A 72,089-nucleotide genomic window follows, 5' to 3' on the forward strand; every position below is an offset into this window, starting at 1 on the left:
TTTATTGTTTCTAAGAAAGCATGTTATACGAGGACTTTATTAAAGTGGTACAAAACAAAACAAAACAAAAAAAATAGCCACCCATTAAGTCAAAGAAATACTAGTCGTGTCCAATGCGACCAAGGCAAGCATAAAGATACACCTTATACACTTAAGAAATACTAGTCGTGTCCAATGCGACCAAGGCAAGCATAAAGGTACACCTTATACACTTTATTCCATCAATTTTGTAATTTCTTTTCTCCTCCTACAAGAAAGGAATGAAGAATTAAGGTGTGGAAAAGACAAAAGTAGCATTTGGACTGATATGCCTTCCTCCAATTCCTTGTTTAGAGGCTGAAAGGGAAGAAGGTTTTCTTGGAACTATTATTATAAAAAAATTTATTGTATATAACATTTTAAACTTTTGGGAAAGTTCGGAATTGGTCCATTATAAAAGGATTAAGAAGATCTAAATTTAAAACACTCAAATTTACAAAATAGAAAAAAAAAATCAATTTTTCAAAATGAGTTGTTGTTAGATATTTATCGGGAACGGATCAAGGGACATATGAAAAAACATATGTAAAAATAATGTAACATTAATAAAATTTTAAAATATGGGTTAGAAGTTTGGGATTGAGCTGATTTTCTGTGAGGATGATCTCTATTATGGGAAGATCATCCGGAAAAAAAATCAGTCCAACCTGAAACTTCTAATCCCATTAAAAGTGATTTAGAATGTGGACCATCGATTTTTTGTCAATTTTTGTCAATAATATGTAAATCACTTTTGATGGATTTAGAAGTTTCAGATTGAGCTGATTTTTTGTGATGATGATCTTCTCATCATGGTGACTATCCTCAAAAAAAAATCAGCTCAATATAAAACCTCTACCCATATTTTGAAAAACCATTGTATTAGATGAATCATTAAGATTCGCATTGACTATCTTGCCAAATTGTAGGACGACACTCCGTCTCAGTTATGAAACCATGGGTTAAAAACAGATCACTTTTTTATTTTTATTTTAATATAATTTTTCCCTTTGGTGGACAACACTTTTTAAACTAGTCCTAATAAAAACTTAGTGGGCTCAAGTTGGATTCAAGTCTTATAAAAATATAAATTCATGCATATTTTGAGGTCATTTGGAGCCATCTAATATTACCTTTCATCAAAATATGGGTCCAATCCCTATCTTAGTTGAAACGATTTACCTGCTTCATCATTAATAGTTGCATTGACAATTATCTTTGTTCTGAAATCAGTATTGATAGCTACGTTTCAAGCGACAATGAAAATAATAATAACGACAATTACATTATAGCTACATTTGCAATGAATGTGAAAGCAGTCAAAGCAGAAATAGTATTAGTTCCACTAACACAAATAAAAGTTTTTCAAAATAATAATTTTTCTACCATAAATAGTTTTAAGAAATTATGTAAATGACCTAGTTTGAATCATGTCTATTGCACTGAAAGCTAATAATATTCCTTTCTCAAATTGGAGTTGGGTTCCAACTGCTGATCACAACATGGAAAAAACCTATATTTGATGGCCCAAGGCGGTCGAATTTTATAAAATTTGACGGGCCAAGGTGTCAAATTTTTCTTTGTCAATATTTTTTTTACAAACTGAAACCGTAAAATTAATGGAGCATGGGAGAAATTTGTTGGCTCTAAACCGTTGAATTAGGGAACATAAAAAAATTTCAACGGCCATGGGCCATCGAAATTCGATTTATAAAATTTATGAGCTTTGACCTGTCAAATTTTTCGATTTTCACTTATTGGATTCTAATCGTCTAGGTCCAATCCATGGAGAATGTGCCACACTGCCACGTATCTTGTAGGGTTGATAGTAGTCCAACTCCTTGTTTCGTAGGATCCTAATAGACTATTTTATGATCAATTGGATCAAATTCAATTACCTAGGTCAAGTATTCAATTTTTCTTCTTTTAAATGGAAGAAATATTACGGAGATAATAAAAAATAGACCCCTGAATTTCTTTATTTATTGCCACTTGCACCGTTAATAGCTCACCTGCTTCAATTATAATTCTATAATCTATGTTTAGTCGGTGGAACCTAATAATTCAATAAGATTCTTATTGTTTTCAAGTGACTAGATTATTAATATCCTCCTAGTTGGTCTTTGTGCATGTTAGGTGGAGGCACATTTGAATAAATAAGTTGAAAGATACCATCCCCACTCAAAAGTCATCAAAGCTTTTCTCATCTCATCTTTCCTCTCTGCATCTCTCCTATTCAGAAGAAACCCTAATCCATAGGCGACTGTGAAACAGGTACGAACCAAAATCCTCTCTCTACAAAATTTATTATTATTATTATTGTGTTTAAGATTTTAAACTTGAGAGAAAAGTCTGAATCGGTGCAGGTAACTAAATCCCACAATAGAGAGAAGAGAAGATATAAATTACCAAAATTCTTGTAAGTGGTTATATTTTCTTTCCATTTGTATGATGGTTTTTATCATTTCTTTTAATTTCCTTATTTTAATGGACGCAAGAAATAACAAAGGATCAAAATCCAATTGTTGGTAGTTTTTCTTTAGATAATTATCACAGGGATTTGCATAAAATCCTAACCGTTGGATTATTCGATTAGTTAAGCATATGTTGTTCTCTTCATAATGAATCATATTTAATATACTTCTCTCGATTGAAAATAAAAATGAGTTGCCTTATTGATCATAGTCACCTAGTCAATCAATAAATATACAGATCAATTAGGATCCTATCTAAGCGTTTCAAATATTCCTCGGTTGACGATGCATTGTCTAAAAGACACTAATATTTTTTGGGAATATTTTTTTCGACGGGCCAAAACCCTCAAATTAATGGAGTGGAGAAATTTGACTGCTCTAAGCTGTCGAATGCGATTGAATCTAGGGAACATAAAAAAATTTGACGGCCCTTGACCGTCAAAATTTGGTTTCTAAGCCTAGGTCCATCGAATTTTCTTGTAGAATTCTCCAATTTTCACATAATGGGCACTAAGTGAAAAAAGGGTAAATTGAAAGCCGAGATTCGTCAAAATTGCCTGGATTTAGTCAAATTCACGGACCTTGAAGTCGATTTTACCCTTTCTTCCGGTAGTGTGCTATCTTTCCCCTTTTTTTTATTGGTAAAAGTAGACTTGAGATCTTCTGCTAAATATTCACAAATAGATCTATCCTTGGCAGTATATAGTGTTCTACTCCATCGGTCTGCTTCCCATTTTTGACATTGGTCGATTGTTTCTTTTACTTTGGTAGCCCCATGACTCTAAAGTTTAAATACTTAAATTAATTAGTTAAAAAAATAATTATTTTATATGGAAACATATCAAAATTGGTTGGCATGGAGAAGTTTTCATAATCTCAGCCGTGATTTTGAAAAATATTGGATGAGTCGTCTCCAAACTTAGATGCAACAATTTCGTGAATGTTTCACAATGACTTTCTTACTCGGTTTCCTTTAATACCAAGTGGACGATACACATTCTTCTCACAACTCCTAAACCACCATTGTAGTGGTCTCCGTCATTCACATTCTTCAAGGAGAGAAAATGGTAGAATTTTGAGTCTTGGACTTGTCCTTCTCTCAATTGCCTTAGAGGATAAATTTGTCTAATTTTCTTAAGTTCCCAATATTCCCAAGAAAACTACCCTTGTGAGACCCTTAATCATTTGGATGACATTTTTGGTGAAGTAATGCATTTTATGTTACACACTAGTGAATCAAAAAAGCAAGTCAGATTCTCATATTATGGTCTAATTTATGCACATCATGCCTAAACCAACATGATATTTGTATGACATCATATACAATTAAGGAATTTTTGTGAACCATTACAGGCTACACACCATAGCATTTCACACACAAGTGTACAAATTTGTTGTTAAAAGTTTTTTGAGCTAAGCTGATGAACTGCTATGATTTTACCATGTGTATTGAAAAAATACTTAAAATCTAAAAGCTCTCAGCCGTTCAAAAATTTCCTCCCTAAAGTTTCTCTCCACTGACTAATCTAGCATACTTTTTTTCTATACATGTGGCATCATGCCATTGGTCAATACACTTAACACATAAATCTTAAACAACAAATTCGTACTCCACAATATAGGTATCTAGAATTACAAATTAAATTGAAAAAGAAAAATTCAATAAAAAGGGATTCAACAATGGGAGGACAACATCCAGGGTTTACTAAATTAAGCACCTGAAAATTATGCAATCAATTACTAACAATGGATTAGAGGCGTGATTTTAAATCTCGGTATTGTCCATGAACGAGACAAATAGACATAGTGACTCACATATGCAAAATCTCACGAGAAAGACTAGATGACTCAAACAATATTGAAAATATCGGCCAAGTCAGTAAAAGTCATTCGTGCCAATTGGGATTTTTTATATTTTAATTAAAATAGTTAATTTTAAAAAAAAAATTAAGCATTTAGTATATGAATAAAATATGATTTTATTACTAAACATGTTCTAATCTACCTTATTTTCTTTAAAAAATTATAATTATTTTTGTATAAATATTTATGAAATAATAATTGTAAACCGAGTTAAATGGTTTAACTCGTCTGAGACAAGTCGGTCTCATTCATGAACGAGACAAGACGTCAATTTGAGTTTTGAAACCATGGTCTATAATAATTTATTTTTTAAGACTTTAGTCTTCAGCCTATAAATTCTAGTTCTTCAATATTCAAATCACTATAACAAATTATGTACTTTCGACTTCATAGTTATCTCGTTTTGCATCGAATTTGCTCATTTGAAACTAGATGACTCGACCAGGATAATGTGAAATGATGATATTTGATTTATTCTTTGTGATGATTACATGAACCTAATAGGGTTTGTATAGAAACTAATAACAAAATCTATCAAATTAGATAACCACAATCAATTCAAATCTCTAACTAATCTATTATATCTAAGGTGCTGTTTGTTAAACTGAAAAAAATAAGTGCTAAATAGCATTAAGCGCTGAAACTTATAAGCGCTGAATTTAAGTGCTAAAAAAGTTGTTTGTTTAGATGCTGAATCATGTTTATTACACATTGCTGAAACTGATAAATTGTCTTTGTTACCCTTACAATCATATTATACATTGTTTGCATGTTTTAAATGCTTATTTATTATCAAACACAATAAAATATATTATTTCTTATAAAATTAAAATACATTTTATTTTTAAATAATAAATAATACTCAAATCTTCAATTTATAAATAATAATTTCTATTTATAAAAGCCCACAAATTTCAAATTAAAAATAATAATGTCATACAAGTCACCAAAATTTGAAATCAACTTTAAAAAGAACTTAATTTTTTATGAATAATTTTCGATGGAAATGAAGGATGTGTAATTATAAAAGCACCCTATGAATTAATAAGGGCAACCCACACTATAGCCATTTTTTGTTTTGTTTTATATGGATTAAAATTTTTGGAATGACCAAATTTTTAGTGAGGATAATTTATATGGTCTAGAGATCATCCTCACCAAAAATCAGTTTATTTTGAAACTTCTAACTCGTTAAAAATAGTTTTCAAAAAAAAAAAAATGGACAATTTACGATTCTTGAACTTGTTTTGATAGGGTTAAAAGTTTCAAGATGTGCTGATTTTTTGTGAGAATGATCTCCTCATTGTAGAGATCATCCTCACCAAAAATCAACTCATTCCAAAAATTTTAACCCATATAAGACAAAATAATTTAGCTATGGTGTGGGTTTATTAATTTGTGGGGTGTCTATATACTTATCCATGGGATATAAGAGGTAATATCCTTTTAAGAATAAGGGCATAGTTGTCCATGCTCAAAAAAACAAATGGCATACTTGTCCGTGTTGAAAAAGCGAAGTGCTTACTGCTTCAGCACTTTTTTTCAGCATCAAAATAGTGCTGAATTTTTTTCACTTATTTTCAGCAATTAGCACGAGTAAACAAAGGCGCTATTTTGACAAAAGTGCTGAATTTAATTTTTTTCAGCAATAAGCACTGAAAAATAGCGCAAACAAACACCACCTAAATCTTCATAGATATGATTTGATGTATCATTGTACACCTTATTACAATGCTTCACATCTAATACTAACATCCCCCCTCAAATTAATGGTGATCAAGGATCAACTTTAGTTTGTTGAAAAATCAATAACTTCAAAGAAAAGAATTGTCAAAGAAGAGCCTTCAATACTAATACGAGTTGAAAAAACGATGTTGATGTGGTTAAAATCCACGAAATCTGCTTAACTTGTGATTGTTTGCCCGGAAAAAAAAATGATGTATCTAAATCAAAAGAGCTAACTGCTCAACTCTAATGGGCCATGATCGATTTTGGCTAGACCCAAATCTAGCCGATTTTCGTCCGAAAATGTGGTTTCTAATGGGCTAGAAAAATAAGCTCTATGTCGGCTCCATGGGCTCAATCATTGGCAATGACCTCTATTGGGTCTTAAACATGAAAATGGATCTCTATGGACCTTATGAGCTTGATCGTAAATGATTGAAAGGCTCATGTGGATCTAGGGAGCTTTGGGCTATATCAAACCCATAGCATTTTTACTTACCAAAAAAAACAAACACATAAGCATTTTTAACCAGAAAAATGGTCTTCGCGTGTTTGGGCCCAAACTTGGATGTTGCCATGGCTGTATAATGGATTGTTGTATAAGTTGGGAATTGGAGTTGCTGTATACCATATACAAGATGCACCAAATTAATCTTGCTTATATACCCATTATGATGTCTTGTCAGACCCCGAATTTCGAATCTAATGACTCGACTCAATATTTTGATTCTATTCAAATATCTATAACCCAGGTGTGATTGGCATGACATTCAATTTAATTTAACATATTAATTAGATTAAAGTCAAATAGAGAGAAAAACAAACATATTAATCTCTAGTAGCTAACTAGTTTTGAGATACCTACGGTTTTGAAAATTATAAATCGGTGGAGAAAATTCATATCGATATTCATAATATCAATTCGAAAACTTTAAGAAATATATTAATAATTAAATAATGTATTCATGACTAATAAAAATACTAAACACCTCCAAATATGATAAAATCTTTTTTTTTTTTTTTTATCTAACCTACTAATGTTCAATCGAAATAAAGAAATGTCATAGTCTATATTCAAGAGTAAAAATTAAGGATTATGAAAATAATAAATAAATAATTCACTATATGGTATTTTCAATGAGAATATATCAAAACATAACTTTTAATTAAAAATTCCCGCATACTCTGAATCTTGATATGTGTTCGGTGTAAAACTCATATAAATTTCATTTTATCAATTTTTTTTGAAACCAAAATGGTGTAAAAATAGGTAGAAAACTCTACAACTTTCATGTTTTACATATTTTCAAAATATTAACAAAAATTGGTGTGATTTTGATTGGAAATAAACAATATAGTATTTCATTACAGAAAAAAATAAAAAATTGTCATCAATGATAAATATGTTTAAAATACCAAACGATCAAAGGTAATTCCAAAAAAGATTCTTAGAACTTCTCAGGTATATGAGAAGCCTATGAAAAAAATTTCAAGTAAAAAGTTTATCTATGGAGATCATGAAAATTACAAAAATATAAAAGTCAAATGATCCACCAAAACTTTATTTATTCATCAAGGCAAATTCTCCTTAAAAATATCGTCAATGTATAAATCATCACTCCAATTTAGAAAAAGAAATTATATCTTAAAATAAATAAATAAAAAATAATAATTTCCTAAAATTTATTCTCCACTCCCGTTACACTAATTTCCCGAGTAAACTTAACTTGAAAATGTTAATCGCAAGGGTGAGTTTGATAATTCTAAAATATTTCATACGAAATTAATTAATCTAAGTTTATTTATTTACAAGACAATCAATGATGCAAAAAAATGTGATTGCATAAGGTCTACACACCTAAACTGACTATTACTTGGGTTAGTCAATCGTTAAGTATAATCCGATCAATAATCCGGCTCAGCCAACCATTAGGTCATCTCTATACACGAGATCTTCTATACAGGATTTTCTTACTTATATTTTTTTCAATTACAACTTCCTTTCATCATTATATGCAATGTAGGATTATAATATAATTTACCACACTTTATGCACAAGTATGATCATTCAAGAATTAAATCACAAATTTATATTAACATTCAAAAGCATAATTATTCATGTAAATTTATTTGATATAATTCATCTATAGAATACAAAAAATTTCTATTGATCTCATAATTATATTTTTAGTATATCTAAAATTCAATTTCTATTAAAAGGGAAAGAAATTGTAATAAAATATTTAACTAATTTTTTTATATGAATTGTAAAAGATCCAACAAAACTCTCACTACCAAGATCACAATACTACTCAAATTAGGTTTTCTTTAGAACAAGAAATTTGGATCCACCTCCTTGTTTCCTACGTTGTCTGGTTCGTCTTATATGAAATCCGAATCGATTTTATTTTAAGATTCATTTCTTAGATCTTGATAAAACCTACGTAAAAATCAAATGATAAAACTAAATGATGACTAGTGATAAAAATAAAAATAAAAACTTAAGAAAGTAGAAGATTACAATGGGATTAGGGTTTTAGTATTTATAGTGTTAAAAGGATGTAACGGTCATTATTTAATTTGTTCTGTTTTAATTGAAAAGTACATGTCCTGAACTTTGATTTTTGCGATCTTATAGTGTATTCAGTGCAAATGTAATGGTATAATCGATTTTATTAAATTCCAACTTTAAAAAAATCTCTTATTTGTGGACCTACGAATTTCGTCGAGACATGTGTTTAAAAATCTAGGGCGTTACAAGTCTTGCCCAAAAACTAGAACTGATCTTTTTTTCACATTTTTTTCTTTTCCTTCTTGGACTTGGCTAATTTAAAATGTCAGGAATCTTAAGAGGTAGGCTTTATCTCCAACAAGTAATCATTTAAGAAATGTTTGTTGAGGTGATGCTTGGATGATCTTCAGGGAAGAGTCATAGATCTGATCTTGTTGATTCGTTTGGAGCCATCTTTTTTCATCATCTTCTTCTGATTTTAGATCTGCATGTGTATATCTTTCATAGTAGACATTTGAAGAAAAATCTGAACAAGAATAGGTGATCTTTTTATGTGTCGATGTAGAGATTTAGATGATAGAAGTTTTGACTGCTCAAGTAATGTCTGATGAAATATTTAAAAAAAAAACATGAAATTCTATGAAATGGATGAATTGGATTATGCCAACTATATGACCACACCACCGATGAAAGAACGACACAGCGAGATCAGTGTGCTCATTGGAGCTCGAACTCTCATACTATGTGAAATGCTGATATATGATTTATTTTTTATGATGATTACAAGACCCAAATAGGGTTTATTTAGAAACTAGTAACAAACTCTAACAGATTAAATAACCACAATCAGTTCAAATCTCTTACTAATCTACTATATTTAAATCTCCCTAAATCTTAATAGACAAGATTCGGTGCAATTATTGTACACATTATTACAATGCTTCACATCTAATACTCTAATCAATAATACAAATTCTTAAACCTCCTCCGTAGCATGGTTTCAAATCTCGTCCGAGACTGAGATAACTTGCCCAAGTCATCTCGATATCATTTAGACGATATTTTGAAAATCTCATCCGAGTTGGTAAAACTCGATTGAATCAATCGGGATTTTGTATATTTTAATCAAAATAATTAATTTTGTTAGAATTTTAATATTTATTATCAAAATAAAATATGAATTTATGATTAGACATATTCTAATATTCCCTATTTCATAAAAACATTTATAAATTATTTTATATAAATATACACGAACAACTTTTACTTATTATAGTCCAATTAAAAATAAAAAAGATAAGTGTATGGTTGATAATAAGTAAAAGTTGGGATGGGATGTTAATAGAAGCTCTCTTATGGTAATCAACTGAACTTGTTTGAATGTGTTATAATGTTTTGTAATATTGAATTATAATTTGAGCCAAAACTCTATTATATTTGAAAGGTGCGTTTTACTTTAAGAAATTGGAGTGTAATAAGTAAAAGTTGGGATGCCAATAGAAACTGTCATAAATTGTAAACTAGAGTTAAATGCTTTATATCATCCAAGACAACATGAAAGAGATGCAACATCAAAATGGCCAAAATATTTGGCCAAGCACAATACAATTGTTAGATCTACATAGATTTAACGGTGGAGATCGTTTAAAAATGATCTTTTATAAAGTTTAATTTAATTACATCCTCCCACCCCTCAAATTGCATTGTAGACCCCATACTTTTTCTCTTCCCTCTATCACATAACATGCATTATGTTCGCTCCCCCTCTCTCTACAATCCTCTGTTTCTTGAATTTCTAATTAATTTTTATTTTTTTATTTTTTATTTTTCACTTCAAGAGAGAAATTATGTGGATGATGACAGGGAAATATAGAAAAGATAACAAGCATACATACATGTATTATTGTAATTACACAGAGAAACATTAAACTTTACTAACAAAAATGTACACTTGTATTGTTGTAATTACACAGTGAAGTTTTACAAGAAAATGGCGGAAGCAGTTGTCAGTGTTCTAGTAGAAAAATTGCTTGAAAGTCTCTTAAATGAAGGGCGTCAAGTGCTTGAATTCCACAAACAGTTCAGGAAAATGCAAAAGGAGCTTCCTCACATGCAAAGCTTCCTCGAAGTCGCAAATAACATAAGGATAAATGATCGAAAGGGACCTTTAAAAATTGTTGCAAGGGAACTAACAGAATTATTATATGAAACTGAGAACATTACAGAAGATTGTGAGTTGTTTCTAAGACGACGACAAAGACGAAGACGGAAATACAAGTTCCTGTGTTGCATCTCTCTTTCATTATTAAAACATCGTTATCAAATGGGAAAGAGATTGAGTGAAATAAATCAAGAAATAGGAGATCTTAGAGAGAAAATGAAAACTTACCTGCCGTCAACTGTCAATCTTCCAAGTGATGAACATGCCGGAACTAGTCGACCAATAAGATATCCAATCATGGTGAATGATACTGAAATAGTAGGCCTAGAAGATGATGCGAAGAAAATTAAACAATGGGTCATGGATGCAAGTGGACCCATGAGGGTCATTGGGATTGTGGGCATGGGTGGAATAGGTAAAACGACCCTGGCTCAAAAGATAATGAATGATCTTCAATTGAAGGAATCCTTCGAATGTATCTTTCTTGCGACAGTTTCCCAAACCGTCAAATATGATGAATTAATCAAAAATCTTTTAAGAAAACTGAATGTGGACAAGAATTTATCAGACATTGATGTTGGTGGTCTATTGGAAGAACTACGTAAACAGTTGGATGGGAAGAGGCACTTGATTATTTTGGATGACGTTTGGAGAATAGATGAAGGGTCATGGTGGGAGAGCTTGAAGTCCACTTTGTCTCATACAAACAAGGGTGGTTGTGTTATTGTTACGACAAGGAATGAGGTAATGGCACGATCAATGGGGGCCATTGAGAAGCACATACATCGTCCAAAAGTTCTTTCCAATGGAGATGAATGGTTATTATTCACCAAAATAGTATTTACAAACAATGGAGTTCAATGTCCAAATCGAAAAATAGAGCACATCGGCAAGGAGATAGTTTCTCAATGTAAAGGGCTTCCTTTGGCAATCAAAGTCGTTGGTGGGGTGATGATAGGGAAAGGGGATTCTGTCCATGAATGGAAACGAATATCTATGCATCTAAAGCAAGAGTTGGCGGTCCAAGATGAGTTGATTTTCTCTCCATTGCAGTTGAGTTATGAAGAGCTTCCTAAACATTTGAAGCCTTGTATGTTGTATTTCGCAGCATTCCCAGAAGATTGTGAGATAAGTTCTTTTGATATAGTTTGGTGGTGGATTGGTGAGGGCTTTGTTCGACCAAGGGATGGGAGGACTGCATGGGAGATTGGATTAGAATACCTTGATGAATTAAACGGTCGTAGTTTAATATTAGGTGTAAAGAAGGACACCTATGGAACAAGATTTGAAATATGGAGAATCCATGATGTGGTACGCGACATGATTATAAAGATTGCCAAGGAAGAAAAATTTTGGGGATTGGATGACTGTGGCATGATAACTTGTACAAATGATTCACGCCGACTATATATTGAGAATTCAAAGATTGATCAAATTAATTCCCAATTGTAGCGGACAATGATCGGGTTGGATTTGTACGAAGTGGAGTTTGCATCAAATGTTGGACCCAAATTACCGCAATTAAAATGGTTGAGGATTTTACACATCAGTTTCAACACCCATAACATTTCAGAAAATGTCCCTTCCAAGGTGAATTGGTGGAGTGAGATAGGATCTCTGTCACATCTAATTTGTCTCACAATAGTAAGGTCGTGTTTGGATGAACAGCCGGATTCTATAGAAAATCTTCAAAACCTTCAAGTTCTTCTTCTATGTCAGTGTGAGAATTTAAAAGGGCTTCCTAGACAAGTGACGACTTTGGAGAAACTAAGCAGGTTGCTTTTAATTGAATGTGAACAAATAGAGTATCTACCCAGGGGAGTTGGAAAGCTAGCAAACCTTGATGAACTTTGGGAGTTTAGGCTTGCAAATTCCAATGTTGAAGATGGGTGTCACCTTTCTGACTTGAAAACGTTGATGCTACTCAGAAATCTCTTTATTATCATCGATTCTGAAGATCATTTAAAAGAAGCGGAACTGAAAGTCTTATCTGAGCTTAGACAACTTAAGTTGTTTGTGGTAGAATTCAAAGATGGGATAAGTGAGCAAATCATAGGGAAAGTTGATTATGAGATTCCTCCTCTTCAGAAGCTTCAAGAACTACGATTCATAAGGTATCCAGGAGAAACGACACCAGCATGGATCAATCCAACTACTCTTCCAAATTTGCAACGACTTATGATCTATTCTTCAGGAAATATTACTAGAATGAGTACAAAGTTCTTTGGGAATGACAATGTGGTTTGGGAATTAGAGAACTTAATCTTGGATATTTTGCCAAAGTTGGAGGTAGATTGGCTTAGGATGAAAAAGGCAATGCCATTCTTAAGAAAACTTACAGTTGATAATTGTGACAAACTCACGTCACCTCCTTGGAATTATGATGACAGCACTTGGGTGAAAGAAGAGGAGCATGAAGAAGAAGCAGGACGACTGGGAAATTAAACTCCTTGGAGCTATCTCATATGGTGAGAATCTCTTTGACTACGGAACTGCATGCTCGCTTTTTATTTATTGATTGTGTGTTTACTTGTTTATTTGTTTGTTTGTTTGTTGTAATGTGAACCTTGAAATAAATCATCAACTGTTGTCTGCTACAATGATATTAAATGTGAGTAGATGAATTAATTAATCTTATTGTTTGTCTGTTTTTTTTTCCAATCAAGAAACAGAGGTCTTCACTAGTATTAATCCCAGAAAGAAATTTATTTATTGATGTGTGTGTGAAGAGGGGGCTGCACGTGCCCCGTACAATTGCATTCCATATTACTTCATGATGTACACTTCCTGCATTTTATCATCTAACAGTAAGCCCATAAATTGCTTAGTAACACACGTGCAAGGGGCCAAGTTAAGTCTGATCTTCCTTGTTCTTCTAGAAGGTAAGATAAGTTGGTTACTATTCAAAGGAAATTCACATTGACTCAATGGTTGCAATCATCCAATCAATGTCTATAATATTCTGGCAATAGATCTAGCTTTAATTAATTTTGTGTCTTCTGTTACCTGTCCTTCAGGGTGAGAAAGGGGCTCAAATTCTTGTTAGCCCAGAAATGGTTGATTTTCTTGTGTTATCATTTGTCTTCCATTTAAGTTTTTCTGATTAAAATACAATGGAAAGATCGACTAAAATCTTTAGATGACGACTTGTTTAGATGATTTCAATTCAAAAGAACTATTCTTAATTGATTTTCATTTAAAAATTAAAAAAAAAATTAAATAAATAAATCCTTAAAAATGGTTTCTTCTTTTTCCTTAAATCCTTTCTAATAGAATTGAGTCTCCAAAACTCGATTGAAATGTTAAAAATTCAATTTTTTGAAGAAAACGATGAGTTTGAACGGTTAGGGCATTCAATCGTGAAAAATGTGAGAGATGGGGTGGAGTTAAGCAATCGCTAAAAACTTAGGACTATTTAGAAAGATGCCCTTCCACAAGGGTCTTTTAAGTAATTTTCCCAATATTCTTTGGAATTGAAGCATCATTGAGGGTCTTTGTCCTATAAATATGCCTATTCAAATTAGTTGATTTGATCAGATACAGCTAGATGACTTATATTTTGTATTTACTTGGTCATAAAATTTCCCAATGCTAAGACTTCAATTGTTGTTATTGTTTTTCTTTTTTTCCGAAGGACACTAGATGAATTGTTGATTTGCACTTTTCGCAACCAGACTAGCATGACTTCATTAACGTACCAAAATTAAGTTGTAGTACAATGCAACTAAACAAACCAAAATAAGATCTTGTTAATTAAGATCAACCAAATAAATAAATAAAAGGAAAGGAAAAGGAAAAAAAGAAAAGAAAAGAAAATCAGAATCCAAGATATTAAAAAAAAAAAAAAAAAAATCTAATAAAACTTTCAAAAATGAATCAACTATTGAAACAAAATTGAAGTATGAAAACAGAGAGGAAGAATAGCAACAAGTAGCTTATTAACTGCCAATACCCAATTTTTTTTTCCATAAATTTGGTGTGCTTTGTGGGCAGTTTTTCTTGTATTTTGTTGCATTTCATCTCCTCAATCACTACCTCAAAAAAGGTAAAATTCGTTATTTTTACAGCATTAAACTCGGCAGCCCAAGTCTCACGTTTATTTGGGCCGGCCCAATATACTTAAGAAAAAAATTCGACAGCCCAAGCCCAACGAATCACCGAAATTTTTATTAAAAATAAAAAATAAACAGACAAACCAGTCGACCTTCTTCACCATTTTCATTCTTAGCCTTCTCAGCCATCTCAGTGAAGATGGAACCAACAGATCAAAATCTCTCATCGAAGAAGCTTTTTGTTTATGTCGCCTTTGGGAAGAAACGAAACCTCACATTCAATCGAAGAAGTTTTCTTCTCAGCCATTTTTATCGATTTTTGAGTTTGAAGAAGTTTCTTCCATTTCAATCGAAATAAAATATCCCTCTTGATTTGATTCTTGATTTGATTCGATCACTTTCACAATCAGGATTTGCGATTTCAATCACGATCTCTCGATCTCCCATTTCAACACCGAACGATCTCTCAATCGCACATTTCGGATCGATAACTCATTCGACAATGGATTTGTAATCTCTCAAAGCTCAAATCGAAGAAGAAATCAGAGTTCAAGTCGAAAACCCTAAGAACTGATGCTCACTTATCAATGCCACCGATCAAATCACTCCAAATCTCATCTGTAAGTCTATTTCTCTCAAAAGCCCTAAAAAAAACTCCTAAAAAATCACTCTAGAATGCTAAATTGAACTTTAATGATCATGCTATTCATTTGTTCCTCTGTTCATGTTTGTTCCTCTGTTCATGTGTTGTTTCTTACCATGCTTGCTTGAAAGGTTCATGCATGAATCATGAAAATTCATAGAATTTGGCTAAGTAATGTCTCTTTTTGTTGAAAACAAATCCATTATAGAACCTACAGGTTTTTAGATGACTAAGCTTTGACATTGAACTCAATTAGATTTGTGATGAAGTATGAATTTTTAAACTTAGTATGTTACTGTTAATTTAATTTGTCTGAGTCTACATAAGAAGGAACAATGAAGTATGAACATTTTCAGAATTTGGATAAAAACATAAAGGGCTGCTTTTAGTAGACAACAATTTAAGGGTTTGGCAACCAAAAACTTTGGAGTGCAGTCTAATTCAACACTAAGAAGAATTAAGATGTTTAAAACAATAAAAATTTAGGATAAATAGTTGAAAAAATGTCCACATATTTGATAAGGAAATCTTTTCTATGTTCTGATGGTCTACATCACGATATAGATTGCGCTATCAAGGGTAGTAACCAATGGATAATATGGTAGGAGCTCATGGCCCTTAAATTCAACCAAAACAATTAGAAGCATGCTTATCAAAGCTTGTTTAAATTGTAATAGTAAGCCTTTTTGAAGTTGAATTATTTATTTTTTATTAATAAAGTTATATGGGGTTTGTTAAGATCATGGTTCAAACTCATCATTTGTGGAGATGAGTTTTGTGTCCATGCTTCAGATATTTAAAACAATTTTGGTGCCAATTGAAGTTCAATGACTTGTTATGCTTCATATTTGCCACTAAGCAAATCCTAGACCATATGTTTGGTCTTTACCAAATAAACACATTTTCCCTCATTGGTATTCTTTCTTCTTTTATTTATTTATTTATCCTAGACCATCTGTTCCAGCTATAAGCTCTTTGTACACAAAACACACAACAGGCTCTCTAAGTCTGAGTTTCGGGAACCATAGATTTGTAAGTCTCAAGATACATGACTGCACTTCACCATAAAAAAATAACCTCTATTGCTACATGATATGATTTATTTCTCACTTTTTATTAGCTTTGACATTCTTTTTGCGCTCTATGGTTTCCTTGCCTTTGATGTAGAATGTGCATGACTTGGTATTTTTTAACTTGTTTTCAGATTTACCTTGTACAAAACATCTGTGACTTCTAATTGGGCAAGATGTACGACCTTGGTTCCTATTCCAAGGTTTATCCTCTCTCTCTCTCTCTCTCTCTCATTAAGATTGTAGTGATCTCATGATGATCAAAATGCTGCATTTTTTTTTAATTTCTTAATTTTTGATAATTATGTGAACAATCCAATTGGAGCCGAAAACTATAATAAAATCGATTTGGTGATGCTGCTTTCCCTAGCTCCTTGTATTTGTCATTTTGTTGATGCTTTCTACTGCAATTTGGTTTGCATTTATCATGCCAACTTGTTTTTTATAGTTATGTATGCTGTAGCTTTCCCCTGCAAAAAAAATTTGGGTTGATTTTGATTAAGTCACTAACTTATTTTTTATTTTTGGGTGCTTACATTTCAGCATGTATCCTCAATAATAATGTCATTTTCTCATCATGGTCCATGGGCTGTTTGCATTCTTTCGGCAAATGGCGCTATATCCAATGTAACACTCCGTCAAGCAGCAACGTCTGGTGGAACAGTAACTTATGAGGTTTGTGTGGCTATTAATTACCTTATTCCTGCCCCTTCATTCTAAGGCTTTTCTTTTTTGTGGAGTATATTCTCTTTGTATTTATATTTTAAGGTATCGTTGGCTAGCCTCAAAGGTACTCTACTAGCAGCATTACTGTAAAAGAAATTGTTAAAGTCTTTCCATAATTGAGTGTTGTATGTTAATTTGTATCATAATTTGTAAAACTGCTTTAATGCCTTATAAATTTCAAATATATATTTTTACTACTTTAGTGACTTGCAAATTACAAGTATAATTTTTCTTTTTAAGAAAAAAAAAAAAAAAAACTTTCTCACAGATCTAGTGGAAGGTTTCTCCTTGTTATTCCTTGTGTAGGCATCAATGCTTTAATTATAAAAAAAGAAGAAGAGATAAAACTACATTTAGAAATTCTTATAGATACTTCACATACAACACTCAATTATGGAAACAGAAATTGGGATGCAGAACTTAACAACATCATCCAAAAGTCAGAACAATTTAACCCATATAAGCATTTTAGTTAGCTCACCTCATTGACATTCTAGAAGACTAGAACAAACATTTGTCAAAGATTATTGGTTATTTGATTAGCATTACGGCCTCCATATGACTTTGACATCATGTCAATACTTGCTTTTAAGGCAATCTATGGGAGGGCACCTTCCTCTTGAGGTGTATTGGTCGTCTTTGAGAGCAAAATCTCGCCTTGCAGACTCCAAACTCATTCTGAAATATTCGTTCATGTGGTAAAAATAATCTATTCCTTTGATCTCCAAGGCATGTGACCTTTTCCCTGCAGTCACATGACACCATAATGCTAATGGTACAACCACAGAGGTTGCCGCTTTCAATGAATGCAAAGGAATTTTCCATCTTGATCTTGTTTTTGAACAGGACATAGTTGTAAGCATTGATTTTAGTTAAGTTTTTCTCATTTTGTAGATTTGGTTGGTCTTCTCGACATCTAAGGCCTACTTACATTTGTTTGCCTTTACTAGTATCCTTTTCTTTCTATCTAAAAAATTTGAAGACACTTAGATATGACTTTGGACAGAACTGATGATAAAGATGATGATTTGCTTAGGCATGTTTTATCTTCTTCAGCCATTATAATGATCACATTATTTGTCGTTGAATCTATAGCCCAATTGTTCCTCGAATTGTACTAGCAACCACGAAGCGGATGTCACAACGAAACCCATGACACTTATAGTTATTCAAAAAATAAATAAATAAAAGGGTAAAGCTTAGTAGTAATTAAAATCATGATAGAGAGAGAGAGAGAGAGTAATTGAGTATTAGAGATAAGATTATAAGTACTACTTTTTTGGCAATTAATCGATACCCAACGCTCTAGTTTTAAGATTATAAGACCATTTTAAAACACCTAAAAATGCATCAATTTACTCATCACATGTCTCTTGACTGGACTTGGTAGGTTGCGGCTCCAACTATTCTAGTCGGCCAAAGATTTAAATGATCAACATTGTGGTTTGAGACTTTAACTAGAGAATCTAGAACCCTATTATGGGTTAGTTGACAAGTTTAATTGTAGCAACTTAAGTAGGATAAAGGATTTTGTTAATGCATCTATGAACCAAGTAGTTAGCTTTGGAGCTTTAAGATGAACAATCTCTCAAGGGAGATGTATGGTGGACAATATTGCTATGAATGTGTTGATGCAGCATTTTCCTAATTGCACTGGTAGCATAGATACATTTTTACAGGACACAATGACACATTTCTTGAAATACATGATGTACATGATTGTGGTATTACACAATGACTCTCTGCTTTGTGAGAACTTGGCTTATGTTCTTATGAACTTTGTGCATGTGTAGGCTGTCAGGAAAGTACTCCCTGCACTGAATGGGAAACTGACCAGGATGTCTTTCCGAGTACCCACGGTGGATGTCTCTGTGGTGGATCTTACTGTGAGGCTGGAGAAGGCGGCCACTTATGACGAGGTCAAAGCTGCTATCAAGTAGGGATTGAAAATTATTTACTTCCTAAATTCCTTGTTGAAATAGTTAAAAGTGAATTACTATAAGTAGATGCCCAAGTACTATTAACAAAGATAGAAGCTTGGCAAATACTAGATCTTTGTGTTAAATTAGTATTTTTATTTTATATTTTAATATCATTTCTTTTTTGAGGTCTCAGGGAAGAGTCTGAGGGCAAGCTAAAGGGAATCTTGGGTTACACTGAAGATGACGTGGTTTCCACTGACTTTGTGGGTGACAGTAGGTAAGGACAAGCCTTTTTTTCAATAATTGAATTTTCTGTTTGGACTTTGTTGATAGCCTACTTGTCAACTTGTGTTTGTGGCCTAGCTTTTGGAGCACCGTTTTGTGAAGAATGCAGCTCAATTGGAGAGACACGAGCCTTCAGAACCACCTCCAGGAGTTACAAATGGTTCAAGATCTATGGTATGATTAGATCTACTCATACACAGCACACAACTTATTTGTATTTCAACTACATTGTTGGTGTTTACTTTCAATCCTTAAAAGGCTAAATTTCTGCATGCACTCAATACACTCAACAATTGTACAAAGTCAGTGACTCTTTCCCATTTAAGTGGATAAACAAGAAGTGGAGGAAAGGATTTCATGTGACTTCAATGGCCACTGCTGGGAGCCGATGGGGTGTAAATGAATGTGAACATATATTGTGATGATAATAACTTGGGTCATCTCATCACTTGAAACTAGTTTCACAGCTGTAATACCCATTAAATTTGTTGATAAACACAATGATATTGACAAGTGGGGTTGATATTGACACAAAGCCTTATCTTATTTTATTGATATTGACAGAAAACTTATGTTGAACCAAGAACTAAGTAGTAAGAACTAAGGTTGAGAAAATTGATATTTCTGCTGGAAAATTTAAAGTATATAATTAAAACTTTCGAGTAACTTAGCTGAGTTTGGAGTATTCGATTGGATTCTTTCAAAATCTTGCAATTTGGATCCGATGACAGAATTCGATATTTCTTAGAGCAAAGAAGTAATGGATACTTGGGTAGTTGTGATTTCGTTGGGGAGAAACGTAGTAAAATTCATTTTTTTTCACCACACACCACTCTGTAATGAAATTTTTTTGTTAAAGAGACGATAGGAAACGTACAAGCCCAAGGTCAAGCAGACCGTATTCAAATGAAATAAGATAGAGAAAAACGTAGAACAATTTTTTTTATCCTTAATCATGTTCATGGCTATTGATTCATGGCCCTGGCATGGGTTTTAATTCATCTTTTTTGAAGCATTCCTTCTATCATTACTTTTTACATGTTTGAGGCTTCTTGGGCACCTAATGGCAAACAATTCTAGATGATGCATGATCAAACCAACAAACACATTTTCATTGAAGCTCCGTTGAGAAATGAAGATACTAACTGAACAATTGTCTTTCCCTCTTTGAAGATCTTCGCTTTCAAGGGAATATTAGTAATATGGTTAGCATGCTAAAATTAAACATGCAACCTTATTTGTGCCCTTTATTGAATTTTTTCATAGCACAATTGCAAGCCTAGAGGTTGTGATTTTTCATTTCTACAGAATGTTTGTACACATATATATGTTTGGGTTTCCTCTGAACTTTGGTTCTTGATTAAACCAGTCTTCGTGTATGCGGTTGTGTCTTGGTTCTTAGGATTAATTATCGACCTATAAATTTTATTCATTCGATAGAGTACTAATTGCTATTCATGTGTCAATAAGACTCCCCCCCCCCCCCCCCAACAACAAAAATAATAATAAATAAATAAATAAATAAAATAACGACATGGCTCTGAAAACTGCATAATCTGCTCAGTTTGTTGTAATGTGAGGAGACTGGCTTCATTATCCAGTATCATCCATATTAGATTTGATAGAATGAGTTAGTTATGTTCTGTTTTTACCTTTTTTGTTTGAACACACTCACATTATTATCTTCTATATATGCTGTTGTTAGCCTTCAGTTTCATGTGAATTATTATCTTGGAAGATTTCTTTTGTCATTAACATCCCGTTTGTCGATGCACTGGTTTTATTTGCACGGGTGTAAACTTCATATATAATTTCATGGCACACAATGATACAAAAAGCAGAAGTGGTGATTAGATGGCCTAGGAGCCACTGTCGTGTATTTTGATGGGCATGAGGTAATTTTCATAAATCTCAATTCTGTTTTAGCTGCATTTTTATTCTTATATATTTATGTTCTTTAATGCTTAATGTGATCTTTACGTTTCAGATTTTTTTTTTCATTGTTTGTTCATCTGTTTTTGGATTGTTTTGCTCTCATGTTGCTCCCAATATTTGGTTTTTAACTTTTTTTGGGTGTTTTGTTTTCTTCTGCAAAATCATGTCTCTTCTTTTGTTTGTTGCTTCTGTAATTTGTTCTTAGTTACCATGGTTTCTTCTGGTTGGTTTATTTTAAAGATGTTTTGGCCTAACATGGGTTTAAAGGAAAAAAAAATTCAATTTTTCTTTTTGTTTTGTTTGTTTTTATTTCAATTGGATTGTAATTCAAGTAGAATCTTTTCTTTCTGCAATTTCACAAAAAATGGGGGTTAACTGAATGGTTGTTTTGTCTGTTATTTTGGAATTTATTGGTTTCTAACTAATCTTTCTCTATTTGTATTGGATCATTGCCTGCTTGTTTTGGTTAATTGTGAAAAGAAATCGTCTTTGTTGTATAAAATGAGTCCTGATTTGTTTTTAAACCAATTGAAGTTTGTATATAAGTAATTGTTGACTGTGATCCAATGATCTGAAGAATATCTGTGGGTTCAAGTCCAGCTTACCCACCAAATATATATATGGGGTTAGGTTATTTGTTTTGAAACTTTGGCTTATTAGCCTCGGGTGATGCTATGTGTACCAGGTTGTTGACTTTGGAAGATGCCTACTGTGATGGCCAAGTCGAGATGATTATTGACAAGATGCTTCAGCATGTCCACATGCTCAGAGAAGGGTATGCTTGACTTCGTATTTTATTTTATATTTTAGTGATTTTGGCTTATTAGCTTTGGTTTTGGAAATTTTCCTTTTCGTTTATGAAACCATAAATTTCATATTTACATAGGTAAACTGAATCATTTCTTTGTAATCATGATTGTTTTAGATATATACCAAAGCAGCACTTGATTAGGCTAATTTTGCTTCACTTTTTGTCATTGGAATCATTGGACAAGCTGCTTTTACTGGGAAGTATCAATGGATGTTTTTAGATTCTTACCTTGCAGAGTGGAGTCCCATCGGTGTTGTTGACAATCAATGTGTTTTTGAGGTATTGTTCAGTGTTTTATTCAAAGCTTATTTATTGTATGAGTTCCCTTTTTCTTCTTGGGGTTTCAGAATGAATGTGGGATTGTTCGATTGATTGTATTTTGGGTGCATTTTTTATTTTCAAATTGATTTTCACTTAAATTGTTTAAATTTCACATGCATATTGTGTTTTTCGTTGCTGTCTATGGAGAAGTTTGGTTAATGGGCGTGCTCTTGGCATATTCTAGTTGAAGACGAGGGGCATTTGGGTCTTTTCATGTTGCTAGTTGGGGTCAAGGTCATTAATTTTAAAATATAGGGGTATCTCCAATATTCAGCAACATGGGAGGGGGAGGGGGGGTAGGTGTAAAATTATTATTATTATTTTTTTCTTATAGTGATAGCCGTGACCGCAGTTAAAGCTCTAATATTTTTTTTTTATAAAAAAATAAATTATAGCGACGGTCGATGACCGTAGCTAAAGGCAATAAAGACCGTCGCTATATCCCTACTTTTGTAATTCGACAGCCTTTTAGCCGTCGAAATTGTGTAATTCGACGGTTTTAAGCCGTCGAATTGATGAAATTTCTATGGTTTTAAACCGCCGAATTTTTTTTCGACAAGCCATAATTCGACAGTCCAATTCGACGGTCGAGGCTGACGAATTGTCACATAATTCGACGGATTTGGACCGTCGAATTTATGATATTTTCACGTAGTGAATGCTTTGTGCAAGGAATAAAATGTTTTTTTTTAATAAACTTAGGACAAATGTCAATTAGGGGATCAAATATAGAGCATAAACTGAGGGGAGGGGATTTATTATGGTTTGATTTTACGTTCTTAGCCGAATTCACAATGATCATTTTGTACATTTGGTTATATAGAGTTCCGGGGATTTTCTGAATTATTGTAGTATTTCCATTGTGTTTGGTATTTAAAAAAAAAAAATTTCTATTTTGTTATATGCCTAGGGGTAGAAATAGTGATTTAATGTTTTTTTATACTTTAGAATTATTTTGAGGAAAAATCTATGGCTCTATGCATATGCCATGTTAGGATAGAAAAATCATTATTCTTTGTTTTTATAACTTTGAAAGGAGCATTTGGACGTTCGACTCCCCTCTAAGATGACCAATTCTTTTTAAATTGTGTTTATTCTTATTTGTTGGCTAAAGGAGTACCCATATCATTATTGTTGCCTTTAAATGTTATTTGTCCCTGAAATGCCATGCCTAATGGGGTGGTTGATGAATATTGTAGAAGTTGATTTTGTGATAATTGGTATCGATCATAATTCCATTACTAAACTCATAGAATAATTAGAAAAATATGAAAAAGAAAAGAATACAATGGTTTTTATGTGATTCAGCAAATGTGTTTACATCGACTTTATAAATCTCACAGTTACACGATCTCTTCTTCTCGATCTCTCCCTTTTTTTTTAATATCTAAGCTTGAGAGCTATAATTTCATCTCCCAACCTCTGTTTCTACTTACTATCATAGAAAATGGTGGCAAACTTGGGCAATTAAGTATTTGATGATACAAGATAGTAAGAACAATACTTGCAAAAATAATGTGTCAAATTGGCCTTAAAAAGTCAGAAAATAAACATAAGAGTTTATATTGCCACACGACCTTTTCTTATAACACATTAAACAATGAAATTAGAAACCGTGTTTAGGTTCTGATAACTTTCTATTGTTTTATTATTATTGTTTGAAACGATTAAAATATTTTTACACAATAACAAACATATAAGTCATCAAAACTCATATTTTGAAAATATCATGAATCATCTAGGATCTTAGACGAATCATTGAGATTCGCATTGACTATCTTGCCAAATTGTAGGATGACACTCCATCTCAGTTATCAAACCATGGGATAAAAACAGAACACTTTTTTATTTTTATTTTAATATAATTTTTCCCTTTGGTGGACAACACTTTTTAAACTAGTCCTAATTAAAAACTTAGTGGGCTCAAGTTGGATTCAAGTTTTATAAAAATATAAATTCATGCATATTTTGAAGTCATTTGGAGCCATCTAATTTTTTTTTTCATCAAAATATGGGTCCAATCTCTATCTTAGTTGAAACGATTTACCTGCTTCATCATTAATGGTTGCATTGACAATTATCTTTGTTCTGAAATCAATATTGATAGCTACGTTTCAAGCGACAATGAAAATAATAATAGTGACAATGAAAATAATAATAACGACAATTACATTATAGCTACATTTGTAATGAAGGCCAAAGCAGTCAAAGCAGAAATAGTATTACTTCTACTAACACATATAAAAGTTTTTCAAAATAATAATTTTTCTACCATAAATAGTTTTAAGAAATTATGTAAATGACCTTGTTTGAATCATGTCTATTGCACTAAAAACTAATAATATTCCTTTCTCAAATTGGAGTTGGGTCCAACTGCTGAATAATATTGCACTGAAAACTAACAATGGGATGAGGGTTTTAGTATTTATAGTGTTAAAAGGATGTAACAGTCATTATTCAATTTGTTCTGTTTTAATTGAAAAGTCCATGTCCTGAACTTTGATTTTCGAGATCATATAGTCTATTTCAATGCGAATCTAACGGTATAATCGGTTTTGTTAAATTCCAACTTTAAAAAAATCTCTTATTTGTTTACCTACGAATTTCGTCAAGACACGTGTTTAAAAATCTAGGGCGTTACAAGTCTTGTCTAGCAACTAGAATTGATTTTTTCTTTGCATTTTTTCTTTTCCTTCCTAGACTTGGCTAATCTAAAATGTTAAGAATCTTAAGAGGTAGGCTTTATAAGAAATATTTGTTGAGGTGATACTTGGATGATCTTCAGGGAGGAATCATAGATATGATCTTGTTGATTCGTGTGGAGCCAACTTTTTTTATCGTCTTCTTCAAATTTTAGATCTACATGTGTACGTCTTTCACAATAGATATTTGAAGAAAAATCTGAACAAGAATAGGTGATCTTTTTATGTGTCGATGTAGGGATTTAGACGATAGAAGTTTTGAGTGCTCATGTGATGTTTGATGAAATATAAAAAAGAGATGAAATTCTATGAAATTGATGAATTGGATTCCACCAACATATGACCACACCACCGGTGACAGAACGACACAACGAGATCGGTGTGCTCATTGGAGCTTGAGCTTTCATACCATGTGAAATGCTAATATATGATTTATTTTTTATGAGGATTACATGACCCAAATAGGGTTTATATAGACACTAGTAACAAACTCTAACAGATTAAATAACCATAATCAGTTCAAATCTCTAACTAATCTATCATATTTAAATCTCCATAAATCTTCATAGATTTGATTCTGTGTAATCATCGTACACATTATTACAATGCTTCACATCTAATACTCTATCCAATAATATAGATTCTTAAACCTCCTCCTTAGCATGGTTTCAAATCTTGTCCGAGACCGAGATAACTTGCCCAAGCCATCTCGATGTCATTTAGACAATATTTTGAAAATCTCATCTGATGGTAAAACTCGATTGAATCAATCAAGATTTTGTATATTTTAATTAAAATAATTAATTTTGTTAGAATTTTAATATTTATTATCAAAATAAAATATGAGTTTATGATTAGACATATTCTAATATTCCCTTTTTCATAAAAACATTTATAAATTATTTCATATAAATATACACAAATAGATAAAAGAGCTACTATTCGTACCCCAACTTTTACTTATTACACTCCAATTAAAAATAAAAAAGATAAGTGTATGGTTGATAATAAGTAAAAGTTGGGTTGGGATGTTAATAGAAGCTCTCTTATTGTAAACAACTAAAATTGTTTGAATGTGTTATAATGTTTTGTAATATTTAATTATAATTTGAGCCAAAACTCTGTTATATTTCAAACGTGTGTTTTAATTTAAGAAATTGGAGTGTAATAAGTAAAAGTTGGGATGCCAATAGAAACTGTCATAAATTATAAACGAGAGTAAAATGCTTTATATCATCTAAGACAACATGAAAGAGACGCAACGTCAAAATGGCCAAAATATTTGGCCAAGCACAATACAACTGTTAGATCTGCATAGATTTAACGGTGGAAATCGTTTAAAAATGATCATTTGAAAGAAGAGGAGTTGAAAGTCTTATCTAAGTTTGTACAACTGGAGATTTTAATTGTAAAATTCAAAAATGGGATAGGTGAGCAAATCGTAAGGAAAGTTGATTATGAGATTCCTCCTCTTTAGAAGCTTCAGGAACTAGAATTCGTAGAGTATCCAGGAGAAATGACACAAGCATGGATGAATCCAACTACTCTTCCAAATTTGCAATGACTCTTTATATGTTCTTCAAAATATATTTCTGAAATGAGTTCAAAGTTGTTTGGTGTTGAAAACGTGGTTTGGGAATCAGAGAACTTAATCTTGAATGATCTACCAAACTTGCAGGTAGATTGGCTTAGGATGAAAAAGGCAATGCCATTCTTAAGACAACTTGAAGTTGATAATTGTGACAAACTCACGTCACCTCCTTGGAGCTATGATGATGGCACTTGGACAAAAGAAGAAGAGCATGAAGAAGAAGAAGAAGAAGAAGAAGAAAGTAGGCTATGAAGACGACTGGGCCAGCATGTCCCTTTAGATATTTATTTTTGTGTGTTTCTTTGAGCAGATGACTTACTTCATTGTATTATCCCATTTTTATCATTTGTTATTCTTATTTATATGTGGTAATGCTATTGTTCTTCTCTTTCTCTCTTTTGTTAATTATGATAAAAAGTTATTTTTACTCCTTTAAATTTTATTTTATTTTATAACCAGGATAGTCTTACTAAATTAGCATGATTTCAAATCATACTAATGGTCGTTGAGTTCACTTTGTGGTATCAAAATACGTGATTTGACGCCACAACTAGAGGGTTGTAAAGGACATAATTCTATGAAGTTAAATTTTATTTTTCAAAGTTAACTTTTACCGTTAAATTTTAATTGTAATTTTGGGAGTTCAGTTGCCGTCCATTTTCAAAACTTTGGATCAAGCCCAATTTTTTTATTATTATTAAAATGCAAAATTGGATTTGTGTTTTTCAATGAAATCTAGAGGACTGTCATATTGAATTGCCAAAGTGATAATTTGATTGGGCTCAATAACCCTTAGAAAGATGGATATAGGTGAATGCCCATTCAATTGAAAGCAAAACATTTAAGGGTACTTATGATTACACATGAAACGATTTTTACGAAGAATGCCATTTTCTAGTGTATGATTGTGTATTTTTCCCAACATTCATTTTTTCCACCCAAAGGAATTAGTAGGAAAATTATTTCCCCACCTCATTATTCTCTCGTGATTGCCCCCACCCCCAAAATTAAAATCCTACTCTCTTTTTTCTTGACATTTTATTCAGTATTATCACTCTAAATTCCATAAAATTCATTTTCATCAAGAAATCATGATCCCTTAAAAAAAATTCCTTACTATCATATACCATGTAATTGGTCATCTGAATTAAGAATCTACTAAAGCGAAATTCAACAACATACAATGATCTAGAACGTTTAAATATTTGTATTCTTTTCAGAACTAAAAATAGGTCTAGAGTCACGAAGAAAAAAATATCCCTTTTAATGATTAATCACTTGATGAATTTATTTTTCAATCAAAGAGATTGCTCACAATTGGGATTCAATGGTCATTATAAATTGGATGAGCAAAAATGTTCATTGCATGTGAGATATGACTTATGCATACCATATTGTATATAAAAAGATACGGGGGTTTTAGTGATTCGGGCTCCTAACATTCACAAGTTACGAGTTTGGGCTTGATCTCTTTAGAATTGGCAGTTTACCTTTCAAAATTGCCACATCAGCAAAAAAGTAAATTCTATACCGAAACTACCCTTTAACCATTCTGACGCTAAACATGGTACCGTCTTCCGTTGCAAGTATAATGATTACACTTTTCTTATTAAAAGTAATAAATTCTCACCATCTTTTTTCTTGTTCTATATATATTGCAGACCAAAAAAATGAAGAACACATTTCTGAGGTTCGAACTGAGATCAAAAGAAGAAGACTACATAAATTCAAGGTGGAGAATTTGTAAATTTAAAGAAGAAGAATATGTAAGTGCAGATGAAGAAGAAGAAATTTAGATGAAAAGGAAGATTTAATATTATTTTTTGAAAATAGAAAAGTGCCTATTTACAGAGATTTATTTTATTTATACTGTAGCGTAAACATTTTATAAAGAGGCACATTATTTCACGTTATTCATTTGAATAGAGGGGTGTTATTTATTGATGTGTTTTCAAATCATTAAACATCATATCATATTTGACACATGTAGTCAAATCCCCAAACATGTCAGATTAATTTTGAATTAAATTTGAATCTTTTTCATAATAGTGCCCTTACATTTGCGTCAATGTGTGGTAGTCATCCTTATTGACCATGGTCAAGGGATTAATATGGGTATTATAAATATAGTAAGGAGGTCTTTTTAAATTTTTTTATTAAATTACAATTAATGTTTGTGTAGTACTTCTAGTTCTTGAGGCCCTAATACTAGGTCATCTTCTTTACGAAGTACTGTAGTCAAACACATTCCTCGGAACAAGAAGTGGCTGAGGAGGATGGAAATTGAAGATGCTCTTTAGGGCCATATCACCAATGAAGTGTTTGTTAAGTTGTCTATGTTGTATGTTTTAATTGACTTTTTGTTGCTAAATACAAGTAATTCGATTAGTTGGGAGTATGTTCACCTTACTGACAACATGGTGAAATTAACAACTATCCATGGGGAATGATTTTTTTTTTATTTGCTAACTTCAATTAAAAATATCGTAAGGCAAATAAATAGAGAAGTTTATAACATTTTCAAATGCATTATAGCCTTATAGGTTTGTTAACTTATTTTTATTAATTTTGTACAAAAAATACTCATTATTTTGTATGATTTTTATTAGTTTATTTTATTATATATATTTTTTAGATTTGGGCATTCGAGCATGTGTTGGCGCTAATTCCGAAACTTATAAACATCAACTTCCCACATATACTAAAATGGCAACCACATAAGTTTCAGAGGGGTTCTATTATGTGAATTTTTTTGAAAGTACTAAGGTATGTGATTTATTAATTATAATAAAAATTAAATTGATTTTAAGTTAAGTTATATTAAATTGATTAATTTTCAAATTTCATACTTGTAGGCAGTAGTAAATAGAAAGTGGGAAGGGGGTTATAACAGATTTGCTAAATGTACATCATATAGTAGCTTTAAACAATTTTAAAAATAATAATATCTTCTGTATTGTAGTACTGGTATGTTTTTGTGTGATATGATGTTAGGCCCCGAAAGATATTGATGAGGAGGAAGAGGAAGAGGAAGACGGCGAAGATAGTAGGGCTAAGAAGATGAATTCTTATAGTGATTTGGTGAAGGGAATGAATGAGTATGAGATGATGATTAATAAAATCTTTAATGAAATAAATTTATTGATAGTGAAAAAGAAGAACATGTGCAATGAGGAGGTCTATCAGACATGCTACTAGACATGTGTCGAGCAAGCCTTCTTATGGAAGTGAATATGTTGGCAAGAAAAAGAAAATGAAAGAGCTAGTAGTTGTGGAAACCAAAAAGCAAAAGGTTAGTGATTTGCAACTCGAGAGGAAGAAGAAGAAGCTTAAGTAGGAAAAGAAAAGAAAGCTAGAAAATGAGAAGAAAAGGAATAAGAAAGAGAAAAAGAAAATGACGGAGAAGATAAGAGAAAGAAAAATAAAGAAGAAGATCAGATGGAAGTGAATGAAGGTGATGAGGGGGAATGGAGAAGGATGAGGGTGATGATTGGGGAATGTAGAGAATGGTGGAGGGTGATAAGGGTAAAATAAATCAAATTTTACGAGAGAGGCTATTGGAACTGAAGAGAAAATATACAACAAAGTTTGAAATAAAGAAAGAAAAAAAATAACTAGAAAAGAAAATAAGAAGGAAGATATGAAGAAAGTAGAGAAGAAAAAAGAGCAGAGGAAGCAGGGGTTCCCAAAATGACTGGCGATGAACATACAACATGTGAAAATTCTATAAGGGATTTCCTCTACAGTCTTGTAGATGCATGATTTTTTTATTTTCGATTATCACCTCTATGAGAGTTTAGAGTTGTCACCATTCCTTTTTCTAAAAAGGTGTTAATGGTCACGCGGAATGTATTTGAAAAGAGTGTCGTTTTGGCGTTTAGTGACTCTCGTACGGATAAAATACCGATTCACCTAAAATCTAGGCAAACGGTTCGATTAGAGAAAAGGAAATGTGTTAAGTACCCCTTTCTCTCCACCAATCAATGGTAACCTCAAAGTAACTTGGTCATTTTCGGATAAAAATGAAATAAATAAAAAAGTCGACCAATTGACAACTTGTACTCTAAGAATGGATTTACTATCGGCTTGGATTATCGGGATCATCTCATTAAAGGAGATGGTCTTGATGAAAATCTAGCATTGGGAACAAACTTTATATTTTTTTTCTGAAAAGTGTTGGCTAATGGTTGTAGGCCCATTCTCATGGATTGAGAAGGACTCAAATACCGATCGGCTCAAATGAGTTGAAGGGTTTAAAACGGTTATCTTTTGAAGGTGGTTACAACCCTTATGCTTTCAACCGAACCAAAGTCCGATATACCAGAGATAGGGAAGGGGAAACACTACATCTTATAGGTATGTTAAAATAAAAAATGAGAGTGGGAAATAGAAGAGGGTGATGAAGAGGGGAGAAAAGGGGAGTGCAATGATGTCCTCAATCCTACCTTAAGATTTAGGTCTTCCCTTTCTTCTGTTGTTCCTTCTTTTCTTCTTCTTAGGTCCTTAGTAAAATTATGAAAATATATTTTTCAAACTGAAGACATCATAAGAGAAGATGGGAGTTGAGTAGAAGAGAGTTGAGAGATTTTCTTTTTTTAGATTTGGTGCTTGGTGCCCCTTTTTAGAAGGTGGGGAGAGGTATTTATAGGTATTGAGGGCTGCTTTTAGGAGTAGGATGGGATGAAAATGTAGAAAGATGAAAATTACATGAGACTTGAAGGTAAGAGATGTGAAATTTAGGGTTGAGAAGAGGGTATTTGTGGAAGGGGAGGTAAATTGGTAATTTTTTTTATCCAAATGAGTTGAATCCCCCCCCAATCCATTTGGGTTGAGTGTTTAGTGAGGTGAAGTGATGTGATGTTTAGTTAAAATAATAGGTTGTGTAAGGGATTAGGTGATTAGTTTTTGGGAGGGTGAAGATGATGGTAACATGAGTCCAAAAAGTGTGGAGATGAAGTGTTTAGATGGATTGATTGGGTAGAAGGGGTGTGTGGATGGCTTGTGAGGATGAATTTAAGGGAAATGATGAAAAAAGGGTGTGAGTTGTAACGTGGGTAGGTAATTTTGTTATAAAAAAGTGATAAGTTAAGTTTATGACATAGAGTGTGGGTAGTGGTATAAATGGTGGTTTTGTTAGAGAAAGGTGATGGGTTAGCTTAAGTAGAATGATTTTTTAGAGGTGGGTTGTAGTGAAGACAAATGTCTCATTTGATGATCAAATGTTGATTGGTTAATGTGGATAATGGTTTGTAATTATGATTATGGATATGGATGTGGGCTTTGATATGTTGGACTTAAGATTTTAGGTTGTTGGAATAGGTTAAGGTTTATTTTATGATGATGATTTGAAAGTAAGTGAGTCTTAGGATTTGGGATGTATGAAGTTAAGGTTAGGCTAAGTCGAGTGAGGTGAAAAATGAATTTTTTAGGGAATTGAGGGTTGGTGGCCTATAAACGGGCTTAGGGTAATTTCATATTCGAGAATGGAAGAGGTGAGGGGCTTGTAAAACCTCATTATGGGTCCATGAGACTTTTAGGGGTCTTAGGAACCTTTGATTTGATCAAAATGTCGAGTTTCGACGATTTAGACTCGTTAGCGGATTTTTTAAAAAGTCGATTTTGTTTTATCCTTTCGAGTGGGGACCCGTTCAAATTGGGGTGTCTACAAGTCTAAAACCAAGTTCAATGTTTACCACAAAGGAAGTGAAGGAGATGTACAAGTTTATCAGAAAAATTCCTAAACAACATAAAAAGTACTATTTCATTCAATTTTTTTTTTTTTTTTTACATACATCTTCGAAATGTTTGAAAAAACCCTTGAAAATGATTTCTTTTTTTTCCTTCTCAAATCCTTTTCATCGGAATGGAATCTCCTAAACTCTTTCGAGATGTTGTAAATCTAATGTTTTTTTTATGAAAGTGGTAAGTTTAAATGCTTACAGAAATGTCAACATTTCAACCGTGAGAAATGGCTAAAGTAGGGTTTGGCAATCGTTTTGAAAATAAGGATTTACTAAATGAATTATTTTCAAAACCTGCAAAAGTCAAGGATTAAATTGAAAGGAAAGTTAGTGTAGGGACTATTATGTAATTTTCCCTATATAATAAGGAGTGATGAACTTCTAATATAAAAAAAAAAAAGAAAACTTTGTTCACAAGTATTACGTTAAAATAAACCTCTACGTGGATATTTTGATCTAAAAAATACAGTTCCAATAGCAAATGGTCTGTTGACTATTACCTTAAAATTGGTCATTTTTGTTATTAAGTTAATAGTTGTGAAATATTTATGTTAAAAGAAAAATATGTTTACGTTGAATCCGAGCCATAAATAAGCCCGGATGCTTGTGGATTTGGACATATGATTTTTATTTTACCCAATCTGACTGAACCGCTAGATAGGGGAAGGTCTGGACCAAGTTTTGGTTAGGTTCCGACTTTTGTGGCTTGAATAGCATCGGACTGTTTAAGGTTCAACCCGAACCATTGACAGTCACACCGAGTCAATGGATCGTGTTCAAATCAAATCAAGGTCGATTTGGTACCACTCCAATAAGGATTGATCCTATAAGTTTCAAAATGAGCTTTAATAGAATCGGGTCTATGTTGGGCCAAACCTAATTTTATATGCTAAATCTAAGTACACTTTATATATTTTTACAAATATATAATATAAATGGTATACTTTCAAACTTCTTATCTAATCGGGTCATGATTGATCTAGATCTTATCAAATAAGATATCAGATCGGATTCTTATTAGAATCCAAAACATCAATCCTTCTAGATTAGGGTTACCCAATTCATTAAAAAGGTCTCAAAGCACAAATCAGTTAGAATCGAACCAATTCACAGTACGATTCCCCGTGGGTTTGTTAAAAGTAGCAATTTCGATGAATTCTATCACTTTAACTTTTTTTAAATCCCCCTCTATGTGTTGATATTATTTGAAAAATCCCCCTAAAATTTTAAATTAATAACGTTCACGTTGACCTTAGTGTTTACTGACTAATGAAAAATGACAAAATACCCTCATGCTCGTAGTATAAATAAATAAAAAAAGCTTGATTTTTTTTCTTCCCAAAATCTGCCATCTTCATTCTTGAATAACGAATCACAAACCTTAACCCGAACTCAAATCAAGAGAACCCACTAATCAGGTAATCATACATCCAGAACCGAAGTTATTGGATCATAATGGATCTGATTTTAGGTAGGAGTGGGCCACCATGATATGCCACTTCGAAAAGAATTCGAAAGTCAGATTTAACCTGACTCCCTTGAGTACAGGATCCAAAGCAGTAGTAGATTCTGTAACTCTATCGAGTATCAAAAGTTAATAGCAAATGAAGAAAAATTAAATTTTGATGTAGAATTTGTGCTAATTTGTAGCAATCTTAAGTACCCATTGGCCAAATTTTCCGAATCATGACGAGGAAAAATATTTGTAAACATGAAGACATTGTTGAACTGATTCAAGTTTTGTTTTAAGCTTTGGTTCTTTCTATAATCGTCACATTTTGATGTTGAGTTTGTGCTAATTTTTAGTAATTTTAGTACCCATTGGCCAAAATTTTCCAATCTATTAATTTTTAGATTTACAAAAGTGTTTATTTTAACTCTGTGGTTCTCTCTGTAATCGCTTTCTTGGATTTTCTTGTTTCTTAGAAGTTCAATTAGCAAAAGATGTTTATTATTTATTACTTTTTCATGAATACTACTTCAATTTATGGAGCTGAATATTGTAAGTCAAATAACAACATGGTCGTAGAGTGATTGTGACCCATATGAAGGTGTTGAGATAGATGAATTGATGAGGGAAACTAAGGCATAGATATTGATTATTAATGCCACTTATTTATTGTCCCATGCAATGTGGACATAAGAAGTTACAATTAACCTTATAATCTGCAAGATTGCCTGCCTCGTTGGTGTGCATGGTACGACTGCTTTAATGCACACTTATCCTCCTAAGATAGTGAAGAGTACCTAAGAGAACGAGTCACTTTTTTTATCAAATTCCCTTACTGGTGATGAAACTTGGCAAAACCTATTGCCTGATTATTAATGGCTATTGTTGATCACATAACTGATGGACATGCATTTTTATAAATATCTAACGTGATAGCTGAAGACCAGTACTTCAATTCGCGTAGTTAATGATATTCTGTGATATTTAGTAGCAGGGATATGTCATGTGGTGCATGCTTTAAAGAGAGATGATGCTGATGTTTTACTTAAAGGAGTGGGAGACAAAAATACCGCTGAGGCTATTAAGCATATTCTTAAGATGGTATTTACATTTCCCTTGTTTCAATGTTTAATTCTATGATACATTTCAAGAACATGGTACTTCTTGCTACTGCAGAATTGACACTATCTGCTCACTGAGATGGATGCGAAATGTGGTAATGTAGGAAAAAAAATTATGAAAGTTTCGGGTCCCTCCCTGATTAGTGCTTGTGCACATCAACTTTGCTCATTCTGTATCTATTTTCAGTTTTTTTAGCAATGTAATCTTAGGAGTCGTCGGGTGAAAAAGCTTCTAATTGTATGTATTCTTACCTTTTGAACTGATTTTCATTCCAACTTCCAAACTTCTGCTAGGCAAGACGAGCATCATCTAGAAGAGAAGTTCTTCACACAGACTTTCTTACCCCACCGATATTGAAGGAGTCAATGCTTGTAATGGAAAAACTAAGTGACGTCAAAGCCGTAGCTCAAGGAGGATATCCTCAGGTCAAACCAACAAATGCTGGTTCATCTTGTGTCAAGCTTTAAATTTTTTATCCACATATATATGATGATTTATTATCCAAATTGCTTAGGCTGAACGTTGCCGGCTTTCAGTTGGACACTCCGAAGATATGAAAAATGCTCCAGATGTAGTTTCAGCACTGAGGTCTATTTACTACCTTTTCACTTTTCTATTGGATTCAGTTGTTGGCTTTTGTAGCATCTAATATGTCAACTAGTTTAACCTTTATTTATATGACTAAATAATTACTCCTTCCAGAATCACAGGAAACTTTGGGTTTCAACCTTGTACTCATGGTGACTTCCTTGGATCAATACTTGGTACAGGGATTGTAAGAGATAAGGTTGGGGATATTATCTTACAGGTATCATCTCCAATTTACCCAGATAAATGCATAGTTTGGAAGCCCATATAAATTGATTGGAGGAAGTTTATGAGATTGTGGAAATTGCGTAGTTTTAAATCCAATAACGTGTGAGTGACACTTAAGATTTTTCTTAGTTATTTTGGGTTTTGATCTTATGATATGATAGATTTGACAAATGTAAAAATTAATATTGCTAGTTTTATAGATCCTTATTATAATATATAAGAGAATAGTAGGACATGTCACACTCGTGTAAGAAACCAAGTCAAGTCTGGTCTTCCTTTTTCATCTTGAACGTAAGATAAGTTGGTTATGTTAATATTTAATATTATTTTAATAAAATAAATATTTATTAGATTCAATAAAAGTAAAAATAATAGGTTTTTTTTTTTTTTTGTTGTAATTTTTGGGTTAAATTGGGTTTTTTTTGTAAGGGTATTCTATATTTTGTATTTTAGAGAAAGTGTGGAATTTAGGATTCTAATAGATTAGTCTCACATCGGAAAAATAGTATACTCTCCTGAGTTTATATGAGATCTCTCAAATAACTAATTTAGTTGTGTTTTAGAGGTTACACTTCATTATAAGTAGCGGCTCATCGTCGTGTTCGGGGTACTCCCGTCGTGCGAAAGGGCGATAGGACGCTTTAGAGGCGTACTTTGCACATACGCATCGTCACGAGGAGCTTGGGGAGCATTTTCTATTTAGTAGATCAAACATCGAGATTTGATCTCAACCATTGGATGATCATTGTGGATGTTGGACTCTATTTGGTAAATCGGACGGGCTAAACCAATATCATGGAAGTTAGTCAAATGGATTTGACAACAAAAATGTCTATTAGACCGTTGGTCAATGGAATTTGACTATGGGTCAAACAACTTGACAGTTAGTCATTGGGGTTTGACCATGCTCTAATGAGTGTTTTTTTGGTTCATGAACAATTACCACTCTTTAGAAATTCAGAAAAAGGGTGTCTTTTACGCCCCTATGATCATTAAATCAAATCTAGAGATATTCAAGCCATCCAATCATGACTGTTAAGACAAACAGTCATGATGACTATTTGAAGAGTTACTTTATTTCTATAAAATGAGATCTGTAGACACAAATCTAAATACACAAAATTTCTAGCCTTTCTCCAAAATACAAAATTGTTAATTCCTTCTTCCTAATTCAACTTTCTGGTATTTATTTGATTGAGTTATCAAGACAATTATCCATGTTTGCAAGACGACGGATTGTGATCAATAGATTGCGCTCGTTGTATCCTGGAAACATCTGGTTGGAAACCCTTTTGCAAATTGAAGTTTAACTTGAATTGGGAGTGAATAACGTTTTAAAGAAAATGATCTCGTGCCTCGAGTTCAACGTCTCTTGTTTTGTTATATTTTACAATTATTGTTAGATTCAAGAACTTTCATTTGAGTTATTTTCCAACAGATTATTATTCAGAGGAAATTCACATAGATTTGGTGGTTGTAATCAACCAATCAGGTTGAATTTGATCTGGGAGAGCTCTTAGTAGGTCCATTATCTTAACCCCTGATTTCGGTGTTACATATGTTGATATTCCATTTATCGATTTTATCGATGTTTATAGTATTCAGGCAATAGATCTAGCTTTGATTAATTTGGCATGGTTTTTATATTTGTCTTCTCTTACCTGCCATTCAGGATAAGAGTTAAGGCGACCTATTGATCCAAGTGATTGGATGATTGATAATGAAACATTGTGGAATGGGGAGAAGTTCAAATCATGAAATTAAAGTATGAAAACCCGAGAGGAGAAATAGCAACAAGTAGCTTATTAATGGCCAATACCATTTATTTCCATAAATTCAGGTGTGATTTGTGGGCAGTTTTTCTTATATTTTGTTGCATTGCAGCTCCTCAATGCTTGCTTTGTAAAAGGAATAAAGTGTTCTTTTAATATGAATAATAGTTGACTAAATTGAGGGACATTTCAAACCTCATCAATGGAAAATGTTTACACATGGAAAATGGATTTTCACGGTACTGTAATTTTCTGGTGTATGATTGTGTATTTTTTCCAAAATTCATTTTTCCACCCAAAGTAAATTTTCATTTTGGGTAGGAAAATGTTCTCTTACCCTACCCCACTTGTGAGTTTCCCACCTACTAACGTTATTTCTCATGATTATCCCCCACCCCCTAAATGGGAAAATTATTTCCTCACCTCTTAATGAAATTCTCTTAGGTAATAAATGCTAGTTTCAACCCACGGGTCAAGGCTCTCCATTAACCTGACCGTTGGAATTATTTTCATATAAAATCTCTTCCCGTAATTCTCCCACCTACTCTTGACAATTCAAATCCGAATCATTCCTCGACAATTTAAATCTGAGGGTCTGATTTAGTACATCTCTCATGCATCAATCTTGATCCATTTTTGCCAAATTCTTGATTCGATCAATGTAATTCTTTTCTTTTCAAGTACTACATGTCTCCAGATGTTAATGAAAAAATAAATTAAAAAAATATAAATATAAATAAATAATTTAGAAGGGAAAGTATTTTTTTTCTCTCTTAAATTAAAATTTTAATAATTTATTATTTAAAAAATATCTTAAAATATCTTTTATATTTTATAGAATTAAAAAAATAAAATATATTATAAAAAAATTATAAAAAATTCTTATTAAAAAAAAATATAATTTATAAAATTCTTAAATAATTATTGATATATTTAAAATTATATGTTAATGATAAAATAATTAAACGAGTCAAAATGAATTGATGATACTAACCCAAACTCGGGTTGACACTATTATTACTCAAATCTAATTAGATCCAAACTTACTAATTTCATGTGGTGTTAAGATTGCCACTCATAAATTTCCATCAATTTTGTATTTTCTTTGCTCCTCCTATAAAGAAAGGAACCAAAGAATTATTGTATGGAACTGACAAAAGTAACATTTTGACTGAAATGCCCTCCTCTAATACTTTATTTGGACGAAATCCAATAAGATTTTCTTAGAATGGTTATTATTATAAAATGTTATTTATTATTATATTTAAGACTTTAAACTTCTCGAAAATTAGAGTGTAATAAGTAAAAGTTAGGATGACAATAGAACCTCTCCTATTAAATGCCTTATTTATATCGTCTAAGACAACGGGAAAGAGACGCAAGGTCAAGCTGGCCGTCATCTTTGACCAAATACAATACAACCGTTAGATCTATATAAATTTAACGGTAAAGATTGTTTAAAATAACATCTTTTGTAAAATTTGATTTAATTACATCCTCTCCTAAACACCACAGAAATTACATCGCAGGACCCACACGCTTTCTGTCCCTCTGTATCGCACCACATCCACTCTAAAGGTCAGAAGTCATCAAAGCTTTTCTCATCTCATCTTTCCTCTCTCTCCATCTATCCCGTTCCGAAGAAACCTTACTCCACAGAGAACGGCGAAACAGGTACGAATCAAAATCCTCTCTCTTAATATATATATGGGGGGCGTTCAATGGCCAACTTTTTAGCAAACTTTTTGGCAAAACATTTTTCAAAACATGAGTTAGAGGTTTTGGAATGGGCTGATTTTTGGTGAGGATGATCTCTACAGTGAGGAGATCATCATCACCAAAAATCAGCCCATTCCAAAACTTCTAACCCCATCAAAAACAGTTTACAAAAAATGGACGGTTCACGATTTTTCAACTGGTAAACATGGGTTAGAAGTTTTGGAATGGGCTGATTTTTGATGAGGATGATCTACTCACCGTAGAGATCATCCTCACCAAAAATCAGCACATTCCAAAACCTCTAACCCATGTTTTGAAAAATGTTTTGCCAAAAAGTTTGCTAAAAAGTTTGCCCTTGAACGCTACCCTATATATATATATATATACATATATATGGGAAATGTTCAGCAACAAAAATTTTGACAAACATTTTGGCAAAACATTTTTCAAAACATGGGTTAGAGGTTTTGGAATGAGCTGATTTTTGGTGAGGATGATCTCTACGGTGAGGAGATCATCATCACCAAAAATCAGCCCATTCCAAAACTTCTAACCCCATCAAAAATGGTTTACAAAAAATGGATGGTCCACGATTTTTCAACTTGTAAACTGGGGCTAGAAGTTTTGGAATGGGCTGATTTTTGGTGAGGATGATCTCCTCACCGTAGAGATCATCCTCACCAAAAACCAGCCCATTCCAAAACCTCTAACCCATGTTTTGCAAAATGTTTTGCCAAAATGTTTGTTGCTGAACAGGACCCTATATATATATATATATATATATATATATATATATATATATATATGGGAAATGTTCAGCAACAAACATTTTGGCAAAACATTTTTCAAAATATGGGTTAGAGGTTTTGGAATGGGCTGATTTTTGGTGAAGATGATCTCTACGGTGAGGAGATCATCCTCACCAAAAATCAGCCCATTCCAAAACTTCTAACCCATCAAAAATGGTTTACAAAAAATGGACGGTCCACGATTTTTCAACTTGTAAACATAGGGCTAGAAGTTTTGGAATGGGCTGATTTTTGGTGAGGATGATCTCCTCACCGTAGAGATCATCCTCACCAAAAATCAGCCCATTCCAAAGCCTCTAACCTATGTTTTGAAAAATGTTTTGCCAAAATGTTTGTCAAAATGTTTGTTGCTGAAAGGGACCCTATATATATATATATATATATATATATAAGGGAAATGTTCAGCACCCTAAGTTTTACCACACACTTTAACAAACGTTTTTTGTCCTACATGGGTTAGAAGTTTTGGAATGGGCTGATTTTTGGTGAGGATGATCTCTATGATTAGAAGATCATCCTCCCCAAAAATCAGCCCATTCCGAAATGTTTAACCCCATGTTTACACGTTGAAAAATCGTGGACCGTCCATTTTTTGTAAACCATTTTTGATGGGGTTAGAAGTTTTGGAATGAGCTGATTTTTGGTGAGGATGATCTCCTCACCATAGAGATTATCCTCACCAAAAATCAGCCAATTCCAAAACTTCTAACCCATGTAAGACAAAACACGTTTGTTAAAGTGTGTGGTAAAGCTTAGGGTGCTGAACGGGACCCTATATATAAAACATATGAAAAAACTTTCGTTTTTAATAAAATTTTAAAATATGGGTTAGAAATTTTGGATTGAGCTGATTTTTTGTGAGGATGATCTCTATGATGGGAAGATCATCCAAAAAAAAATCAGCCCAATCTGAAACTTCTAACCCCATTAAAAGTGATTTAGAATGTGGACCGTCGATTTTTTACCAATTTTTATCACTAATTTGTAAATCACTTTTGATGGATTTAGAAGTTTCTGATTGAGCTGATTTTTTGTGAGGATGATCTTTTCATCATAGTGACCATCCTTGCAAAAAATCAGCTCAATCCAAAACCTCTAACTCTTATTTTGAAAAACGAAAGTTTTTTCATATGTTTTCTCATATGGCCCTTGAACCGCCCCCATATATATATTATTATATTTAAGATTTTAAACTTGAGGGAAAAGTCTGAATCGGTGCAGGTAACTAAATCCCACAATAGAGAGAAGAGAAGAGAAGAGAAGAGAAGATATAAATTACCAAAATTCTTGTAAGTGGTTATATTTTCTTTCCATTTGTATGATGGTGTTTATCATTTCTTTTAATTTTCTTATTTTAATGGATGCAACAAATAAGACAAGATCAAAATCCAACGGTTGGTAGTTTTTCTTTATATAATTATCATAGGGATTTGAATAAAATCCTAACCGTTGGATTATTTTATTGAAAATAAAAATGAGTTGCCTTATTGATCATGGTCACCTAGTCAATCAATAATAAATATACAGATCAAGTGGCATCTTATCTAAGTGTTTCAAATATTCCTCAGTCTAGGATTGTATAACTTATTTGCAAAAATATATCAAGACGCATTATATAAAAGACCAAGAGATAAAACGTACATTTTGATTTAAATTCTGCTCTGCCACCAATAATTTTCTTTCATGACACATGTGGCCACAACATGAAAAAAGCTCATATTCGATGGCCAAGGACATTGCATTTCATAAAATCTGACAGATTAAGATGTTGAATTTTTCATTGGCAAATATTTTTTTTCGACGGGTCAAAACCGTCAAATTAGTGAAGGAGGGGAGGAATTCGATGGCTCTAAGCCATTGAATGCTGTTGAACCTGGGGAACATAAAAAATTTTGATGGCCCTTGATCGTTGAAATTTGGTTTCTAAGCCTTGGTCCGTCAAATTTCTTGTAGAAATCTCTAGTTTTCACGTAGTAGGCACTAAGTGAAAAAAAGGTAAATTCGATGGCAAGGTCCATCGAAATGACTTGGATTAATCCATGGACCTTGCATTGAATTTACCCTTTCTTCATATAGTGTGCTGGCTTTCCCCCTTTTTTTTTTATTGGTAAAAGTAGACTTGAGATCTTCTGCAAGAATACAAACTAACCCCACCGGTACATTTTGCTCTCCAATAATTAATGCTAAATACTCACAAATAGATCTATTCTTGGCAGTATACAGTGTTCTACTCCATCAGTCTACTTCCCGTTTTTGACCTTGTTCAATCGTTTCTTTCACTTTGGTAGCCCCATGGCCCTTTACTTGTACAGACTCTAAAGTTTAAATACTTAAATTAATTAGTTAAAAAAATAATTATTTTATATGGAAACATATCAAAATTGGTTGGCTTGGACAAGTTTTCATAATCTCAGCTGTGATTTTGAAAAATATTGGATGAGTCGTCTCCAAGTTTTCATAATCTTAGATGTAACAATTTCGTGGATGTTTCACAATGACTTTCTTGCTCGGTTTCCTTCAAGACCAAGTGGACCATTCGCATTCTTCTCACAACTCCTAAACCACCATTGTCGTGGTCTCTGTCATATCTTCTCACTAGCCATGCTACAGGCCCTTGTAGACAACTTCTAGTTGGCCCAATCAATCTCTTAATTTCTAGTCCTTTAGTCAAGGCCAAGCTTGTTGACTTAGCCCAAATTGAATCAATTCCTGTGGTTGCACACAAAATGGCTTGTGAACTAACAAACTCCAAACTTGGTCAAGGATTAGCCACAATTGAGTCTTTGCAGTGAACATCTAAGACCCAAAAGAGGCTAGGACTAATCATCAAGCCCATAGTCAAGCCTGTATTAAGACCATTACAAGGCCCAATAGAGGTCATTTGATCATGACAGATCTACTATTCAATGTTGAAGTCACTTTGGTACCAATTATTAATCCGCTCTAACACAATTTTTGAGTCAATGTTGAAGCAAACTCTGGTACCTGTTGTCGAAACTGCTCTGAAACAATTTTTTAGTGCACATGATAGTAATCACAATGTCTCATTCTCTCTAGTATATGCAAATTTCAATAGGAATTCCAATAACCCTTTCACATCGACGTATACCACACAAGTAGTGGCACTTTAAAATCATGTCCCTGTTGGACGCTTTGCAATATTAAGAGTCCCTACTTATAGAATCTCTCACAGCCTTAGACGATTAGTTCGATCAACTTTGATGAGTCAATTTTTTCCAGAGACAAAATGTCTTGCTCTTAATACGATACCACCAAAAGCACCCCTGCCTCTTTGCACAAGAGAGACTCTGAAATCTAGTCTTCATCTTTCTTATATACGATCAAACGAGAATCTCAAATCTTGATTTTGCCACACAGCTGCTTTGAAGTGTTATGGGACATCTATAGTTCTGGTTAGAATCTTAAGTGATTTCCTAGTTCTAGTAACATTTGTTCTATTTTCTAGTTTTATTAGGATTTCTATTTTCATAATTACTTTTGGAGTATTATTTCTTATTAGTTTCTAATTTGTTTTTTAAGTTTCTATTTTTGTCTAAATTCGTTTTTAATCTTTAGGCTATAATTAGAAATAACTTTAAGTGTCCAAATTGAGTTGTATTAAATTTACAAAGTTTGTATTATCTTATAGATAGATTAGAAAGTAATTTAAAATATTTCTAAGTTATTATGATGAAGTTATCTATATAGGGAGCTTAAAAAACAAAATTCAATGAAAAAAAATATATATCAATCAATTCACTTTTCTTTCGTAATTACTTTCTAGCTCTTTGAATAAAACTATTGAGCTAGCTAAGGAAGAAAGTTCTGCTTATTAGACTTTTTTTTTGTAGACTTGGGACTTGTGTGCAAATCCTCTTAGATTTCACTCTTTTGGGCCCTTAAGCACTACTATACATTCATTTATTCACTTGAGAGTTATTTTTTGTTGGTCTGGTCCTTGGGACATATACAAATGGATACATTCTTGGTGGAACTTAAATCATATGCATGAAAATGTGGTGTCTGCTCATTGTGTATACATGAAATGTTCTCAAAGGAACTTATTAATGGACTGATAAAAGAGAATATTACATCATAAAAAGGGTTTATTCTCTTCTACCTTAGTCATGAGAAGCAATAGGTAGACTAGAAATTTAAAGGAAATTGAAATGAAAACTATACAAAAAATTAAATACTCACTAGATGTTTATTATGGACTTATATGGGAGATTACCTCATATGGAGGGATTTATCTTTACCACCCAAGACATTTGAAACAAACGTAAACTAGCTACAACTAAATTGTTAGAAATTAAAATGCTCAAAATAAATGAAAGGGGGTGGTAGAAGTAGGGGATTAGAGAGAATTTATTACATAAACCAGAAATATAAGACTCTTCCCACCTTTGGCTTCTCTTCTTTCTTCTTTCTTCTTCTTTTTGGTATAGGTTTTTAGGATGTATGAGACTGGACTTGGGCAGGGTTTTGGGGCATTAGAAAGCTTCAAGGAGAGAAAATGGCAGAATTTTGAGTCTTAGACTTGTCAATCTCTTAATTGCCTTAGATGAGTTCTCTATTTATAAGCTCTTGGGAAACCTTTAAGGATAAACTTGTCTAATTTTCTTAAGCTCCCAGTATTCCTAAGAAAATTACCCTTGGGGAGACCCTTAATCATTTGGATGACATTTTTGGTGAAGTAATGCATTTTATGTTACACACTAGTGAGTCGACAAGCAAGTCAGATTCTCGTATTATGGTCTAATTTATGCACATCATGCCTAAACCAACACGATATTTGTATGACATCATATACAATTAAGGAATTTTTGTGCACCATTACAGTCCACACACCATAGCATTTCACACACTAGAGTACAAATTTGTTATTAAAAGTTTTTTGTGTTAAGCTGATGAAACACTATGATTTTACCATGTGTATTGAAAAAATACTTAAAATCCAAAATCTCTTAGCCGCTCAAAAAAATTTCTCCCTAAAGTTTCTCTCTACTGACTAATCTAGATTACTTTTTTCATTCCACATGGCATCATGCCATTGGTCAGTCAACTTAGCACTGAAATTTTTTACAATAATTACAAATTAAATTGAAAAAAAAAAAGAAAATCATTAAAAATGGATTCAGCAATGGGAGGACAACATCCAGTTTTTACTAAATTAAGCACCTGAAAATTATGCAATCAATTAATAACAATGGATTAGAAGCATGGTTTTAAATCTCGGTATTGTCCATGAAATAGATAAATAGACATGTTGACTCACATATGCAAAATCTCGTGAGAAAAACTAGATGACTCGAACGATATTGACAATATGAGCCAAGTCAGTAAAACTTGTTTGTGTCAATTGGGATTTTTTATATTTTAATTAGAATAGTTAATTAAAAAAAAATTAAGCATGTAGTATATAAATAAAATATGATTTTATTACTAAACATCTTCCAATCTACCTTATTTTCTTTAAAAAATTATAATTATTTTTATATAAATATTTATGAAAAAATAATTGTAAACTGAGTTCGATCTCATTCATGAACGAGATAAGACGTCAATCTAAGTTTTGAAACCTTGGTTTATAATATTTTTTTTTTTTAAACTTTAGTCTTCAGCCTCTAGATTCTAGTTCTTGCAACTTTCAAATCACTATAACAAATTATGTACTTTCGACTTCATTGTTGTCTCGTTTTGCATCGAATTGACACATTTGAAACTAGATGACTTGACTAAGATAACATGAAATGATGATATTTGATTTATTCTTTATGATGATTACATGAACCTAATAGGATTTAAATAGAAAATTATAGCAAATTAGATAACCACAATCAATTTAAATCTCTAATTAATCTACTATATCTAAACTTCATAGATATGATTCGGTGAATTGTTGTACACCTTATTACAATGCTTCACATCTAATACTAACATTCCCCCTCAAACTAATGGTGATCAAGGATCAACTTTAGTTTGTTAAAAAATCAATAACTTCTAAGAGAAGGATTGTTGAAGAGGTGCCTTCAATCCTAATACGAGTTGAAGAAACGATGTTGATGTTGTTAAAATCCATGAAATTTGCTTAACTTGTTGTGATTGTTTGCCCGGAAAAAAAAATTATGTATCTAAATCAGAATGCTCATGAGAGGAGGAGCTAACCGCTCAGCTCAAATGGGCCATGATCGATTTTAGCCAGATCGAAACCTGGCGGATTTTAATCAAAAAAGTGGTCTCTAACAAGTTAGAAAAATGAGTTCAATATCGGCTCCATGGGTTCAATCATTGGCAATAACCTCTATTGAGTCTTAAACATGAAAATGGGTCTCTATGGACCATAATGAGTCTGATCATAAATTATTGAAAGGCTCATGTGGATCTAGGGAGCTTTAGGCAATATCAAACTCATAAGCATTTTTACTTACCAAAAAAAAAAAAAAAAAAACAAACTCATAAGCATTTTTATTTAACAAAATGAATCTTGGATTTAATCACCAGAAAAATGGGCCTCGCTTGTTTGGATTGTGTTTGGGCTCAAACTTGGATATTGCCATGGTTGTGGATTGAATTGATGTATAAGTTGGGCTTTGGAGTTGTTGTATTCCATATATGAGATGCACCAAATTAGTCTTGCTTATATACCCATTACGATATCTTGTTAGACCCTGAATTTTGAATCCAATGACTCGATTCAATATTTTCGTCCAATTTATTGTTTAAATTTACGCACGCAAGTATACGTATCAAAACATGTAATAAAGTGATAAGAAAGTATCGTTCCCACGGAGACTAAATACCAATCTATTGCTAATTATCAATTTATCTCACTCTAATTTTATCCAAACAAAAGTAAAAATAGGAATTAAAACTAAACAAGAAAACTAACGGAGAAAATAAACTTGCAGATTTAAAATCAATGAGTGATAAAATCTAAGTTTATAATTTTCCCCAAATAATCCACTTGATTTAATTCTCCTTCCCTCTATGATAAATTAATCCACTATAATTGGCATCCAAGAACACTAAATTCTCTACAAGCCTCTTCCGATGGTCATATAAAAATACCCTTCTAGACTAATTCCCTATATGCCTATGAGAATCAAATCAAGAAGAATTCATTAAGAATAAGTTCTCATAAGGAATGCACATGCAACCTTAGTATATTCCTATCTCAAGTTAGCATATGTTAATCTATCTAGGTCATTAAGACAAAATAACTTTACCGATATTATTAAGGTTCACCAAATCAATTCAATCAATGATCAGTTAATCAAATCGCATTAAACATTGGATAGAATAAACAATCACATGTGGGATCATAGAAAAAAAAAGAAAATTAATCAAATATCATGAATGAGTTCCATTATAACCCTAGAATAGAAATTAGTTATTCATTGAAAAGAAAATAAAATTACAAAAGTATTCAACCATTCTTAGAGATTACAAATATCAAGAGAAGAGATAAGGTTCAGAAAGATAAAACTCAAAAGTCGAATCTCCAACTCTTGTCCTCCTTCTCGATCTTGTGCCTCCAAGAAAAACTCAAAAACTTCTCTCCCCAGAATAAGGCTTAATCGTTTCTATTTATAGGTATGGAGTCATTAGGGTTTAAGAGTCCCAAAATCCGTCTCTAATTCGATCCTCAAAAATTAACGTGTAAAGTTGGAAACGTAAGCAGGCCATAGCCTCAAAACATGTCATGACGCGGCTTGTATTTTCATATTTTTGTTGTGCAATTCTTGAATTCCCACTGCGACTTCGTTTTCTATCAAACTGCGGCTTGAAGATTTTTTAGCTTGTATGCTTAGCTTCCTTCTTCTGAGAGTGAACAAATTTGAGTCCAGAATTTCTCTTAAACGTATGCAAACATCCCAATGTTTCATATTGTTCATAATCTGTAAAATAAGCATAAAAATCAAATAAAAACATATAAACACATAAAAAGTATAAAACTAACTAAACTTAACTAAAAACAACTAAAAGACTCTAAAATTAACAAAATATTATATCTAAAAGTGGTTAATTCGCAGGTATAAAACCTACTCATCAAATACCCCCAAAATTAACATTTTGCTAGTCCTCGAGCAAAACAAAAAACAAAGAAAAACCTAACTACGGGAAAGAAATCTAAAACACAAATAAAACAAAAATGATGATACTAACTTGATTCTCCACACTTGCCTCAAAGACTACGTAAATTTCATAATTCTCAAGAAAAACTTTAGAAATTGAAATAGTCTAGATTTTCAACCCAAATGTCATTCAACCTCACCTTGAACCATCCACCTATGTGTAAACAACCCCTTATCACTTAATCAGTTTTCAACTCAAATCAGTTTATGCAATCAAGAGTAAACACAAGTGATCTCTAGATATTGACATTGATGAACTTCATAGGCTTATTTTTCATGTTATTCTCCACTAATGTAGGTTACTCAATTAAGAATCAATAGGACTTTTATTCAGCTTGTAATGTGTGGCTGGGTTAAAGGTAGGATAAAAGGAAATTTTGTGGCTCAGATCACCCCTTAAACACCTCAATCTCTTAGGATTCTCACAGAGCACAAACTTACATTTCAACATTAAGTCACTCCACATTCTCACTCTTATTTCACTTCATTCCCTTTATAACCATTTATTCACCATTTTTTTTTCATCAATTTTTTTTTATCGCCCACTGCACCCCCAAACTTATCTGATTCAATGCATTCTTTTAACATGAAGGGATGTAGTAATAAGAATTTTTTTTTTCAACATAAGTACTTCCGAACCCTCAACTAAATATTCTTGAAACTTTACCTTCCACATTCCATAAACTTCACCTTCAACCCTTATTTGCATAGCTCAAAATTATCCAGTAACAATCAATATGCCTAAAAGGTGATGGGTCAAATCTTGAAAAAATTAGATAAAAAGGTTTGGTTAGAGTTGTGGGTGCCAAAGAAAATTGGAAACAAGGCTCAATGGGGAAGACTAGTGATAAAATCAACATAGGTAAGCTTAAAAGGCTCAATCGATCCAAGGATGGCCTAAATCATGTCCCTAATCAAGTGCAACCTAGGATTTTGCCTCGAGTAACAATCAAATAAGTTCTAGAGTTCATTGAGATCATGGATTACTCTCAAAAGCATAAACATTCACCAAGTGTATCAAACTACCAAGTGCATCAAGATTATAAGCTCAATGTAAAAGAGTTCAAAACAAGATTGAATTTCATCATAATTAAGCACACAGACAAGTTCAACTTCCATCATTTTCTAAGAATCATGTATGTACTAAATCAAAATCATTATCATTGACTGCAGATTATCAAGCAAAAGTCATCACAAATTTTTTTTTTTTTTAACATGCCAAAACCTAACTTAAACACATTAAAACAAACCAGCAAATCAAAGAAAATTTCAGAAAAATACTACTCCCACCCCCAAACTTAGTTATTGCATTGTCCCCAATGTAATCAATTAGAATCAAATGTAGGTGAAAGAACTTCCCTGAAATATTTATTGACGGTCAGGAGTCATCAGCATCATCCGCGCCATCTTCATTGTTATTATCATTCAGTCCTGGTGGAAGTGATGAAATGGTGAAGCTTGTGTTCAATTACTTTTCACAACCGGTGGTCAAAAATCAAGACACCACAATAAGTAATCGTAACCCAATCACCCACAGTCGAAGTGACAAGTATAGCAATTACACTCAATTATATCCAGCAAGCACCATGTATATCAAACAACCCCCAAACTTTTCAGCAATTTAACCTTCCCGACCTCTCTCATTGTCATTGAATTTTTCACAAATACCTGGTATGCACAAAAATTTAATGATCTCCCCAAAATTTAGTAATACCAGCTACTGTCACAAAGGACCGTACATATTGCAGCACATAGTATTCCACCAATTGAACAATCCACACACCCATTCCAACATCAATCACTCCACCAATCACGCAACATCAATCACGAATTAAATCCATTAAACACTCTCAAACAACCACAAGTGTAATCAAAACTCGAATTTTTCAATCCAAATAATCAAATATTTATTCATACTATGCAACATAGGTTAATTGAATATAAGACTTACAGACAAAACCTGATGGTGCTTCACTTGAATTGGTCAAATCAGCAAAGAAAGTACTCGGAATATCCATTGAAATTTGGTGAAATCATGCTCACGAATTTGATCTTTCTTTAGCCACCCTTGAATATTGAGAAGGAAATATAAGAATAATGCTGGATAAGATGGAGAGAGATGAAGACTTTTCTGTCGTTGAGACACGAAGAGACTGTTGGTTGTGAAATTGTGTAACAATAGAAATAGTAGGGCAAGTGTAACCCTTTTCTAAGTGGGTACGAGTTTGGGCCGAGGCCTGTTAGAGTATCATGTTATGGCCCGCATTTTTATGTTTCTGATCATTTCTATCACGGACTCGTGCCTTAGCCTGAGAAGAGTTAAGCCATGGCGCCTTCATTTTAATATTTCTGATCAGTTCTGTCATGGACTAATGCCTTGGCCTGAGAAGAGTTAAGCCACGGCATCTTCAATTTGTACTTCCACAGCCTTGCATCATGTTACCAATGCCCTTGAATTGCTTAGAGACTCTCAACATGTTTCAACAAAACAAAATTAAATAGAATTAAGAAAAATTGTAAAAATTATGATAAAAGCAAACTAATTAATTTTTTTTTTTGAAATTAATAATGAAAATCAAAATAAAAAAAGAGAGTTTAAAATGCTTGGGTTGCCTCCCAAGCAGCGCTTGTTTTAAAGTCTTTAGCTTGACTTTCTCTGAAATCACACCGGGTCTGCTAGAGTGATGGTGGATTTCTGACGATCAATTTCACCACCCCAGTAATGTTTAAGACGTTGCCCATTCACCTTGAAGATGTTCTTCGTGATTTCATTTTGAACTTCAACGGCTCCAAGTGGATATGTTTTAATAACAATAAATGGCCCCGACCATCTTGATTTGAGCTTATCCGGAAAAAGTTTCAAACAAGAGTTGACTAAGAGGACACGTTGTCCTAACTCAAAATGTCTCTCCACTATCTTCTTGTTATGCCATTTTTTGATTTGCTCTTTGTACAATTTGGCATACTCGTAGGCTTGGAGACGGAACTCATCCATCCTATTGAGTTGTAGAAGACGTTTTTCACCTGCAGCTTTTAAATCAAAATTCAAGTTCTTTATTGCCCAAAATGCCTTGTGTTCTAGTTCGACCGGGAGATGACATGCCTTGCCAAAAACCAATCGGTAAGGTGACATTCCAATTGGTGTTTTGTAGGCGGTCTGATAAGCCCATAATGCGTTGTCTAATCGTTTGGACCAATCCTTGCGAGATGGGTTCACAGTCTTCTCTAGAATCCGCTTAATTTCCCTATTCGAAATCTCTACTTGACCACTAGTTTGCGGATGGTAGGCCGTAGCGATCTTATGAGTTACCCCATATCTAGTTAGAAGGGCTTCAAAAAATTTATTGCAGAAGTGAGTGCCTTCATCACTGATTATTGCTCGAGGAGTGCCATAACGGGTAAAGATGTTCTTCCTTAAAAATTTCAGCACCACCTTAGCATCATTCATGGGCAATGCAGTCGCTTCCACCCATTTTGAGACATAATCGACTGCCACTAGAATGTAGAGATTATTATAGGAAGAGATGAAGGGGCCCATAAAATCAATTCCCCACACATCAAAGATCTCCACCTCTAGAATGTTATTGAGTGGCATCTCATGTCTCTTTGAAATATTACCAACCCTTTGGCATCGATTACATCTTGAGACAAAGAAATGCGCATCTTTAAATAATGTAAGCCAATAAAAACCTGATTGTAGTACTTTGGCTGCGGTTCTCTCTCCCCCAAAATGGCCTCCATATTCAGATGAATGACAATGTCTAAGTATGTCTTCCATTTCTTCTTTAGGAACACACCTCCTTATAATCTGATCTGCACATCGCTTGAACAAGAAAGGCTCGTCCCAAACATAATACTTGACATCATGCAAGAATTTTTTCTTTTGTTGAGAGCTTATCTCAGGAGGGAACACTTTGCTAACGATGAAGTTCACATAATCTGCATACCAAGGCAAGTTCTTTTGATTACAAGCAAATAGTTGTTCATCTAGGAATGACTCATTTATCGTAGTCTCATCATTAACTTTCCCCCCATTATCTAGCCTTGAGAGATGGTCCGCCACTTGGTTTTCAGTCCCCTTTTTGTCCCGAATCTCTAAGTCAAACTCTTATAACAAGAGCACCCATCGGATAAGTCGAGGTTTTGCATCTTTCTTGGCAATTAAATACTTGATAGCGGCATGATCAGTAAAAACAATTACCTTTGTCCCGATGAGATATGCACGGAACTTATCAAATGCAAACACACTGCTAGCAGCTCCTTCTCAGTGGTGGCATAATTCAACTGTGCATCATTTAATGTCTTGCTAGCATAATATATAGTATGAAAAATTTGATTTTTTTGTTGGCCTAGAACCGCGCCAACAGAAAAATCGCTAGCATCACACATAAGCTCAAACGAGAGATTCCAATCTGGTGCAACAATGATGGGTGCTGACACTAATCTTGCTTTCAAGATCTGAAATGCCTCAAGACACTTTTCATCAAATTTGAAAACCACTTCTTTTTCCAACAAACTACAAAGTGGTTTAGAGATCTTCGAGAAGTCCTTAATAAAATGCCGATAGAATCCAGCGTGTCCAAGAAAGCTTCGAACACCCTTGACGAAAGATGGCGGTGGTAGTTTTTCAATAGTCTCAATTTTTGCTCTATCCACCTCGATTCCCTTACTTGATATTCGATGGCGGAGGACAATTCCTTCTTGTACCATGAAATGGCATTTCTCCCAATCCGACACCAGATTCGTTTCTTCACATCTTTTGAGAACTAATGCCAAGTTCTCCAGGAAAATATCGAAAGAATCACCAAATACCGAGAAGTCATCCATGAATACCTCTATAAAATGCTCTACCATATCAGAAAAAATTGCCATCATACACCTTTGAAATGTTGCTGGTGCGTTGCACAGTCCGAAAGGCGTCCTTCGAAATGCAAAAGTTCCATAGGGACAGGTGAACGTTGTCTTCTCCTGATCTTCTGGTGCTATAGCAATCTGATTATATCCTGAATATCCATCCAAGAAACAATAATAGGAGTGCCCCGCTAGTCTATCAAGCATCTGATCAATGAACGGTAAGGGAAAATAGTATTTCCGAGTAGCTTTATTTAACTTCCGATAATCCATACAAACACGCCACCCAGTTACTGTCCTTGTTGGGATAAGCTCATTATTATCATTCGTCACAACAATCATTCCTCCCTTTTTCGGTACACATTGCACCGAACTAACCCATGAGCTATCAGAAATAGGATAAATAATACTTGCATCAAGCCACTTGAAAATCTCATTTTTCACCACTTCCTTCATAATTGGGTTAAGTTGACGTTGGTGCTCAATAGAGGGCTTATGATCATCCTCCATAAGGATTTTGTGCATGCAAATAGAAGGACTAATCCCCTTTATATCCGCTATGGACCATCCCAACGCTTTCTTGTACTCTCGCAACACCCTTAATAACTTATCTTCTTGTTCAGGCTCAAGAGAAGCACAAATAATAACCGGCAAAGAGGATGATTCACCAAGGAAAGCATACCTCAAATGACTAGGAAGAGGCTTGAGCTCTAGTGATGGCGGTTCTTGAATTGAAGGCTTCGAATGAGAACCCAATGATGGCATGTCTAACAATTCAAACTTTGGCTTAGAACGAGTAAATTTTGGCGTAGCCTCCAAGTAATTTACCAACTCTAAACTGTCCTCATTGTATGCATTAATTATTGCTGATTCAAACTGATCAAATGGGGATGTTTCTTCATGATTATGCCGAACACATGTGTCCACTACATCAATTCTATAGCAATCTTCAGGCTCTTCAGTGGGGAACTTCATAGCTTTGAAAACATTAAACTTCACCTCTTGATCTTGAACTCTCATAGTAAGCTCCCCTTTTTGCACATCAATAAGAGTTCTACCTGTGGCTAAGAATGGTCTACCAAGAATGATTGGAACATCCTTATCCTCCTCCATATCAAGAACAATAAAATCCACAGGGAATATAAATTTGTCAACCTTAACAAGCACATCTTCTATTACCCCCCTTGGATACTTCAATGATCTATCTGCTAATTGGAGTGTCACAGTAGTAGGCCTGGCTTCTCCAAATTCCAATTTTTGAAATATAGACAGTGGTATTAGATTAATACTAACCCCCAAATCACACAAAGCTCTACCAGAGAATTGGTTACCTATTGTGCATGGTATAGTGAAGCTCCCTGGATCCTTAAGCTTTGCTGGAAGTTTCCTTTGAATGATAGCACTGCACTCTTCAGTTAAACCCACTGTTTCAAATTCACTCAATCGCCTCTTTTTAGTCAAGATATCTTTCAAAAACTTGGCATAACTTGGCATAACTTGGCATTTGCTCCAGAGCTTCAGCGAATGGGATATTAATATGCAGCTTCTTGAAGACATTCAGAAATTTTGCAAATACTCGTCATGTTTTTGTTTCTTGAAACGTTGAGGAAATGGTGGGGGTGGGTTGTAGGGAGTAATATTTTCTAAGCCCGGCGTGTTATGCTCCTGGTTTGTAGTTTCTTTCTCTTGCTCACCCTTCTCTTTAGAAATTGTTTTATCTGCCACTAAAACATCCGGTTCCTTTGGTTCCTTGACAACATCATTCAACTCTTTTCCACTCCTCAATGTGATAGCATTGCAGTGCTCCTTACCATCTCTTTTCGGATTAGTCTCTATATTGCTAGGCAGGGTTCCTTGAGGACGGCTATTAATTGTTAAAGCAAGCTGACCCAACTGAATTTCTATATTCCGAATAGAAGCTGCTTGGCTTTGGAGTTGAGTTCTAGGCTTTGTCATGAATTGATTAGTGTTTGTCATGAACTGATTAGTGTTAGTTCTCATCTGATGTACTAGATCTTCCAAAGAAGGCTTCTTTTCTCTGGGGAGAGCTTGAGGGTGATAACTCGGTTGAAACATGGGCTTTGCAAATGAAGAGGCCTCAACTTGATTATTATTACTCCATGAGAAATTCGGATGATTTTTCCAGCCCGGATTGTAATAGTTAGAGTATGGGTTATTCTGCCTACTACCAACAAAATTGAGAGATTCTGGATTATTAAGGCACATATCTCCTGAATGATTGTCTCCACAAACCTTGCATGTAATGGTAGGAGTTTGAATGGCATGAACTCCAAATGAATCAAATTTCTTAGATAACGATGCCACTTGAGCTGTTAAAGCAGTAAGAACATCTAATTCATGCACTCCTGCTGTTCTTCTTGGATTCATCCTCTCTGTATGATGTTGGAAGTTGTTAGAGGCCATCTCTTCTAATAAATTATACTTATCCTCAAATGTCTTCGCCATAAGAGATCCACCTGCTGCAGCATCAACAATTGTTCTAATAGATCCAACCAACCCATTGTAAAAAATTTGGATTATCAACCATTCCGGTAGAGCATGATGAGGACATCTCCGAAGCAAATCTTTGTACCTCTCCCAGGCTTCATAAAGAGATTCACTGTCCAACTGCACGAAAGTAGTGATATCATTCCTCAACTTTGCAGTTTTTGACGGTGGAAAATATTTAGCAAGGAACTTTTTCGCCAAGTCATCCCAAATGGTAATAGATTCCCTTGGCAATGAGTTCAACCAATTCTTCGCCATGTCTCTCAATGAGAATGGAAATAGTCGCAACCGGATGGCATCATCATCAACACCGTTATACTTGAAAGTAGCACATATCTCTAGAAAATTAGCTAGATGTGCATTGGGATCTTCAACATGTGAACCCCCAAACTGATATGCTTGTACCATCTGAATAGTAGTCGGCTTGAGTTCAAAATTGTTGGCTTGTATCGTTGGACGACGAATACTAGTGTGAATCCCATCCATTAATGGAACAACATAGTCCCGCATAGACTTAGGACCTTCATTACCATTAGTTTGGTCGGCCATTGTATGGTGTTGAGAAGCTTCTCGCTTATTCTTTCTATTTCTTCGACAAGTTTTCTCGATCTCAAAATCCAAAGGAACAAGTTCTGAATTCCCTGTACTATGCATACACTAGCTAAACACCTACAAAATAAAGAAAAGTTTGGTCTAAAATCAAATATGATTGAATTAATATTAACAAAAAGATTAATAAATTAGTCCCCGGCAGCGGCGCCAAAAACTTGTTGTCTAAATTTACGCACGCAAGTATACGTATCGAAACAAGTAATAAAGTGATAAGAAAGTATCGTTCCCACGGAGACTAAATACCAATCTATTGCTAATTACCAATTTATCTCACTCTAATTTTATCCAAACAAAAGTAAAAATATGAATTAAAACTAAACAAGAAAACTAACGGAGAAAATAAACTTGCAGATTTAAAATCAATGAGTGATAAAATCTAGGTTTATAATTTCCCCCAAATAATCCACTTGATTTAATTCTCCTTCCCTCTATGATAAATTAATCCACTATAATTGGCATCCAAGAACACTAAATTCTCTACAAGCCTCTTCCGATGGTCATGTAAAAATACCCTTCTAGACTAATTCCCTATATGCCTATGAGAATCAAATCAAGAAGAATTCATTAAGAATAAGTTCTCATAAGGAATGCACATGCAACCTTAGTATATTCCTATCTCAAGTTAGCATATGTTAATCTATCTAGGTCATGAACACAAAATAACTTTACCGATATTATTAAGGTTCACCAAATCAATTCAATCAATGATCAGTTAATCAAATCGCATTAAACATTGGATAGAATAAACAATCACATGTGGGATCATAGAAAAAAGAAAAAAAACTAATCAAATATCATGAATGGGTTCCATTATAACCCTAGAATAGAAATTAGTTCTTCATTGAAAAGAAAATAAAATTACAAAAGTATTCAACCATTCTTAGAGATTACAAATATCAAGAGAAGAGATAAAGTTCAGAAAGATAAAACTCAAAAGTCGAATCTCCAACTCTTGTCCTCCTTCTCGATCTTGGGCCTCCAAGAAAAATCCAAAAACTTCTCTCCCCAGAATAAGGCTTAATCGTTCCTATTTATAGGTATGGAGTCATTAGGGTTTAAGAGTCCCAAAATCCGTCTCTAATTCGATCCTCAAAAATTAACGTGTAAAGTTGGAAACGTAAGCAGGCCATAGCCTCAAAACATGTCATGCCGCGGCTTGTATTTTCATATTTTTGTTGTGCAATTCTTGAATTTCCACCGCAGCTTCGTTTTCTATCAAGCTGCGGCTTGAAGATTTTTTAGCTTGTATGCTTAGCTTCCTTCTTCTGAGAGTGAACAAATTTGAGTCCAGAATTTCTCCTAAATGTATGCAAACATCCCAATGTTCCATATTGTTCCTAATCTGTAAAATAAGCATAAAAATCAAATAAAAACATATAAACACATATAAAGTATAAAACTAACTAAACTTAACTAAAAACAACTAAAAGACTCTAAAATTAACAAAATATTATATCTAAAAGTGGTTAATTCGCAGGTATAAAACCTACTCATCACAATTCCCCCAAAACTTAACATTTTGCTAGTCCTCAAGCAAAACAAAAAACAAAGAAAAACCTAACTATGGGAAAGAAATCTAAAACACAAATAAAACAAAGGAATCTCATTTGTATGATTTTTAAAGAATTCGTTAAAGGAATCTCATAGTCTTTATTCAAGAGTAAAAATTAAGGATTATGAAAATAATAAATAAATAATTCACTATATGGTATTTTCAATGAAAATATTTCAAAATATAAGTTTTAAATAAAAATTTCCGCATACTTTGAATCCTGATATGTGTTCGGTGTAAAACTCATATAAATTTCATTTTACCAATTTTTAAAAAATCAAAACGGATTAAAAATAGATAGAAAACTCCACAACTTTCATGTTTTACACATTTTCAAAATATGAATAAAAATATGTGTGATTTTGATTGGAAATCAACAATACAGTATTTCAGTACAGAAAACAATTATAAATTTTCATCAATGATAAATATGTTTAAAATACTAAATGATCAAGATAATTCCTAAAACAATTCTTCCAACTTCTTAGGCATATGAGAAACCTATGATAAAATTTCAAGTAAAAAGTTTTTTATGGAGATCATGAAAATTACAAAAATATAAAAGTCAAATGATCCACCAAAACTTTATTTATTCATCAAAACAAATTCTTCTTAAAAATAATTTCAATGAATAAATCATCACTCCAATTTAGAAAAATAAATTATATCTTTAAATAAATAAATAAATAAAAGATAATAATTTCCTAAAATTTATTCTCCACTCCCGTTAGGCTAATTTCCCAAGTAAACATAACTTGAAAATGTTAATCGCAAGGGTGAGTTTGATAAATCTAAAATATTTCATACAAAATTAATTAATACTAGTATATTTATTTACAAGACAATCACTGATGAAAAAAAAAATGTGAATGCATGACGTCTACACACCTAAACTGATTATTACTTGGGTCAGTCAACCATGAAGTATGGTGCGATCAATTACCTGGCTCAGCCAACCGTTACGTCATCTCTATACACAAGATCTTCTTCCAATTACAACTCGCTCTCATCATTGTATGAAATGCATGATTATAATATAATTCACCACACTTTATGCACAAGTATGATTATTCAAGAATTAAATCACAAATCTATATTAACATTCAAAAGCATAATTATTTATGTAAATTTATTTGACATAATTAGTCTATAGAATACAAAAAATTTCTATTGATCCCATAAGTATATTTTTAGTAGATCAAAAATTCAATTTCTATTAAAAGGGAAAGAAATTATAATAAAGTATTTAGCTAATTTTTTTATATATAAATTGTAAAAGATCCAACAAAACTCCCCTTACCCAAATCACAATACTACTCAAATTAGGTTTTCTTTATGAAAAGAAACTTGGGTCCACCTCTTTGTTTGCTATGTTGTCCAGTTCATCTTCTGTGAAATCCGAATCAATTTTATTTTGAGTTTCATCTCTTAAATCTTGATAAAATCTTTATAAAAATCAAGGATTTCGATGATAAAACTAGATGACGATTAGTGATAAAGAAACTTAAGAAAGTAAAAGACTACAATGGGATTAGAGTTTTAGTATTTATGAAGTTAAAAGGACGTAACGGTCATTATTCAATTTGTTTTGTTTTAATTGAAAAGTCCATGTCCTTAATTTCAATTTTCACGATCTTATAGCCTATTTCGGTGTGAATCCAATGGTATATCAGTTTTGTTAAATTCCAACTTAAAAAAAAAATGTTCCTATTTATTGACCTACAAATTTTCTCGAGACATGTGTTTAAAAATCCAGGGCATTACTTGTCTTGCCCAACAACTAGAACTGATCTTTTCTTCACATTTTTTCTTTTCCTTCCTAGACTTGGCAAATCTAAAATGTCGGGAATCTTAAGAGGTGGGCTTTATCTCCAACAAGTAATCTTTTAAGAAATGCTTATTGAGGTGATGCTTGGATGATCTTCAGAGAGAAGTCATAGATTTGATCTTGTTGTTTGTGTGGAGCCAACTTTTTTTTTCTTCTTCTTCTGATTTTAAATTTGCATGTGTATGTCTTTCACAGTAGATATTTGACAAAAATTTTGAACAAGAATAGGTGATCTTTTGATGTGTCGATATAAGGATTTGGATGACAGAAGTTTTAAGTGCTCATGTGATGTTTGATGAAATATAAAAAAGAGACGCAATTCTATGAAATAGATGAATGGGATTCCGCTGGCTATATGACCACACCGTCGGCAAAAGAACGACATAGTAGGATCGTTGTGTTCATTGGTGCTTGAGCTCTCATACCATGTGAAATGTTAATATTTGATTTATTCTTAAAGATGATTACATGACCAAAATATGGTTTATATAGAAACTAGTAACAAACACTAACAGATTAGATAACAACAATAAGTTCAAATCTCTAACTAATCTACCATACTTAAATCTCCATAAATCTTCATAGATATGACTCGATTGTACACCTTGTTGCAATGCTTCACATTTAACCAATAATACAGATTCTTAAACCTCCTCCTTAGCATGGTTTCAAATCTCGTATGAGACCAAGGTAACTTGCCCAAGTCATTTCAATATCATTTAGATGATATTTTGAAAATCTCATCCAAGTTGGTAAAACTTGATCGAATCAATCGGGATTTTGTTTATTTTAATTAAAATAATTAATTTTATTAGAATTTTAATATTTATTATCAAAATAAAATATGAATTTATGATTAAACATATTCTAATCTTCCCTATTTCATAAAAACATTTATAAATAATTTTATATAAATATACACGAATAGATAAAAAAGCTAATATTCGTACCCCAACTGTTACTGATTACACTCCAATTAAAATTAAAAAAGATATGTTTATGGTTGATAATAAGTAAACGTTGGGTTGGGATATTAATAGAAGCTCTCTTATTCTAAACAATTGGAATTGTTTGCATGTGTTATAATGTTTTGTAATAGTGAATTGTAATTTAAGCGAAAACTTTGTTATGTTTGAAAGGTGTGTTTTAATTTAAGAAACTTTTAGAAATTGGAGTGTATTAAGTAAAATTTGGGATGCCAATAGAAACTGTCATAAATAATTGTAAACCAAAGTTAAATGCTTTATATCATCCGAGACAACATGAAAGAGACACAATGTCAAAATGGCCAACATCTTTGGCCAAGTACAATACAACTGTTAGATCTGCATAGATTTAATGTTGGAGATTATTTTAAAAAAGAACTTTTGTAAAGTTTAATTTAATTACATCCTCCCATCCCTCAAATTGCATCGCAGACCCGATATTCTCTCTCTCTCCCTCTCTCACATAACATGAACTATGTTTGCTCTCTCTCTCTCTCTCTCTCTCTCTCTCTACATTCCCTTGTTTCTTGATTTTCTAATTAAATTTTTTTTTTGATTTTATTTTCGCTTCAAGAGATAAATTTTGTGAACGACGAAGATCATGGATGATGAGAGGGAAATATAGAAAAGACAACAAACATACATACATCGAGGTCAACAAAACTATACACTTGTATTGTTGTTTACACAGAGAAACTTTAAACTTTACTAACAAAAATGTACAATTGTATTGTTGTAATTACACATAGAAGTTTTACAAGAAAATGGCGGAAGCAGTTGTCAGTGTTCTAGTAGAAAAATTTCTTGAAAGTCTCTTAAATGAAGGTTGTCAACTGCTTGAATTCCACAAACAATTCAGGAAAATGCATAAGGAGCTTCCTCACTTGCAAAGCTTCCTCGAAGTTGCAAATAGCGTGAGGATAAGTGATCAAAAGGGACCTCTAAAGACTGTCGCAAGGGATCTAACAGAATTACTATATGAAGTTAAGGACATTACAGAAGATTGTGAGTTGTTTCTAAGACGACAACAAAGACGAAGACGAAAATACAAGTTCATGTGTTGCTTCTCTCTTTCATTATTGAAACATCGTTATCAAATGGGAAAGAGATTGAGTGAAATAAATCAAGAAATAGGAGATCTTAGAGAGAAAATGAAAACTTACTTACCTTCAACTATTAGTCTTCCGAGTGATGAACGTGCCGGAAATAGTCAACCAATAAGATATCCAATCATGCTGAATGATACTGAAATAGTTGGCCTCGAAGATGATGCGAAGAAAATTAAACAGTGGTCATGGATGCAAGTGGACTCATGAGGGTCATTGGGATTGTGGGGATGGGCGGAATAGGCAAAACGACCCTTGCTCAAAAGATAATGAATGATCTTCAATTGAAGGATTCCTTCGAATGTATCTTGCTTGGGACAGTTTCCCAGACTATCAAATATGATGAATTGATCAAAAATCTTTTAAGAAAACTGAATGTGGACAAGAATTTATTAGACATTGATGTCAATGGCATGTTGGAAGAACTAGTTAAACAGTTGGATGGGAAGAGGTTCTTGATTATCTTGGATGATGTTTGGGAAATAAATGAACGGTCATGGTGGGAGAGCTTGAAGTCCACTTTGTCTCATACAAACAAGGGTGGTTGTGTTATTGTTACGACAAGGAATGAGAAAATGGCACAATCAATGGGGGCCATTGAGAAGCACATACATCGTCCAAAAGTTCTTTCCAATGGAGATGATTGGTCATTATTTGCCAAAATAGCATTTGTAAACAATAGAGGTCAATGTCCAAATCCAAAAATAGAGCACATCGGCAAGGAGATAGTTTCTCAATGTAAAGGGCTTCCTTTTGCAATCAGAGTTGTTGGTGGGATGATGATAGGGAAAGGGGATTCTGTCCACAAATGGAAACGAATATCTATGCATCTAAAGCAAGAGTTGGCGGTCCAAAATGAGTTGATTTTCTCTCCATTGCAGTAAAGTTATGAAGAGCTTCCTAAACATTTGAAACCTTGTATGTTGTATTTCGCAGCATTCCCAGAAGATCATGAAATATATGTTTTTGAAGTTGTTTTTGGCTGGATTGGTGAGGGCTTTGTTCGAGAAAGGGCTGGAAGGACTGCATATGAGATTGGGTTAGATTACTTTGATGAATTAATTGGCCGTAGTTTGTTACTCGTTGAAACGATGGATGACTATGGAAGAAGATATGTTTCATGTAAAGTCCATGATATGGTACGCGACATGATTATAAATATTGCCAAGGAAGAAAATTTTTGGGGATTAGATGACAAGGGTGCGATAACTTTTACAAAAAAAAACACGTCGTTTACACCTTGAGAATTCAAAGATGGATCAAATCAATTCCCAATTTTTGTAGACAATGATTGGGGTAAACTTGGATGAGAACAAGTTTCTTTCTTTAAATATTGGACCCCAATTAAAATGGTTGAGGGTTTTACATATCAAATTCGAGTCCCGTAACATTTCAATCCCTTCCAAGGTGAACTGGTGGAGTGGGATAGGATCTCTGTCGCATCTTATTTGCCTCATAATAATGTACTCACGTTTGGATGAACTCCCAGATTCTATAGGAAAACTTCAAAATCTTCAAGTTATTTTTCTAGTAGGTTGTGATAATTTAAAAGGGCTTCCTAGACAGGTGACGACTTTGGAGAAATTAACCCATTTGGTTGTTATAGGATGTGAACAAATAGAGTATCTACCCAGGGGTATTGGAAAGCTAGAAAACCTTGAACGACTTTGGGGGTTTAGGCTCGCAAATTCCAATGTTGAAGATGGGTGTCACCTTTCTAACTTGAAAAAGTTGACACTACTCAGAAAACTCCAAATTATCATCGATTCAGAAGATCATTTAAAAGAACAGGAACTGAAAGTCTTGTCTGAGCTCAAACAACTTGAGTTTTTAATGGTAAAATTCAAAGATGGGATAAGTGAGCAAATCATAGGGAAAGTTGATTATGAGATTCCTCCTCTTCAGAAGCTTCAGGAATTACGATTCATAGAGTATCCAGGAGAAACGACACCAACATGGATCAATCCAACTACTCTTCCAAATTTGCAACGACTTTTAATCTATTCTTCGGGAAACATTACTGGAATGAGTAAAAAGTTCTTTGGGAATGACAATGTGGTTTGGGAATTAGAGAACTTAATTTGGCTTATTTGCCAAACTTGGAGGTAGATTGGCTTAGGATGAAAAAGGCAATGCCATTCTTAAGACAACTTGAAGTTGATTATCATGACAAACTCACGTCACCTCCTTGGAGTTATGATGACGACACTTGGGTGAAAGAAAAGGAGCATGAAGAAGAAGAAGAAGAAGAAGAAGAAGAAGAAGAAGAAGATGATGATGAAGAAAAAAGTAGGCTTTGAAGCAAGACAACTAGGAAATTAAACTCCTTGGGGCTATCTCATATGTGGTGAGAAATCTCTTTGACTAAGGAGCTGCATGCTCGCTCTTTATTTATTGTTTGTGTGTTTACTTGTTTGTTTCTTTGTTTGTTGTAATGTGAATCTTGAAATAAATCATCAACTGCTGTCTGCTGCAATGTATCATACTTTATTGTTTGTCTGATTTTTTCCAAGAAAAAAACAGAGGTCTTGACTTGGATAAATTCCAGAAATTTATTAATGCGTGTGTGGAGGGGGGGCATATGATGACTGACTGACTTGTATCATCCCCATGTTTATCATTTGTTAGTCTTATTTATATTTGGTAATGCTATATGTGGATTCCCATTCAGTTGAAGCAAAATATTAAGGGTACTTATGATTGCGCATGAAAACAATTTTTATGAAGAATGTCATTTTTTGGTGTACGATAGAGTATTTTTTCCAACATTCATTTTTCCACCCAAATCAATGGCTAGGAAAATGATTTCCCCACCTCCCAATATTATTCTCTCATGATCCACACCCCAAAAATTAAAATCCTACTCTTTGTTTTTTTTTTCCTGACATTTTCTTCATTGCTATCAGGCTCTAAATTAAATTTTCCATAGTTCCTGAAGAAGTCATATGTACCCTTTAAAAAAAAAATTCCTTACTATCATACACAATAGTTGTCCCAATTAATAAGAAATCTACTAAAGAAAAATTCAACAAACGGAAAATGTAAAATTCAACTATGTGCACTGATCCAAAACATTTTAATGGCTGTATTCTTTTCAGAGCTAAAAATAGGTCCAAAGTCACGAGGAAAAAAAAATTATCTCTTTGGATGATTAACCATTTAATGAAATTATTTTTCAATCAAAGAGATTGCTCTCAACTAGGATTCAATGGTCAGATAAATTGGACTAGCAAAAATGTTCAAACCAACCTTGTTGATCAAATATGTCATTAACCATGGATGTGTAATTGGCATTCAATCATAAAATAGTTCAATTTCTATTTTTATGGACATTCTCCTAAAAAAAGGAACTGGTTGTTGGCACTTTCCATAACTAAGCTGGAAACACAATCAAGCCAACACGATTCACCAACTAAGATGGACGATTTTTATTTAGCTCTTGAGGATGCATTATTTTTCAATCAAAATATTAGATAGTATAAGTTATATTTTATTATAATGTTTTTGGATAAATGTAAAAATTCATATTCCTAGTATTATAGATCCTTATTATAATTTACAAGAGAATGGTAGGACAGGTAACACACGTGCAAGGGGCCAAAGTCAAGTCTGATCTTCCTTGTTCTTCTTGAAGGTTAGATAAGTTGGTTAGTATTCATAGGAAATTCACATTGACTTGGTGGTTGCAATCATCCAATCAGGTTGGATTTTATCTGGGAGAGCTCTTAGTAGTGTCCATACGTTGATATTTCCATTTATTGATTTTATCAATGTCCATAATATTAGGCAATAGATCTAGCTTTAATTAATTTTGTGAGAAAGGCTCAAAGTCAAGTTAGCCTAGAACTCGTTGATTTTCTTGCGTCATCATTTGTCTTCTGTTATAACCTGTCATTCACCACTTTTTACTGTTGTGTTCACTACTTATTAAATAAAAAGTGGTAAACTTGACACTAGTAAAACCCACCCATTTTCAATTTTCAATTTTCAAGTTTTTCTGACTAAAATACATGGAAAGATTGACTAAAACCTTTAGATAACGACTTATTTAGATGATTTCAACCCAAAAGAACTATTTTGATTGATTTTCATTTAAAAACTAAGAAAAAAAATGAAAAAATTCTTAAAATGATTCTTTTTTTTTCTTAAATCCTTTCTGATAGAATTGAGTCTCCAAAATTCGATTGAGATGTTAAAAATTTAATTTTTGGATAAAAATGATGAGTTTGAACGGTTAGGATATTCAATCGTGAGAAATGTGGGAAATGAGGTCCAGGGACCATATAGAAAGAAAAAGTTTACTAAATGTCCTACTATGCAATCGTTTAAAACTTAGGGACTATTTAGAAAGATGCCCTTCCACAAGAGTCCTTTAAGTAATTTTCCCAATATTCTTTGGAATTATAGCATCATTCAGGGTCAATGTCCTATAAATATTCATATTCAAATTAGTTGATTTGATCAGGTACAGCTGGATGGCTTATATTTTGTACGTACTTGAATTTCCAAATGCTAGGACTTCAATTGTTGTTATTGTTTTTCTATATTCCAAAGGACACTACATGGATATTTGTACACAAACCTGTTAAACATGGAATTGTTGATTTGCACTGTTCGCTACCCAGACTAACCTGACTTCATTAACGTAACAAAATTAAGTTGTACTACAATGCAACTAAACAAACCAAAAAAGATCTTGTTAATTAAGATCAACCAAATATGTCAAAGTATCAAACATAATGAGATTTGTTGAAGCCCATTTAATTCAATCCCAATGTTTTAGGAAAAGGAAATAAAAAATAAAAAAAATAAAAGAAAAAGGAAAAAAAGAAAAGAAAAGACAATCAGAATACTAGATATATATAAAAAAAATCAAATAAAACTTTCAAAAATGAATCAACTATAGAAACAGAATTGAAGTATGAAAACCGAGAGGAAGAATAGCAACAAGTAGCTTATTAACTGCCAATTAGGGGTGTCAATGTGTGGGTTCCGGTTCGGTTCCTAAGGAATTTAAAACCACAACCATTAATATTAGTTTGGTTCCAGCTCTTGTCGGTTCCGTGTCCGATTCCAAAATAAATGGAATCGGAATCGGAACTGCCAAAAATCTTGGGTACCCAGCGGTTCCGATTTTCAAGAATCAAATGAGAAAAAAAGTATTTTAAATCGTTATAACAAAAAAATTCCTTCCAAACATTAATATATTATTAACAAAATTATTAATTGAGTTATAATTTATTATACTAAAAATACAAATTAATGATTTTTTTCAAAAATAAAAAATTTATCTTTGTTAAAAGTAATAAATTTTTTAGAAGAATAACTCATTTTAAGCTTCAATTGATAATTTATATGAAAAATTGAAGAATTGTATATAACATGCATTTATTTTGAAATAAAAAATACCTTTAATCTTCTATAGTATGGAAATAAATAACAAAATAAATCGGTTTCGGATATCCGCGGTTCGGTTCTGGTTCCATTTATTTTGAAACGTAACAATTATGGTTCCTATCGATTTGGTTCCATTTTAGATCCGGCTCTAATCAGTTCCAATAAAAAGGGATCCAGAACCAGGGTTTTCAGTTTTGATTCTGATTCTGATTTGGTTTTGGTTAAATGGGTACCCATTGACACCCCTACTGCCAATACCCTTTTTTTCCATAAATTTTGGTGTGATTTGTGGGCAGTTTTTCTTGTATCTTTTTGCATTGCATATCGTCAATGCTTTGTACAAGGAATGAAGTGTTCTTTTTAATTTCTTAGCTTTGCCACATTGTCCTACCTCATCAATCGACTCTCTTCATCTCCCAACCTCTGTTTCTAGTTACAATTATAGAAAATGGTGGCAAATTTGGGCAATTAAGTATTTGATGATACAAGACAGTAACAACAATACTTGCAAAAATAATGTATCAAATTGGCCTTAAAAAGTCAGAAAATAAACATAAGAGTTTATATTGCCACACCAACTTTTCTTATAACACATTAAACAATGAAATTAGAAATAGTGTTTAAGTTCTGATAACTTTCTATTGTTTATTCTTATTGTTTGAAACGATTAAAATATTTTTACACAGATAACAAACATATAAGTCATCAAAACCCATATTTAGAAAATATCATGAATCATCTAGGATATTAGACGAATCATTGAGATTCGCATTGACTATCTTGCCAAATTGTAGGATGACACTCCGTCTCAGTCATGAAACCATGGGGTAAAAAACATCACTTTTTTATTTTTATTTTAGTATAATTTTTCCTTTTGATGGACAACACTTTTTAAACCGGTCCTAATAAAAACTTAGGGGGATCAAGTAGAATTCAAGTCTTATAAAAATATGAATTTATGCATATGTTGAAGTCATTTGGAGCCACCTAATATTACTTTTCATCAAAATATGGTCCAATCTCTATCTTAGTTGCATTGACAATTATCTTTGTTCTGAAATCAGTATTGATAGCTACGTTTCAAGCGACAATGAAAATAATAATAACGACAATTACATTATAGCTACATTTGCAATGAATGTGAAAGCAGTCAAAGCAGAAATAGTATTAGTTCCACTAACACAAATAAAAGTTGTTCAAAATAATAATTTTTCTACCATAAATAGTTTTAAGAAATTATGTAAATGACCTAGTTTGAATCATGTCTATTGCACTGAAAGCTAATAATATTCCTTTCTCAAATTGGAGTTGGGTTTCAACTGCTGATCACAACATGGAAAAAACCTATATTTGATGGCCCAAGGCGGTCGAATTTTATAAAATTTGACGGGCCAAGGTGTCAAATTTTTCTTTGTCAATATTGTTTTTACAAACTGAAACCGTAAAATTAATGGAGCATGGGAGAAATTTGTTGGCTCTAAACCGTTGAATTAGGGAACATAAAAAAATTTCAACGGCCATGGGCCATCGAAATTCGATTTATAAAATTTATGAGCTTTGACCTGTCAAATTTTTCGATTTTCACTTAGTGGATTCTAATCGTCTAGGTCCAATCCATGGAGAATGTGCCACACTACCACGTATCTTGTAGGGTTGATAGTAGTCCAACTCCTTGTTTCCTAGGATCCTAATAGACTATTTTATGATCAATTGGATCAAATTCAATGCCCTAGGTCAAGTATTCAATTTTTCTTCTTTTAAATGGAAGAAATATTACGGAGATAATAAAAAATAGACCCCTGAATTTCTTTATTTATTGCCACTTGCACCGTTAATAGCTCACCTGCTTCAATTATAATTCTATAATCTATGTTTAGTCGGTGGAACCTAATAATTCAATAAGATTCTTATTGTTTTCAAGTGACTAGATTATTAATATCCTCCTAGTTGGTCTTTGTGCATGTTAGGTGGAGGCACATTTGAATAAATAAGTTGAAAGATACCATCCCCACTCAAAAGTCATCAAAGCTTTTCTCATCTTATCTTTCCTCTCTGCATCTCTCCTATTCAGAAGAAACCCTAATCCATAGGCGACTGTGAAACAGGTACGAACCAAAATCCTCTCTCTACAAAATTTATTATTATTATTATTGTCTTTAAGATTTTAAACTTGAGAGAAAAGTCTGAATCGGTGCAGGTAACTAAATCCCACAATAGAGAGAAGAGAAGATATAAATTACCAAAATTCTTGTAAGTGGTTATATTTTCTTTCCATTTGTATGATGGTTTTTATCATTTCTTTTAATTTCCTTATTTTAATGCACGCAAGAAATAACAAAGGATCAAAATCCAATTGTTGGTAGTTTTTCTTTAGATAATTATCACAGGGATTTGCATAAAATCCTAACCGTTGGATTATTCGATTAGTTAAGCATATGTTGTTCTCTTCATAATGAATCATATTTAATATACTTCTCTCGATTGAAAATAAAAATGAGTTGCCTTATTGATCATAGTCACCTAGTCAATCAATAAATATACAGATCAATTAGGATCCTATCTAAGCGTTTCAAATATTCCTCGGTTGACGATGCATTGTCTAAAAGACACTAATATTTTTTGGGAATATTTTTTTCGACGGGCCAAAACCCTCAAATTAATGGAGTGGAGAAATTTGACTCCTCTAAGCCGTCGAATGCGATTGAATGTAGGGAACATAAAAAAATTTGACGGCCCTTGACCGTCAAAATTTTGTTTCTAAGCCTAGGTCCATCGAATTTTCTTGTAGAATTCTCCAATTTTCACATAATGGGCACTAAGTGAAAAAAGGGTAAATTGAAAGCCGAGATTCGTCAAAATTGCCTGGATTTAGTCAAATTCACGGACCTTGAAGTCGATTTTACCCTTTCTTCCGGTAGTGTGCTATCTTTCCCCTTTTTTTTATTGGTAAAAGTAGACTTGAGATCTTCTGCTAAATATTCACAAATAGATCTATCCTTGGCAGTATATAGTGTTCTACTCCATTGGTCTGCTTCCCATTTTTGACATTGGTCGATTGTTTCTTTTACTTTGGTAGCCCCATGACTCTAAAGTTTAAATACTTAAATTAATTAGTTAAAAAAATAATTATTTTATATGGAAACATATCAAAATTGGTTGGCATGGAGAAGTTTTCATAATCTCAGCCGTGATTTTGAAAAATATTGGATGAGTCGTCTCCAAACTTAGATGCAACAATTCCGTGGCTGTTTCACAATGACTTTCTTACTCGGTTTCCTTCAATACCAAGTGGACGATTCACATTCTTCTCACAACTCCTAAACCACCATTGTAGTGGTCTCCGTCATTCACATTCTTCAAGGAGAGAAAATGGTAGAATTTTGAGTCTTAGACTTGTCCTTCTCTCAATTGCCTTAGAGGATAAATTTGTCTAATTTTCTTAAGTTCCCAATATTCCCAAGAAAACTACCCTTGGGAGACCCTTAATCATTTGAACGATATTTTTGGTGAAGTAATGCATTTTATGTTACACACTAGTGAATCAAAAAAGCAAGTCAGATTCTCGTATTATGGTCTAATTTATGCACATCATGCCTAAACCAACATGATATTTGTATGACATCATATACAATTAAGGAATTTTTGTGAACCATTACAGGCCACACACCATAGCATTTCACACACAAGTGTACAAATTTGTTGTTAAAAGTTTTTTGAGCTAAGCTGATGAACTGCTATGATTTTACCATGTGTATTGAAAAAATACTTAAAATCTAAAAGCTCTCAGCCGTTCAAAAATTTCCTCCCTAAAGTTTCTCTCCACTGACTAATCTAGCGTACTTTTTTTCTATACATGTGGCATCATGCCATTGGTCAATACACTTAACACATAAATTTTAAACAACAAATTCGTACTCCACAATAAAGGTATCTAGAATTACAAATTAAATTGAAAAAGAAAAATTCAATAAAAAGGGATTCAACAATGGGAGGACAACATCCAGGGTTTACTAAATTAAGCACCTGAAAATTATGCAATCAATTACGAACAATGGATTAGAGGCGTGATTTTAAATCTCGGTATTGTCCATGAACGAGACAAATAGACATAGTGACTCACATATGCAAAATCTCACGAGAAAGACTAGATGACTCAAACAATATTGAAAATATCGGCCAAGTCAGTAAAAGTCATTCGTGTCAATTGGGATTTTTTATATTTTAATTAAAATAGTTAATTTTTTAAAAAAATTAAGCATTTAGTATATGAATAAAATATGATTTTATTACTAAACATGTTCTAATCTACCTTATTTTCTTTAAAAAATTATAATTATTTTTGTATAGATATTTATGAAATAATAATTGTAAACCGAGTTAAATGGTTTAACTCGTCTGAGACAAGTCGGTCTCATTCATGAACGAGACAAGACGTCAATCTGAGTTTTGAAACCATGGTCTATAATAATTTATTTTTTAAGACTTTAGTCTTCAGCCTATAAATTCTAGTTCTTCAACATTCAAATCACTATAACAAATTATGTACTTTCGACTTCATAGTTGTCTCGTTTTGCATCGAATTTACTCATTTGAAACTAGATGACTCAACCAGGATAATGTGAAATGATGATATATTTGATTTATTCTTTGTGATGATTACATGAACATAATAGGGTTTGTATAGAAACTAATAACAAAATCTATCAAATTAGATAACCACAATCAATTCAAATCTCTAACTAATCTATTATATCTAAATCTTCATAGATATGATTTGATGTATCATTGTACACCTTATTACAATGTTTCACATCTAATACTAACATCCCCCCTCAAATTAATGGTGATCAAGGATCAACTTTAATTTGTTG

At 32.9% G+C, this 72,089-nt stretch overlaps 5 protein-coding genes, 1 non-coding gene and 1 pseudogene across 7 annotated transcripts; all 7 read left to right on the forward strand.

Moving 5' to 3' along the window:
* Positions 1-2,156: 2,156 nt before the first annotated feature.
* Positions 2,157-13,376, forward strand: LOC147381238 (disease resistance RPP13-like protein 4). Its single transcript, XM_086430634.1, has 3 exons — positions 2,157-2,292; positions 2,385-2,437; positions 10,566-13,376. Exon 3 carries the CDS (start codon positions 10,583-10,585, stop codon positions 12,203-12,205), a length of 1,623 nt encoding a protein of 540 aa, XP_086286760.1. The 5' UTR covers positions 2,157-2,292; positions 2,385-2,437; positions 10,566-10,582; the 3' UTR covers positions 12,206-13,376.
* LOC147381239 (disease resistance RPP13-like protein 4) lies at positions 12,212-13,198 on the forward strand. Its single transcript, XM_086430675.1, has one exon. The coding sequence runs from the start codon at positions 12,212-12,214 to the stop codon at positions 13,196-13,198; it is 987 nt and encodes a 328-aa protein (XP_086286801.1).
* Positions 13,377-15,037: 1,661 nt separating the features above from the next.
* Positions 15,038-19,463, forward strand: LOC147381240 (glyceraldehyde-3-phosphate dehydrogenase, cytosolic-like). 2 transcript variants are annotated; one of them, XM_086430651.1, is made up of 5 exons: positions 15,039-15,425; positions 16,653-16,721; positions 17,062-17,193; positions 19,038-19,180; positions 19,360-19,463. In XM_086430651.1, the coding sequence occupies exons 2-5, from the start codon at positions 16,695-16,697 to the stop codon at positions 19,445-19,447; spliced, it is 390 nt and encodes a 129-aa protein (XP_086286777.1). In that variant the 5' UTR covers positions 15,039-15,425; positions 16,653-16,694; the 3' UTR covers positions 19,448-19,463. The 2 variants fall into 2 exon arrangements, with proteins under 2 accessions (XP_086286776.1, XP_086286777.1); XM_086430650.1 differs by lacking the exon at positions 16,653-16,721 and having other exon boundaries at positions 15,038-15,425.
* Positions 19,464-26,995: 7,532 nt separating this feature from the next.
* LOC147381241 (uncharacterized) lies at positions 26,996-35,989 on the forward strand. The gene is made up of 8 exons (XM_086430676.1): positions 26,996-27,052; positions 29,806-29,909; positions 29,998-30,103; positions 31,005-31,167; positions 34,991-35,103; positions 35,418-35,549; positions 35,639-35,712; positions 35,827-35,989. The coding sequence occupies exons 1-8, from the start codon at positions 26,996-26,998 to the stop codon at positions 35,981-35,983; spliced, it is 906 nt and encodes a 301-aa protein (XP_086286802.1). The 3' UTR covers positions 35,984-35,989.
* Positions 35,990-55,783: 19,794 nt separating this feature from the next.
* LOC147381242 (small nucleolar RNA R71) lies at positions 55,784-55,890 on the forward strand. Its single transcript, XR_015174709.1, has one exon. It is a non-coding gene; the product is annotated as a small nucleolar RNA R71 (small nucleolar RNA).
* A 6,137-nt stretch (positions 55,891-62,027) lies between these two features.
* Positions 62,028-62,705, forward strand: LOC147381243 (disease resistance RPP13-like protein 4 pseudogene; annotated as a pseudogene).
* A 577-nt stretch (positions 62,706-63,282) lies between these two features.
* LOC147381244 (disease resistance RPP13-like protein 4) lies at positions 63,283-63,930 on the forward strand. Its single transcript, XM_086430677.1, has one exon. It carries the CDS (start codon positions 63,283-63,285, stop codon positions 63,928-63,930), a length of 648 nt encoding a protein of 215 aa, XP_086286803.1.
* Positions 63,931-72,089: the final 8,159 nt, after the last annotated feature.

Source organism: Akebia trifoliata, unplaced genomic scaffold (assembly GCF_017979445.1).
Source record: "Akebia trifoliata isolate Shusen 1 unplaced genomic scaffold, ASM1797944v1 Contig00608_ERROPOS3031104, whole genome shotgun sequence".
In the NCBI taxonomy this organism is placed as follows: Eukaryota; Viridiplantae; Streptophyta; class Magnoliopsida; order Ranunculales; family Lardizabalaceae; genus Akebia; species Akebia trifoliata.

What these genes read in the sequence shown, in the direction of transcription:
- LOC147381238 (XM_086430634.1), top strand. Translation starts at nt 10,583, where the DNA reads ATGGCGGAAGCAGTTGTCAGTGTTCTAGTAGAAAAATTGCTTGAAAGT.
- LOC147381239 (XM_086430675.1), top strand. Translation starts at nt 12,212, where the DNA reads ATGATCGGGTTGGATTTGTACGAAGTGGAGTTTGCATCAAATGTTGGA.
- LOC147381240 (XM_086430650.1), top strand. Translation starts at nt 15,393, where the DNA reads ATGCCACCGATCAAATCACTCCAAATCTCATCT. An exon ending in GTGGAACAGTAACTTATGAG is followed by an intron (nt 17,194 to 19,037) that starts GTTTGTGTGGCT and finishes GTGCATGTGTAG; the next exon opens with GCTGTCAGGAAAGTACTCCC. An exon ending in GAGGTCAAAGCTGCTATCAA is followed by an intron (nt 19,181 to 19,359) that starts GTAGGGATTGAA and finishes TTGAGGTCTCAG; the next exon opens with GGAAGAGTCTGAGGGCAAGC.
- LOC147381241 (XM_086430676.1), top strand. Translation starts at nt 26,996, where the DNA reads ATGGCACTTGGACAAAAGAAGAAGAGCATGAAGAAGAAGAAGAAGAAG. An exon ending in AGAAGAAGAAGAAGAAGAAA is followed by an intron (nt 27,053 to 29,805) that starts GTAGGCTATGAA and finishes ATATGATGTTAG; the next exon opens with GCCCCGAAAGATATTGATGA. An exon ending in CTCAAGGAGGATATCCTCAG is followed by an intron (nt 35,550 to 35,638) that starts GTCAAACCAACA and finishes CAAATTGCTTAG; the next exon opens with GCTGAACGTTGCCGGCTTTC.
- LOC147381244 (XM_086430677.1), top strand. Translation starts at nt 63,283, where the DNA reads ATGTACTCACGTTTGGATGAACTCCCAGATTCTATAGGAAAACTTCAA.